We start from the raw sequence: 72,089 nt of genomic DNA, 5'->3' as shown, positions 1-72,089 counted from the left end.
TTTTTTTTTTAATTCTAATTATTTGAACTGTTGAATTAAAAAAAATTCGGTATACCAAAAATTCTAATTATTTGTGGAATTTATAAGGGAGTAAAAATACTAATTTTTTTAACTGTTTATTTGTTTTTTTCAATTCTAATTACTTGAACTGTGAAAATGAATTAAAAAATTCTAATTATTTAAACTGTGTTTTTTTTTTTTCTTCTTCTTAAGTTAACAACTCGGCACTTTATTGAAGGGGTAATTTTTCGCCTCGACACCGCTCACGTCAGACAATTTTTTTTCCCCAAACTCAAAACGAGGTGGGACATCGGGACCCTATCCGTACAGGTTAACCCACTAAAGGAAAGAATTTTGGCATGCGTGGCCTTGTTTTGTTTTTGTTTTTATTTTGGCTTGAACTTTATGCTTTTCGGATTATTTTATTATTGTTTTTGGGAGAGGGGGCGGAGATTATAGTTACAGGAAATTATTAATAGGAAAATTAGTGCAAAACCAGATTAGCAGCAGCACTTGTGGCGATAAACAAATATTCAGATGAAAGCTCCCGCTGCGGCTGCGTACAACATCGGAGCCGATGCGTAATTCGTTGTAGGGGCCTCACTCGTGTACATCTGCCATTTTGGCAATTTCTTGATTTAAAAATTATTAAATATTATTAATATGGGTTTGTTTTAATAACTCCAGACCGGTAACTGCGATATTTTTTGTTTAATTTTATTTGCAATTTGAAAGTTTGTTTTTGTTTATTTCGTTTTAAAACATTTGTTCAAAAAATGTGTCGTTTTTTATTTAATGTTGATTTGAATGCGTTTCCGCCGTTTCACATGTAAATAAATGGCATTGTTTATACTTACCTCCGCCGATTCAATTTGCCCACCAACATTCAACAAGAAAACACTTGCCGACGACGCCATCTTTCCTCCAATCACTAAGGTTACGCAGTACAAAACAGTAAACAAACTTTTTTCGACAAAAAACTCTGGGGTTTTTTTAGTTTTAAACAATTAATAATTATATCAAAACTGATATAAATGACTTTTTGGACATTATTAGTTAAAAATACTTTGTCAATTTCCAAAGGAATTTTTTAAAGGATTTTCGTCAACTCAAAGAAAATGCGCTCTAATTGGTTTTAGTTAAATTCGTATTAAATTGCGCGCCAAAATAGATTTTATAATTCTGTGCTTGTAACGTGATAATTAACTGAAATTGTTAATTATATAATTAAATTTGGTGTACACGTCTATAATTCAACCTTAATAAAAAAAAATAAATAAACACAGACAAAATCTTTACGAGGTTCGTACTCGTCACAGATTCCAAAAGCACTTAAATTAATCATATAGGTTTTTTTTATAAAGAAAATCATCTTTTAAACGATTTTAAGCAATTAATGTGAAATCGTTAGCAAGTTGATCTCGCGGGTTTGAATTATTGTGCATCTATCTGCCCTTGTTTTTTTTTTTTTGTGTTTTTTCAAAATGTCAACCGAGACAGTCCCTTTTAGCTTACTCATCAAATTTGATTTTCTTAGTTAAAAATAAAACTGCTTGATCAATTGTTGTTTTTTGTTAAATTTTTAATGAGATTGAAACTGGACAAGAACCAAATTTGATATAATAGGATGCAAATTGGGAGGTCACCAATCTATAGGATGTGGCTTTGAATTCACGGCAAATTCACTAATTTATAGGATCGATTTTCCGAATGGCATTTTAGCTGGGCCATCAATGGTAAATTTAACAAGGTCGTCAATTCCTAGAATTATCAACTTACATCCCATAATAAAAACATAAAAATAAATTCAAGAAAAGATGGCACTCGACAAAGAACACGAAATCGTTGCATTAACACGAAATAAACAACATTTATTTACGTGTTAAGAATATTAGTTTAAATTGTTCCAACATAAGTGTTTTCCTGTGTGGAAGGAATGTTCATGATGAAGGATTACTGAAGTGAGGATTTTGTGAGTATGGCACGAGGCTTGAAATTACTGATTTTTTATAAGAGTGTTGTACGAGGGCTGAAAGTCCATGTGGCTATATTTTAAAAAAAAACAGTCCATAAATCATATAAGCGAATATGTGTGTGTGTGTGAGAGAGAGTGTGTGTGTGTGTGTGTGTGTGTGTGTGTGTGTGTGTGTGTGTGAGTTTGTATCATAAGAACAGTAGTTTGAAATAAGAATATTCAAAAAGAGGTTTGGGTCCCTGCTACATGTGATAAATTTCCACGCTGGGCATTTAAGTTCATTTGCATCATGCGTAAAATCATGACGGGGGTTTTTACATCTCCCACGTGTTGAACTTGAGAAATCGAAAAGAAAACTGATTTGATTTGGGCAGTTAAATCTTTGTATACAGGCTTTTTCAAATGTTTCAGCCTGTTTATTGTATTCATACACGAGGGAGCGTAACATAGCTGCTTTTCATTTATGTGTGCAGTGATCGCATCACATCGTCATGTTCCTACGCATTTTTCATATGCGTGGGAGTTTCAAAGCAGTGATTACTGTGAAATGTTCCTGACGGGCATTTATTCCAACTGGGAATAGCGGTTGCAACAGTACTTTGACTGCCGACATTGGTTGACTAAAATTCGGAAACAAATGTTGTAGAGAAAGGATGGGGCATATCAGTTGGGTGTCGATCAACAATGTCTGCAGTTTTATAGAGTTATGTTGCGGGCCAGGATATAACTATCCTAACTCGCTACAAAAGAAAATAATGAAACGGATGGAAAGAAGGAAACAAAACTCAATTGCTGAATAAAATAAACATGTCGTTTATTTTCTGTTGAAAAATGAATGTTTTAGATGTAACTCGTGTTCAAGTCCGTGTGTGGAAAGAGGAGTGAGTAATGTAGTGGAACGGGAAATGGCAGTCCAGCGTGTAGACAAAGAAAAAGATAGAGGGTTGACATCAGTAAAGCTGTGCGCTCGATGGCGGTACTTGTCCACGTGGAAATGTCTTCAGGCCACTAGCTGTGGACGCAAACTTGTCTGGTTGATGGGCCAAAGCAAAGGGGAAAAAAGAGTGAGAATGTCAATCCAGTTCATGGAGAGAGAAAGCATATAAAGTATACGTACTGTTTGTTAGCTCTTGCCCCACATGCAGTAGGAGGGAATGTGACGTGCGCGGGCGCGCGCACCCTTTCGGGCCGGGCGGTTGGTCCGTCGACCGTTTAGGTCGGAAGCTGGTTCGAAAAGAAGAAAGCAGCTTATTGCTTTTGCTTTTATAGTTGTTTCCGGTGGTCTTTTGTGCATGTGTGGATTTCCTTTAAAGGGGAAGTGACATTGTCCATGTGTGTGTATATGTGTGTGTACGTTAGCGTGTGTGTGTATGCATATGAATGTGAGGGTATGTATGCGAACGTGAATATATGTACGTGTGTGTACGTGTGCGCGTATGTATATGACAAGAAATATGGCTTGAGATGTGAACGTGTGTTTTTGTGTGAGACTAGAAAGGGCTCACATGGTTACAACATGCCATATTAGTTGACTCCATATAAAACAAAACAAAGAAGATGTAAAGTTTGAAATAACTTTTACACACAAAATATTAACTTGAATCTGAGCGTTTAACTTGAATGGCTTAAGTTTTAGTTTTTATGCATAAGAAGTAATATGTCTTAACGTGATTCAAAGTGTTGAAAAGTGAAAAAATCCGATTAAAGAAAGAACAGTCTGATTTTGACCAAAGTTAACACCCTTACACAGACTAACAGCAGAAGTGTATTTGAGAAGTTTTACTACTGCACAAGCAGAAGCTCCTGATGTATAAAATCAACAGTTAGTTCTTTGATAAAACAGGGGCACATTCAAAATAAATATTTTTGTTTAGAGCACAACTAAACCATGATACTTGACTTTTGCATTTTAAATTTTAATTAAAGCCATTATATATAAAAATAATTTTATAAAATTAACAGTAGGTTCTCTACAGTGCAATGTAGATTACAACGTATTGTGGACTAAGTGACTGTAGAGAGGCATGTGAAATTTACTCCAAATGCAATCAATCGATTGAAAAATTGGTGATTTCACCGATTTTGATGACAATAAAACCATTGGAAATGCAGAACATTGGTTGATCTTCATTCAATCCCGAGCAATGTCAGATACACACAAAGAAATGCTAATTATTTTGATAATAATCTGTTGTGCTTTGATAACATTTTCTAAACAATGGTGGATGTCATAAAATGCTTTTTCTATTAGATCTATTATATTATTTTTTTTTTTATGATTAAGTAAAAATGAAATTAATATTCTTGCAATAATTTTGCATTTTGAAATGATGGCACACTCCAATGATTTCTTTAAGACTTGTTCAAAAAATCTACAAATCTAGGGGTACATGACTGAGCATATTGATTAGTTTGATGTTGAGAACGAGGTGATTAAATCCTATGCAGACTTTATTCATGGAAATTCACATTGGGGAATAATCTAAGTTATCTCCCTTGGACCGTTTAATATTACATGCATATGTTCAGTTTGTGGCACTGCTAACATAGTAGCGGTGGGAGGCATCATGAATAGTAAGTCTTGAGAGCAGTCAGTACTGGTCATTGAGGATGTAAGCCAAAATACGATCAGCATATACAATACACATGAATAAAAATGAAATTGCTTAAAATATTAAAATGACATACTTAATGACAAACAGCTTAATGATGTAATTTTTTAACAAAAATAAGGATGCTATGATGATATTTATGCCTCACCCGGTTTGATATTTTCCCTCTTTTTACAACCATATGTGTTTTGTTACAATTTTTTATTCTCGGACCGCAAGACTTTTGAATTCTCACCCTGCTTCCTGTTTTCCTGACTGTGCAGAAATTTAAAAGTAATGTGAACAGACAGCTTGCTCCTCATCTCCCCACATAATCCAATTTAGTGTAAAAAATGTTTTATTAGGTTGACAAGAAAGTTCTTGCAATATTTTTAATTTTGATTTCTAATGATATATTTTCAAATAAGTTTTCGTTATAATCTCTTTACTTTAGATATCATTTTAAAGGGCGTTTTTATCTCTAATCATTTAAATTACAATTGTTTTATAACAACTATGACTTCTATTCAGAATGTTGAATACAAGATGGAAAAAAGGTGGGAGTTTACCATTCAGATATAGAGTTAGTAGTAGGGTTAAGGAAATTTTTAGGGCAAGCGCTTGTCACTCAGATCTGAGATTAGTGGTATGACACTAACAAGGGAAAACAGTTTTAGGAGAAAGGCTTGTCACTCAAATGTTGAATTAATGGTTGGGTAATTATTTTTTATTCTAGCTTTCAGCCTGGAAAGCTATCAAAACACTTTGGGGGACTAACTGCTCTAAAATGGCAAGAATGGATGAAAACGGGATTATTTTATGTTACGTTGATATGTGTGTCATGTGACCTCATCCACACCCAATATATAAACTCTCCTAGTGCTATAAATATAGCGAGAGATATCATTCTAAAGTGTTATTCATAGGATACCATTTTTTTTTTCATTAATTACTGCAACTCTGGTTCTCTATATATTCTGTCTTGTTGTAAATATATCTCTTTCTAAACTATATCCATGTCTAAATCTTTACAACACTGCGAAACTGATCACTACTCTCTCAATTCTAAATTATGTTTTTTTGTAATTTTTCTTTTGTCAGCAAAAACTATTCTGGTGTTCTTCTATAACTGGCTAAAAAAATAGAATCTTATTTATTTATTAAAAATTTGTGTCTAGAAAATTATACCTGACTAGAATTAAAGTCTAAAAGTTAATTATATTTATAAACCATTATTTCTCGAAGATTTCACTATTTTATAAAAGAAATACAAGCTATGTTAATTTAAATTTTAAATTTGAATATTATTTTAAGCCTGTAAATAAAGTGTTTATGGGTAGTTTTGTAAACAGCTGCTGTTGGTTGAGAACATTATCAACAAAACAGTGAAATTGTTGAGTTTTGCTGAAATAAAGACAATATTTTTTCAGATATATTAAATAAAAATTTTTACTATGAAAAGAGAAAACAACATAAAATTATAATTTTAATGCATACAAAAAGTACAAAGATTGATTTACTTACTAGTTGTGGTATGAAAAGTTTTTGAAATGAGGATTCATTATATTATTCGAACTACTCTTTTCGTCTTGAATGTCACTTTCACAATGTTTTGGCCAACCTTCTTCAGGTGTATCTTGTCAAACTTGGGAATATTTCTGTCAAACTCTGGAATCTGCATGGAATTTCGAACGGAACCCTTTATTTACTTCATGGAATTTCGAACAGAACCCTTTATTTACTTCATGGAAGTAGCATGCTCTCATTGTGTCAGCTATGACTGGATAGAGGTCTGAAGTAATTCACAATTTTTTTCGGTCATGCACACTGGGGATTGAACTCTCAAACTTCAGGAGAATATCACTTTTTACAATTGATTTTTTCCAAATACTCTGACCATTGTAACACGGGTTCTTGCAAACAATTCCAGCACAAATTTTAGGAGCCTTAAACCTAATTTATTTGTAGATATAAATATCACTATTTATTACTACATATTATTACTCCTCTTATGTTCTCTTTTTTTTCTTTTCAAACACATTAATTGTTTATTTTACTTCCGATTCCAGAGGCTATTGTAATTGCTTCCTTTCACAATAAAGTAAGCTTTATATCTTGGTTTGCTTCCTGGTGCTTATCTACCAACCTCCATAGCTTTAATAGCATACTAACCCTAACCATGACGTGTTGGGTCAGTATTTGTTATAATAATAATTATTATTATTATCTTGTCATTTCGTTCATAAAGGATGTTTCTGACAAAGAGGAAAGAATTGCTGTTTTCTGGTTGGAATCTATCCATGCAACACTCATCACATGTTTTGACTATGAAGTCGGATTTTCATAATATCATTAAGAAAGCAGTAAACATTTACTTGAAGATATAATCATAAAGAATGAATAGTAGTTGCCAAAAGTAGTGCCATGTCATAAAGGATAAATCGTTGTTACCGAAAGCTGTATTTGTTTGAAAGAAGCAGCCATAACAACTATATCAACCATAGTGTTAACATTAAAAGATAATGTGAATACTTAATATATATATATATATATATATATATATATATATATATATATATATATTATCCACATACAGTACTGTTTTGCTGTTTCACAGCTATTCAGAGCTGCTAGGAAGGCAACTATCTCAAGCCAGGATTGAAACCCGACCGCCTGTATGACAGTCAAGACTCCTAACCATTACACTAATCAGGGGCTGCTGTGTGAGTTGTGAATTAACGATGTTTTGACATCATCCGAACTACCTAAGCTCGATTTGTTTACACAAAGAGCATCGCTTTATATGCTAATGGTAATTCGTGTATCACTTCTCAATATGCTCAACTCAAGATGAGGAGCGTTATAGTCATCCACATACAGTACTGTTTCACTGTTTCACAGCTCATCAGTGCGGCTAGACAGGCAACTACCTCAACCCAGGATTGAAACTGTACGACAGTCAAGGCTCCTAAACATAACGGTAATCGGTGGCTGCTACACACACACACACACACACACACACACAAGCCAACGTTTGAGATTTATATAATAGACTAGCAGAGTTACCTGGCGTTGCTCAGGTGTAGAGATATGGTATCGTAAGGCTATTTAGCAATCCAGCCCTAAACCATTGTTTCAATCAAAATATCTGTGCGAGCGCAAAAAAACAAAAAAACTAACCCCCTAAAAAAATGAAAATAGTTGAGTACCCGTGTGAGCGCAAAAAAAAAAAATAGCCCAATAGCCAAGCTCGAACCTGTAACGCTAAGAGAAAAAGAAGGTGAAAAAAAAGCCAACAGTTTAGCCATCTATATAGTTTCAGTGTTGTTTTGGGAACAAATACAAGTAAAAAATGAAAGAAAGTTTTTTTTGCCTACTTTACTCTCCCAGCATGTATCGATTTGACCATAAGGTGTAAAGTATGGAAGACATAGTTCTGCAGTTCATTGTCAAATTCCATTGAAAAGGCAAATGGCTGCCTTTATTTTCTTTTTCTTTTTTTACGTGGAAGTCACCACTTATCAAGGCCCGAGGCCACTTGGGGATAAGGGTTATTGCATGTACAGTAATCAATGGGACAATATCGTAGTAATCGTTAGTAATGGAGATCTGATAAAGTGTCTTACTTAAGGGGGCGGTTTATCAGGAGCTTGTTTATGTTGGACTTGAAGACATCCAAGTTATAGTCAGGTGGGAAACAGGCAAACGGAACAGAGTTCCACAGGCATGCACTTCTAAGAAAGAAGCTTTGTTCATGGAATCTACGTTTTGATTTAGGCACAGATATTGAGTGGGGAAAATTATTAACAGTGGTTTCAGCTAGACGGGTGTTTTTCGTGAAAGATTGGCGAGGGGAGACCAGAGATTGGAGTGGAGCTTCTGTGGGAGAGAGGTTGCAAGGAAGAGAAAAGAGCATCTCCCACTAGGCTACAAAGTCTATTTTGTACTCTGTCAAGGCAGGATAGGCTGTTTTTAGCAGCTTTTGCCCAGATATGGCAGCAGTACTCCATCCTTGGACGTACTTGGCTTTTATACAGATAGAGAATTGCATCAGCAGTGAGATATCTACTGGAGTAGTAGAAGGATCCCACCATTTTTCCAGTGACCTTAGCAACAGATTTGATGTATGTGTTCCATTTCAGATCAGGAGTAAAGGTCAATCCCAGAAGCTTGCCAAAACATGGGGCCTTCTCAAGACGAGAGCCATCCATTTCAATTGATGCCAGATGGGGATCAGAGCGTTGATGATGTAAAGATAGAAGCTTGGTTTTGCTCTACGTATAGTCCTAAGGGGCAGAAAACTCACTGATATTTCCTGTGTTGTGGTGCGATATTTTGCCATGCTAGCCATTTTTTTTTCATTGGTGAACAATCTCATATACACCACCGGCAAATAACCGTCTTATCAGGTCAAACTGAGGTGAAGTAAACAACTTCAACTTTCCTCCATGAAAATAGCAGAGACTTTGATTCCGAGCTGAATCGAACATAAACATAATCAATTTACACATGGAATTCTTTTGGTTGTGTTCGATTCGGCGGAGAATTAATTCTGTTCATTTGTTTTCTCTCTCTGAGACTGGCACGTGTTGTAACAACACCTTCTCATAAGTACAGCACGTTGACGGCCAACCGGCAACTTCGGCCGGACACTAGCCCTGGCCGGCCAGGGGGGTAGGAGGAGGCTCCCGAACGACGACTGATGCTACCAGTCACATTGACCAAATCCACCAGCAGCAGCAGACACTCCAGTTTCAGCCCAACAGCCGCAACAGCAGTAATTCAAAGAGTCCTTTTCAGGGCTAGGTTCCTACGAAAGACCTTCCCCTTTGTTTTACTGGCTGTCGCCTCCTGCAACTTCCAGCGATCCTGCAGCCTTCAGCTTCCTGCATCTCCTGCCTGCAGCCTCAGCTTCCTGAATCTCCTGCCTACAGCCTTCAGCTTCCTGCACCTCCTGCCTGCAGCTTCAGCTTCCTGCATCTCCTGCCTGCAGCACTCAGCCTTCCTCTGGTGTAGCTCGCTTCTGCCTTGCAGTCTGCTGCCTCCCTGTTCCAGTCCCGGATGCCATTCCTAGACCGCTCCAGTGTCTAGGCCCCCGGTTCCTGACCGATCCAGACCAGGTCAAGACGCTAGACCATCCTAACATCTAGCCTCCAGTTCCTGACGTCCAGCCGATCAGTTCCTACCATATTTATTTCTGACAAATAAAAAGGCGATCTTTCGTCCTTTAAACTAACATCCTGTGTCTGTCATTTTTCTTTGCCTATTTCACCGTTATTCTGCCCGTGTCTACCTTGTTAGTTGTTGGGTTGATTGTCTCTGGACAAACGGTCCCGCAGCACCTGTATCAAGAGCAGATAACTCTTGGGTGTCATTTGAACACAGGAGTAGATAAATCTTTTACCTACAGACAAGGAAATAAATATTACAGTATTGTTTCTCCAATAACAAACTTAAGATCACACAGAATCTGATGATGTCAAGTTTATAAGTGTATCTTTAGTAGTTTCTGAGTTTTACAACTGAATTTTACCAAGTACTATATCCACTATGCCACAGGTTTTTCTGTGGTGTAGTGGGTGAAGTAATTGGCAAAAATTCAGTTTTAAAAGTTACATTCTTCTGGAGGTTGAAGGTGCAATCCTCAGTGCATGCGACATTAAAAAATTGTGAAGAACTTAGAACTTTTACTTACTATATGGCTGACAAAATGAGAGCATGTTACCTCTGTGGATTTAATAAAAAGTTCCGTTTGAAATTCTGTGCAGATTCTTGAGTTTGATGGAAAGATTCTTGCATTTGACGAGATACACCTGAAGAAGGTCGGAGGTTACATTGACTAAAACGTTTGAAAATAACACTCAAATCTTATCAAAGAACCTACTGTTGATTTTATTAAATTATTTTTACATAATCATTTGAATTAAAGTTAAATGTATAAAAGTCAAGTATCATGGTTCAATTATGCTCTAAAAAGAAACATTCATTTCAAACATGCCCCTGTCATATATAAGAATCTATAGTTGATTTTATAGGCTTGTACAGTGATAAAAGTTCGCAAATACACTAGTGAAGTTAGGTTGTATAAAAGTGTTAACTTTGATCAAAATTGGACTTTCTTTTTTAATCGGATGTTTTCAATTTTTGGTTTTTGATATTTATCAGATGCATTCCAATACAAAACCTATGTAAGAACACTTCCAGACACATAAATTACTTTTGTATGAAATTTAAAAAAATCAACCCCACTGTTTTGAGTCCATAGAAACGCACACACACACACACACACACACACACACACACACACACACACACACACACACACACAAATATGGGATAAGATCAGTCTTTGTACCGTGTGGGTGTTCTTATAGTTCTGCTCAATTTAGTTTGAAGTAGGCCATGTTAGTTTTTATTTAATGCAGTTCTATGGGGAGGAGGTTAACAGTTACAGGATTTCATTCACCTGTTTTAGGGAAGTGGTCATTAGTTTTTAGGGATGTGTTCACAACAGTTTTTGGGTTTTACCTTAGGGTGTTTTGTAAGGAGGGAGATATTTTTGAGATGAGCTGGATTCAGAGAAATATTTTCAGTGAAAAAGATTTTCAGGTTTTAATGTTAAATGTGAGAAAAACGAGAGATATTGTCATATGGTGATCAAAACAAAATAATGAGTTAAGAAGGCATATATTCACTGTAATGATAGCGCTGCTCTTTCGTTTCAGTAACTTTTATATAGACTCTTTCGTTCTGATTTTGTGATCTAACTTTTGTATGCACTCACGCATGCGCATAGCAATTAATCAATAAAGCGGGGCACCATTATTCAGTTCCCTCCTTACCAACCAAACACACGTGTTCCAGTTTTATTCTTACACATCCATGCACAACACATCATGACATGGTGGCAAGCGGTATTATCATACAACACACAATCTTATAACGTCACAGACAATTAAAAAAAAAAAAGTAAAACAGCGAGTAAAAAGAAAAACGATTTTTTTAATCTCTCGCACGCTGAACGAATTTTTCTAACCTCCCACGCCACACAAATTGTCTGTACTTATTTTCTTCACACTTTCTTATCGTAATGGCCACAATTTCATTATAAGTCCTTTACTTCACCGTCAAAACGACGAAACATGAGGATAAAGTCCCTCTAATACTTCTTGCGACTGGTGAAGAAGGTTTACGCCAGTATAATAGTTGGTTGATGTCGGATGATGATCGCAAGGATCCACAAATAATATTTGCTGCATTTTTGGAGCAGCTAGAACTGGCAACAAACCTACGCGTTTGTAGACTGGAACTCAGAAAATACCAGCAGAGACCAAATGAAACAACAGAAATCTTCATCAACAGATGTCAACTGCTGGCAAAGAAATGTGATTTCAGTACCGACAAATTAAACGAACGCCTCGTCGAGTTACTAATTGCCAGCACACCAATACCAGAACTGCAAAAGGAACTGTTAAACAAGCCAAAGGGTTACAGAATCAAGGAAGCTGTTAGATTAACCCGTTCACACGAGGCTTCAGCAGTTTATGTCAACCAGGTCCACCAGTTACAGGAATCACCACTGATAGCCGCAATAAGGCGTGGTACACACCAGTGGCAAGGGATTGACCGAAAACGCGGACAAATCTGGAAAAATTGTGGACGCAGTCACCGTTTTGGCAAAAAACACTGCCCTGCCAAAAATGATATATGCCACACATGTGGCAAAACAGGTCACTAGGCTACAGTTTGCATCTCAGGGAAGCACAAAACCAAGAGACAACAAGGAAGGCTCTGACATAACAGTCATAACCAACAACGGGAGTTTGGCAAGAAAATAAACAGCATCGCCAAACGCGATGATAAAGCCATGACTGGCATAGGCACAGCAATGGAGAACCTCACCTTTAGCGTCATCACAACTAACAGCGTAAAGCCAGCAAACATGAAAGATCCTCGAAATGAGGCATTTGTTGATCTAAGCATCAAGATAAAGGACCACCCAGGCACTCATACCTTCAACCTGAAAGTAGATACAGAGGCACAAGCAAATACATTGCCTATCTGCATATTCCGCAACATGTACCCTAGCAGTATAGACGAAGCTGGAAATCCAATGCCCGGATCACTCACCTCAACACAATGTCTGTTAACAGCCTACAACAATACCAGGATAAACTGTTATGGCACCACAACTTTTAGGTGCAAGTATAAAACTCCCCATGGCTGGATACCCAATTCTATGTGGTTGATGTACCAGGAGCAGCCATATTGGGCATGCCAACATCAGTGGCTCTTAGGGTAGTGACAATGAACTGTGCCATCTCAGCCCAGCACCAACCCATCAATAGTGTAATTGACCTAATTCATCTATACCCTGAGAGATTTAACTGTATTGGTGAATTTCGGAACACTCACAAGCTTGTTGTCAACCCCAATGTACCATGCCACATAAACCCAACGAGAAGGTCACCTATAGCCATGCACGGAAAAATCAAATTGGAACTTGACAAGATGGAATCGCAAGGAGTCATTCGTCACATCAACGAACTGGGTAAGCTCTCTCACTTATGTCACCAAACATGACAACACAATTAGGGCTTGCATAGACCTACGAGCGCTAAACAAAGGTCTCATACGGCCATACCACCAAATTCCAACTGTCGAGGAGTTCAAGCACCGATTTGCAGGAGCAAAATTCTTCTCAAAGTTGGACGCTAAGTCTGGGTACTGGTCTATAAAGCTCGACCCTGAAAGTCAGCCACTAACAACTTTCCAAACACCATTTGGAAGGTATTGTTTTGAACAACTGCCTTTTGGTTTGTGTGTCAGTCAGGACATCTACCAACTCGAGATGGACAGAATACTCGAAAAATGCACTGGTGTTTGTGGTATAGCTGATGATATCACCATATACAGGTCGACAGAGCAGGAACATGACGAAAACCAAAGACGTTTCATGGAGGTCGCTACCGAAGAAGACCTTACCTTGAACTCGGAGAAGTGCAAGATCAAATGCTGTGAAATATCCTTTTTTGGAAACCTGTACACACACACCGGACTAAAACCAGACCTGGTGAAGGTACGTGACCTACAGAAAATGCCTGAACCACATAACAAGACGGAACTACAACAATTCTTGGGTATGATGACATACCTGTCTCGTTTTGTCAAGGACTTCAGTTCCAAGACGGCAGTGTTGTGAAATGATAAAAGAAGAATGAATAAGAATGCCTTTCGTAAAGGTTTTATCAGCTTAAAATATATACACGTGTTTGGCAAAATCAATATGGCGGAATCCTTAGTTCCGGCCAAGGGGAATAACTATTATTCATTTCCTGAAGAGTTACAGTAATTTATTATAACATTTTCCCCTTCAACAATAATTAAGTATGGAATTACAGAAGTTAAATTTAGTCTGTTCAGTACTAGGTTAAAAAGTCCTTATATTTACTTGGAAATCGCCGCATTCTGGACGATCTCCGCACTGACTCACAGGGATTTTTGTTCTCAGCATCCACATCATGGCTAGTATGGATATGTTTAGGATCAGGTAAGAGATTCTTCTCCTCCACGTCGATATTGTTTTCGTCAGGTGGTGGTTCTTTATGGGCTTCAGGGCTTGCAGTATTGTTTTCATCGTGTTCGTCTTCTTGGTTTGAGGAGTTAGGGGCCAGGTCTCGCACATTGACAGTAGTTTCCGCACCAGAGGGTAGTCGTACATGAGCATAGTAGGGGTTGATGTCTAATAGGGTAGCAGGGGTCACTGGAGGGTCGAGCTTACTAGACTTAGTATGGTTTCTGACATATACTGGGCCTGGTTTTGCCCAAGTGGGAACAGAAGTTCTGGAGGAAGATTTACGACTATATTTGAACATTCTCTCATGAGGAGTCGTATTGGTGGCAGTGCATAGTAATGACCTGATTGAATGGAGAGCGTTTGGTAGTATATCTTCCCAATGAGGCAGTTTCATGTTGCTAGAGTGTAAGGTCGTTTGGATGGCCTTCCATAAAGTTCCATTGAGCTTCTCAACTTGCCCGTTACCCTCAGGGTGATACCTACTTGTTTTAGAGGTGGCGATACCTTTGCCACGTAAGTAATCTTTGATTTCTCCTGCAAGGAAGTCGGCAGCCCGGTTAGTGTGTATCATATCGGGCATGCCAAAAATAGCAAATAGTTGGTTTAGACAATGGATCACGGTTTTACTAGTGATATCCTTACAGGGGAAGGCAAAGGGAAAGCGAGTATATTCATCAATTATGGTGAGTAAGTATTTGTTACCACATACAGAAGTAGGTAAAGGGCCTTTAAAGTCGATGTTTAGTCGCTGGAAAGGTAGTATAGCCTGTATGAGTGTTCCTTTGTTACAACTGGCAAATTTAGGTTTCAAATACTGACAGGAGGGGCACGAGTCTGTTATGTTTTTAATTTGTTCTAAAGAGAAAGGAAGGTTTCTTGTCCGGATGAAGTGGCTGAGTCGCGTGACTCCAGGATGGCATAGTGTAGTATGCAAGTCACGGAGGTCTTGCAAAGTGTGGGTTAATGCAGAGATGCGAGAAAACGTATCAGCAGCTGTATTTTCCGTTCCTGGGCGGTAAGTAATGCTGAATTTGAATTGTGATAGTTCGATCCGCCAACGACATATCTTATCATTTTTAATTTTTGATTTTCTCTTATTATCGAACATAAAACTGACGCTCTTTTGATCTGTAATAACTTTGAAATGTCTCTCGAGTAAGAAGTGTCGCCACTTTCGAAGAGCTTCGACGATCGCAGCAGCTTCCTTTTCGACCACATGATGTCTAATCTCGTTCGGGCTTAGTGTCCGAGAAAAGAATGCAACGGGTCTACCCTGTTGGTTCAGCATAGCAGCAATGCAGTATTTACTGGCATCAGTTTCCACTACAAATTCTTTGTCCGGGTCAACAGTTATAAGGGTGGCATTACTTAAGTCAGTCTTCAGCGTCTGAAAAGAATTTAGAATAGACGGGGGTAGTGGAAACTCCCTGTTATGGTTCAGCGGCAGTATCTTATCCGAAAAATTTCGAATGAATTTACTATAGTAAGAGAACATACCAATTATTCGTTTTTGCGACTGTAAATTTAGAGGCGGTGGCATTTCAAGGAGTGGTTTTAGCCTCAGGTAATCAGGAGTAATTTGGTTGTTCTGGATTGTGTACCCAAGAAGTGTGATAGAAGTAGTAGAAATGATGCTCTTACTTTGGTTGAGTGTGATGTTGCATTTTTTTGCTACATTATAAAACCTTTGAAGGTTGTAATCATGTTCTTGTTAATCTTTTCCACATATCATGACATTGTCTACATACACAAAAGTATCTGTTAATTTTTCTCTTTCTACAATGCCATCGATGCATCTTTGAAAGGCACTCACTCCGTTAGTGACTCCAAAAGGGATACGAGTAAATTGGTAAAGTTTTCCATTTACTTCGAATGCTGTGTATTTCCGATCGGCGTGACTAATTGGGATTTGATGGTAAGCAGACTTCAGGTCAAGTGTTGTAAAAACGTTGTATCGAGCTATGTCATCAATCATTTTAGTAATGTTAGGCATGGGATAGGCATCTAGTTCTGTAAATCTATTTATGGTGTCGCTGTAGTCGACCACCATTCTTTTTTTTGATTCTCGTTAGAGGTCACTAAAACTTGGGCTCGCTAAGGAGATATAGAGGGCTCTATTATGCCTTCCCTCAGCATTCTGGCAGTTTCCTTCTTTAATAAAAATGTTGTCAGTGAATGAGTGACGACGAGATTTGGTGGCAATAGGGGTCGTCCTGAGAGAAGAGGGGAGGAGGAGAAATTTTGATACATGGAAAACTGTTACTCTTACCCATCGCTCCAATAACAAGTTCTTCCCTGGGACCGTCGAATTTCAACGTCACAGTTTTATATTGTTTTAGAAGGTCTTTTCCGACAATCATATCCGTGAACAGGTCCTTAATTACTTCCACCGTCATGACGTGGTGGTTTTTACCATTTAGAGAGATGTCAACAACAGTTTCGGCGATGATTTCAGCATGATGATTCGGGTCCGCCAATGCTACGGTTTTCAGTTTGGGGATAACAAAAAGTTTCAGCTTTCTTGCTGTATTTTTGCTAATGAACGTCCCCACGCTGCCGGAGTCTACCATAGCATTCACTATCTGTCCATTTATTTCGCATTTGGTGTAGGTGATGTCTTTGGCACCCGTTCCTAGTCAGGAGATATTGGGTGGGGGGGAGTCCGGGTTGTACAACACAGCAGCAGGAGAGGAGGATGATCTACATACCTTAGCCCAATGGCCATTTTTTTTACATTTTCTACACTCGGCATTATGCGCAGGACACATCGCCCGTGCATGCCGTGTGTTCCCACAGAAGAAACAAATTCCTTTTTGTAATGTATTTCCTTTTACAGCGGCTAAGGGAGTTTCTTCTGGTTGAACTACGGTAGCTGTTACACTCGGGTGGTAATCGAAGCTGGCCGTATGCTCCTCCGCTTGTTCTAGGGACCTAGCCACTGTAAATGTCTCTTGTAGCGTCGAGAAAGGTTTTTCAAGTAGGTGCTGACGGATAGACGAAGACGAGATGCCGCTAATGAATGCGTCCCGTATATATTGTTTTTTGTTTTCTTCGGCACTTACCGCTTGAAATTCGCAAGATTTAGCGAATACTTCCAATTGTTGCATGAACTCGTCGATGGTTTGTGTCGGTTTCTGTTTACTTGTCAGGAGTTGATGTCTGTTAAATACAATGTTTGTTGGTTTCATATAAATAGCGTCTAGCGTTTCTATGGCGCCGTTGTAATCCATGGCGTCGCTTATAATTTCGAAAATTGTCGCCGAGACAGAATTGATCAAAGCGAAAAGATTTTGCGCATTGTTTTCGATTTGGCCATTATTTAACGTGCGTAGATAGTATTCAAATGTTAACTTCCAATGTTTGTATATTTTTTCCGAATTCGGAGCAGTTGGTTCTGTGTTAAATCTGTCTGGCCGCAGTAATTTGTCCATTTTTTTTTTTTTATTTTAAGCTGATAAAATTGAAATGATAAAAGAAGAATGAATAAGAATGCCTTTCGTAAAGGTTTTATCAGCTAAAAATATACACGTGTTTGGCAAAATCAATATGGCGGAATCCTTAGTTCCGGCCAAGGGGAATAACTATGATTCATTTCCTGAAGAGTTACAGTAATTTATTATAACATGTTGCATGACCTATTACGCAAGGACTCTGCTTTCCAGTGGGAAACACACCATCAGGAAGCTTTCAAAAAAATAAAAAGTGAAGTGTCTGAAACGTCTGTGCTCTACTATTTTGACCCTAAAAAAACGGTATACATGTACTGTGATGCGAGTTTACATGGAATCGGTGCAGCTCTGTTACAACCAGATGAGGAAGGCAATCTATCGCCTTTCACATATGCTAGCAAGAGCCTCACACAGACAGAACAGAGATACGCATGTATCGAACGTGAGCTACTGGCCATCGTATTTGGCAGACAGAGGTTCCACACATACCTCTATGGCCACCATTTCCAAGTTGTCATTGACCACAAACCCCTCACTATGATCTCACCTTAGCCCCGGCATGTCTGCAAAGAATGCTAATAAAACTCCAAGGATACAACTTCAGGCTCACATATAACAAGGGATCTGACAACATCTTGGCTGATGGATTATCGCGCCTACCACCACCTTGTAATGCGGACCCTATCGAACTTGATGTCTGGGTTGATACAGTTCGTTTTTCCACTAATTACATCGAACAGCTAAGACAGTGTATGACAGCGGATCCTCTGCTTAACCAGCTTAGAGAGACCATCATCACAGGATGGCCGGAGACAATAAAGCAGCTGCCCACTGACATTAGAGTGTTCTAAGAGATCAGCTCTCAATTGATGATGGTCTTATCCTCAAAGGACAACAAATCGTCATCCCCAGACACTTCAAAAAGACATATTAGAACAACTACATGCTGCTCATTTAGGACAAGAGAAAACAAAACTGCTTGCCAAGGACACTGTTCATTGGGTAAACATAAACAAAGACATTGAACAGTTCACAAAGTCATGCAGTATCTGTCAACAGCATCAGCCCTCCCAAATGCAAGAGCCGCTAATGCAATATGACATCCCAACAAAGCCATGGGATGTAGTTGGCACAGACCTGTTTGATCTCCACGGAAGTCAATGGTTGATCATAGCTGACTATTACTCAAAGTATCCTATAGTCAGACGCCTACCTGATCATTCACCAAGCAGTGCCATAGTGAACATCACACGCCAAATCTTCTCAGAGTTTGGCATACTATCCAAGATAGTCAGCGATAATGGACCACACTTTTCAAGTCATCTCTACCGCAAATTTGCCAAAGAATGGGGCTTCCATCATAAGACCACGTCACCTCGGAGACCACAAGGAAATGGCTTTATAGAACGTCAAATAAGGACTATGAAGAATATTCTCAAGAAAGCCAAACAGTCGGGAACAACTCCTGAGATCGTACTGCTGCACTGGTGCTGCACCCCAATTTCAAGTGTCATACCAAGCTCTGCACAACAACTCATGGGGAGATGAATCCAATCACCAAAATCAGAAATGACAACCATGATCAGGATCAGATATACAGCGCATTCCAACAACGCCAGCAGACCGAAACAAGACATTTTGACCTACATGCACTTAAGGAAGATCTACCACCCCTATACCATGGTCAACAGGTAAGGGTACAGAATTCTGTGTCTGGAAGCTCGGACCCAGCGACTGTAGTATCCCAGATAGATGGTCACCGCTCCTATCTTTTTAAAAAAATTTTTTTTAATTACATTTTCACCCCAAACAAGGCAAATTGCCACTTTGGTGTAGGGGGCTACTATCAGGGGCAACAACTACTGGTGTACTATGTAGGGATTTGGGCAGCAAGATGTCGGTTCACGTTACACTTGAACTTCTGCACGTCAGTACTGTTGGGGAAGCAGGGACCTGGAATGGAATTCCAGAGTCTAGCGGTTCTGAGGAAGAAACTATTGGAGTAAAAAGATCTTTTACATCTAGGGATCTCTACAGTGTGGGGGTGGGACTTAGCAGCCTGTCGGGTTTATCGAGGGTGCTCACGTTGTGGGGGCACAAGTGATTGCAGTTCGTCAGAGCATTCACCACTAAAATACTTGTAGAACAGGCAGAGGGATGCAACATTTCGTCGATGGGACAGAGGCTGAAGCTTAGATGCCAGTTCAGGGCCTATCAGGTTTGCGACTCTCTTTTGGAGCTTGTCAAGGAGCGAGAGAATAGTAGCAGATGCACCAGCTCAGATGTGACAGCAATACTCAATACATGGGCAAATGGTGGCCTTATAGAGGTACAGGATACTTTCGGGTGTTAGTAGTTGTCTAGCACGGTAGAGAGAGCCCACCTTTCTTGCAGCGGTCCTGGCAATGCCTTCAATGTAATTGTTCCAACTCATGTTTCCTGTGAACGTTAGGCCAAGGAGTTTGAAAGATGTACTCTCAGATAAAGAGTCATTGGCCATTGCTATAGGTGGTAGAGAGGGTTTTTTGTAATTATTGAATGAAACTAGTTTAGTCTTGGCAGCATTGAACGCGACCAACCACTTTTGTCCCCATTCCACAACAGATTGGAGGTCTTCCTCTAGTGTTTCTGCCATTTCTTTAGAAATGTGCTCATTCGTCTTCCTGTCGTGCCTGCCATAGAGTGTGGTGTCATCAGCATATATACCCATCTCAGAGGCAATTTTATCAGGGAGGTCATTTATGAATATCAGGAACAATAGAGGTCCAAAGATAGAACCCTGGGGCACCCCCGCATTTATATCATATTGTTTAGATGTACGACCGTCGAGGACAACCTGGATTTTTCTCTTATCTAAGAAGGATTTAATTATGTTAAGTATTCTACCCGTGTATGATCTAATTTTCCTGAGGAGACCCTCATGCCATACCCTGTCAAAAGCCTTAGATATATCTAGAGCTACTGCTCTGCCCTCCCCCGCTTTGTCCAGTGAATGGTATATACGTTCATAGATTACAGTTAGGATGTCTGCTGTGGAACGGTCTTGTCTAAATCCATCCTGGAGAATATCAATGGGCATATAAGTGTTGCGAAGAAACCGGCAACACATAAGTATTCCAGTGACACCTACCCCACAAATGTTGCAAGACCTCCCCAACACAGCTCCACAAAAATGTGCAACGTCTGTGGATCCACTTGTGTGTGCATCCCCAAACATACCAAATGACACTCAAAAACATACTCGTAGTGGTAGGGTGGTATGACCACCATCAAAAATGAATTTACGATGAGCAAACACTCATAACCTCCCAGCAAGCATCTCATGGGGCAGAATAATCCCCTGCTTCACTGTAGCTGTTCAGGCAGTCTACCCTGAACCAGCTTTTCCATTTTCTTTGTTTTGGTTTACATACCTAAGTCATCTTTGTTTTCAGAGAAAGGGAGATGTAATAATAGCGCTGCTCTTTCATTTCAGTAACTTTTATATAGATTCTTCCATTCCGGTTTCGTCATCTAACATTTGTATGCACTCATGCATGCGCATGGCAATTAATTAATAAAGCGGGGCGCCATTATTCAGTTCCCTTCTTACCAACCAAACACACGTGTTCCAGTTTATTCTTACACATCCATGCACAACCCAGCATAACATTCACAAAAGAAATAATTTATATATGCTTAAAATGGAAGGTTTACAGCAATAGGAAAATATAGAATGTTCGTGAGTATCTTTAGAGTTCTTGTAAAAACAAGGAGATTCTTTAGCTAATACAATAGTAGAAATTTGGATCGATTAATTAACAGCTGTAAGTTTCAGGAGTCAGGAAAATCTGTTGCGGTTTCAAAATCAATGTCTCCATTTTTCTTTATTTTTCTCCCGCTGTTTCTCTTTGCCTTCTTTCCCCTTAAACAAAGGATGCAATAGGCTAACGCAAGCTAAACAGACGAACAATATCCGGTTTCAGCGAACACATTCACCTTCCCTTTCTTTCCGTCTTCGACTCCTCTACACACGTCAGAATCGAAATATATCAAGCAAAATGCCAATAATTAAAACAATTGACTTTTTACTTTTAGACAAAATTAATTTATTGTGTTTTGTATGATGTCAGCTCTAGGGATATCAAAGTGAACCTTTTTTATCACTGGAATTGTTATGGCACGCAATGGGTGCAATTATGATGGAGTCTAGTTCCATCAATTTTAATCAATTAGACACAAGGTTATATCATCAAGAGTGAAAGCAGAAGGGTCCATGTTCTTGCTGATCTGTTTTTACTTTTCACGCATTAACATCGCTATAATATCATATTTAATATACAGAGGCTAACCTACTTAAAATATGCCAAGTATTTTAATTTTTTATTAAAAAAAAATGTATTTATAATTTGATGGAAACTGAGGGGAAGTAGAGTAACTCCCCACCTCCTCAAAAAGAAAAATAAAAAAATAAAAAAATCGAATAAAATGTTTAAATGAGTTGATTCGTATTTTTTTCTAAGAATAGGCTTCCATTGATTTCCGGTTTGCATACGACCGAAAACAAGCAGGTCGATCTCGAAGTGGAAGAACACACGCAAAAATTGCCTTATAAACTTTTGTAAAATAGTGATTTACTTAGATCTGAAGTCTTAAACTACTACTACTACTACTACTACTACAATAATAATAATAATAATAATAATAATAATAATAATAATAATAATAACAATAACAAGAACAACAACAACAACTACTGCTTTTCTTTGGATTCTTCTAATATTATTAAGTGTAATAAAGAATATAAATTTATTAGCAAATGTATTTATTTTATGCAAAAAAAAGAGTAAGAAAAATTTAATTAATATTTTTGAAAATCTTTTTATAAAAATGAATTTTAATAACAAGTAAATATTTTGTCAATTTAAAAAATTCATTTTAGTAAAAAAAAATGTTCAAATTTCGCAAATTAAATGATTTATTTATTATTATTATTTTTTTTATTATTTCGTTTTCATTTGTTTGGAAGAATATTGTTATTTCTGTTACCGAGGAAACTGTATTACTACGCCGCTGTGTTATTCGGTGCACAAAAAGCAATATGATAAAATTATTCGAATTGGTATGAGTAAAAACAATATTAATTTGTATTTCGTATTTTTCATTGTGTTTTTAAAATGCCAGTGTTCATAATAATTAGTGAAAATGTTTAAATTACTAACATAATATTGGTACTATTTACTGTCACGGAAACTAAGTTAAAAAAAGTCCCCCGAAAAAGAAACTGATGCTTGTGTTTCATAGCAACGCGTCAATGCCAAACTTAAATGACAGCAACCATCTTCTCATGTCGAAATAAGAGAGGATTTAATCAAAATGTTTAAAAATACTTTTCAAAGTGGTTTTCTGTCCATTTTGTATAGCGTTGGAAGCAAGCCTCTTCAAATATGGGACAAAAAAGTAAGTAAAAGTATTTGTTTTTTTAATTCATAAATTCGTACTTAACTTGATTTCAGTAGTTGAGTACGAGAAGTTATATTATTGGATGATTATACTCAACTACAGAAACCCATTTAAAAAAAAAATAAAAATAAAATTTCCGTTTCAAATAAAAAAATATCTTTTTAAATATATAGAAGATCTATAATGTTATTATTATTAATTTTTTATCTTTAAAAAAACATTTGAATATGATTGTTTATTTTTAATATTTCATTTTAATCTCTTCGCAATATTGTTTCGATTCTAAAGGAACGCCATTCGTTTGTTATTTAAAAAAAATAAATAAAATCTTCTTTAATTGCTGACTTTCTATATATATATATTTTTTCTAGGTTCGAAATGGTCACATCAAACGAATAACAGACAATGATATCCAGTCACTTGTGCTGGAAATTGTTGGTACAAATGTCAGGTGAAAATGGACTTTTTTTTTTTTTTTTTTTGGTGTTTATTTCCTTTGTTTCGTCATTTTAAAGCTTGAATTGCAGTATTGCAATTACACATGTCTACAAACACGTGTATACTTTTTCTGTTTATTATTATTGTTGACCGAGTAAAAAAGGCGGAAAAATCGTTTATGCAACTAAAGGAATTAGCATTGTACAGTTTAATCAAGACCTTAAAAAAATGAAAATATCGAGAAAAAAAAAAAAAAAAACGTTATATTGTACGTCTTCGTTTTGAAATGAAGATCTCCGAAAAATTTTTTTTAACTTAATTGATCGAGTAGTTAATTTTTTTTTTTTTTTTTTTTTTTTTTACAGCGGAAAAACACGTTTTTATGACAGCACGTTGAAGTTTTAAAATTTTTGTTTGGATTTATAGAACAAGCCACGGGGAGATAACTCAATTTACTCCCTCCCCATCTTTAATTCTAGCTTTTCTTCATAAAAATCGAACCTTTTGCTCGGTATCATAAAAAAATTTGGTAATCGTGAAGAAAGAGAGAGCCTGTTTCCTCCGTTTGACTATAGGTGGCGTTACTGTCTGTCCACCCAGTTACGGAAGCACAAAATGTATATAATGCCACCCTTGAAATAAAAATAAATGTTTTTGTTATATTTTAATTTTAAACATGGTTTTTTTTGGGGGGGGGGTGCAAACATATTTAAGTTTTGTTTTTTGTTTTTTCAAACATATTTACGTTTTTTTTGTTTGTTTTTGCAAGCATATTTAAGTTTTATTTTTCCAAACATTTACGTGTTGTTGCTTGTTTATTGTAAAACATTTACGGTTTTTTGGGGTTTTTTTTTTTGCAAGCATAAACTAAATATTTTTGAAATATTTTTCTTTTTGAAAAGTTTGCTTATGCACTTATTGGTACCGCGCTATTTTTTAATAGTAGTTTCAAGTAAGATTCAAGTTTTACAATATCCTTTTTCAAATATATATATATATATATATATATATATATATATATATATACTTGCAGAAAAGGTAAAATAAGTGCAGAAAAATTAAGAAAAAAGGGGGGGGTCCATAAAAAAGATAAAAGAAAAAACGTTGATTTTTTTTATTATCATAAGAGCGTAAAAAATACTCGCGGAAAAACGGTTGTACCCATAAATATGTTTAAAAGAAAAATATAGCAAAAACATTTAGTTTATGCTTGCAAAAAAAAAAAAAATGTAAATGTTTAAAAATAAACAAGCATCAAAACGTAAATGGTTGGAAAAATAAAACTTAAATATGTTTGCAAAAAAATAAAACTTAAATTTGTTTGCACAAAAAAAAAAAAAAGAAACATGTTTAAAATTAAAATATAACAAAAACATTTATTTTTATTTCAAGGGTGGCATTATATACATTTTGTGCTTCCGTAACTGGGTGGACAGACAGTAACGCCACCTATAGTCGAACGGAGGAAACAGGCTCTCTCTTTCTTCACGATTACCAAAAATTTTTTTTTTTTTTTTGTTTTTTCGCTGACAAAAAAAAAAAAACTCAAAAAACTACTGATGAAATTAAGGGTATTTTTTGTTTTCAGAGAACTTCATACCATAACGAATACGTACAATTTAAACTTATTTTCATTTTTTTTTTTTAATGCCTTGATTAAACTGTACAAGTACCAAGAATTTTATTTTATTTTTTTTTCGGATTTGTTTTTCTGAGTGAAGATTTATAATTTGGATTATTTGAACTATTATTCTCGAATTGGGTATTATATTCAAATCATGTCGGCTAATCTCGATTTTCTTCAAGTAAATAACAAACGAACTGAATCTATATAGACCCATGGCTAATAATTATGTAAAATATGCAGGTAAAATCACTAAATCACGTCGTGAGTTTATTGCGAGAGCACAAGAATTCTGTGAAGGCATAATTTTATTTTATTTTTAAGTATAATTGTATAAGGAATATTTTCGACTTAAAATATATTGAGAAATACACATTTTGTAGTGAGAAATACATACTTTGAATATGTAAACAATAACAAGTTATCCAAAATGGATGTCTCATTTGGGTCATATCGGATAACTTTATTTAATATTTATATATTTAAAGTGTGCATTTCTCAAGATAAAATGCGCTATAGGACTGTGAGGTAATTACTAATTTGTAAAGGTGTGAGTCGACTGAGTCGATATCAGAATTTTGGAGGGAATTTTTGACACTCCTAACAGAAAACTGCGAATAAAATATAAAAAAAAACTCGTAATTTCTCTTTTTAAAGTGGGTTGTTTATTTTCTGCATGGAATATACTTCCCAAATAAACTATTAAACTTGTTTAAAAAATAATAGAAATATTATTTTTTATTTTTTAAAAAAGTGTTTACGAAGTGCCGGTGCGCGTTCAACCAGCCATTTTTTTTACGTATGAAATCAATTGAATTTTACGAGTGAAATTTTTTTTCAATTTTTAAACTTTAAAAATCTATCAAGTTTTCTATTGATTCAATTTTTACAATATTTGCAGGGTCAATGTGAACTTTTATGCTCTTTCCAATAAACCGAATATAATATTTTAAACAAACGTTATTTTTTTAAAATTCACCCTCCCCATTTTGAAATGTCTATTAAAATTAAATAATTAATTTATGTACCAAAGTTTTATACATCACAAATTGAAGATAAAAGATCAATAAATAAAATATTGTAATTTAAAACAAAAAGAGTTCTTTTTTGGAAATTTACCTGTAAAGTCCAAAGTGTAAGGTAAAAGCCGTAACAATTACCCACTTGTATGGCATCGAGAAGCCCTACCAGAAACTACTTCATGGTCCAGAATCCATTCACCAAATAACAATACAGCAGTCCCAGTACTTTGCACCTGCTGATAGGATAGCCTCCTTAGTGGTTATTCCAAGGTTCGGGTCCCTGACTATCAGGCAGATAACGTCAACCCAGAAAAACGCTTACCTCTAGCACCCTTATTAGTGACATGATTACAAAGATACAAGTAGAAACAGAAAATTTCCTACATCTCAGGTGACTGCTCACACAAAAATATTGCTGACCTTGAATAAGATCATTCATAGACATTTATGCTGACAACACTACCATCTATGATAACACTTCAAAGGCTGTAAATGATCCAAGTTCTCTCTGATTCTCTCTCCTCTGATCCTGATCATATAGTACAATGGAGAAAGCGGTGGCTGGTTAATTTTAATGCATCTAAAACCAAACTTCTACCTTTACATTATCAACTCTCTGATCCCTGTCTGGCATCAATTGAAATGAATGGCTTTCATCTTGGGGAGGCTCCATATTTTGACAAGCTTCTGAATCTGACCTTTACTCCTGATCTGAGATGGAATATGTACATCAAATCTGTTGCCAACGCTGCTGGAAAATAGTGGAATCGATCTACCGCTCCAGTAGATATCTCACTGCTGATTCAATTCTCTCCCTGTATAGGAACCAAGTATGTCCAAAGATGAAGGACTGTTGCCAGATCTGGGCAGGAGCTGCTAGAAGCACCTTATCCTTCCTTGACAGAGTTCAAAATACACTTCGTAGCTTAGTGAGGGATGCCCTTTTCTCTTCCCTGCAACCTCTTTTCCACAGAAGAGACGTTGCAAGCCTATCTCTGCTTTATTGTTATTTTCATGGCAAGTGCTTGTCTGAGCTCCAATCTATGATCTACCCTGGCCTGACTTTAACGAAAAACACTCGTCTAGCTTAAAACACTATCAATAATTTCTCCCATTCTTTACCTGTGCCTAAACCTAAACGTAGATTCTTTCTGAGAACTGTATGCCTGTGGAACTCTGTTCCATTTTCCTGCTTTCCAACTAAATACAATATAGTTGTCTTCAAGTCCAACGTAAGCAAATTCATGATGAGTCATCCTCTTAAGTAATTCAATTTACCAAATTTCCACTACTAACGATTACTACGATATTGCCTCATTGGCTACTATACGCTTGTTAACCTTTATCCTCGAGTGGTCTCTGAGTCTTGATAAATGGTGACTTTGTAAAAAAAAAATGTTTTAATTTTTTTACCATAATATTAATTTATGACCATTATTTTCTTTTTTTTTTTTCTTTTTTTTTTTTTCAACTTTAAGGTAAGTGAAATAAATAATGTGTTTATATATATATATATATATATTTTAATTATTTAAACTCTTCAGCTTTAAAAATATGTTGCAATTTTTATGAGCATAAATTTATTTTGTTTAGTTTCCCCAACATGAAATATAAGGGGGTATTTAACAAAACCTACTTTTAATATGTAAGTTAATTTAAAAATGAAGAAGTATGGACAATTTCACGAAAATGTGACCATTAGTTGATTTTTGCTAGATTTTTTAAACAGGTATGTTTACGACTTTACTATGATCACTACAAATGAACGTTGTTTTAAAGTGTTGATAATGTAAACACGATTCTAGTCTCATATTTTCATTATTTTTGTATACTATAAAACATTTTTAAATATTATCAATTTATTCGAGCTTGTTCTTTTAAATGGTACAAAAGTTAGGATGATATTAAAGTTAATTACAGTTGCATCATATTACATATAGAGGGGATAAACCTGGAGCACACATTAGAGGTACCTAATGTATTATAATATATAAGTAGTATTATTTTCTATTTATTAATATTTTATATGAAACTAAGTGGAACGATGTGAACAATTCTTACTTTTATTTAATAAATGTGTAATATTTATTTTTTGTAACTATTAACTTTTTCTTGTGAAACATTCTTAAACATTTTTTTACAGAAAAGTATCATTCTTACACTAAATTAAATACTACTACTACTAATAATAATAATTATTATTCTTCGTCTAAGAATGTGATAAATTTCTTCAGTTAAAATATCTGTTGGAAGATCTTTCGTCAGATGCCAAATTATATATCACTGTCTAGTAAATGGGAAATAATGCAACAATGAAATGTCTCAAGAAATATGTCGGAATGCTTTTGTTTTTTCTTGCAATAAACTCATGCTGCGATCTAGTTACTTTGCTGAATATGGAACATGCTAAATAATGTTAGACACTTGTGTAGAATAGTGATATTTTAAACCACGCATTTTAGGTGCAAACATTATTATGCACTTATGTGTTATGGTGAAATTAGGGCAAATTCCAAAAATTACACAAAATGATCCAGTAGATGTGTTAAATTGTATCTTTAATAAAAAAAAAAAAAAAATGTTGCGCATGCAACTGTGTTGGCCAACATGATGTTCACCTCGTCATATATTGTGTACTCTCCTCTCAACCACAGCACCTGCAAGGTCATGCTGGTAATCATCAATGTATGCTTTACTGCACAGATTGTTCTGAAGTTTCTCCATTGCGTCTCCTCTGTTGGCCAGGCGGTGTGATAAATCCAATGTCATCTAAAGTTTCATCATCTGCTCCATCAGACAGGATGGCATTAGTCCGGGGTCTCTCACATTGTATGGGATGCTGTTGACAATAACAGCTTGTGACTGATCACCTCTGTTATCATTCCTTCTTGGAACTTTGACATGTATTGATAACGAGGCAACTTGACCCATACTGGATCACCCAGATGGTACTGTTTTGTGTGGAGGTTAGTATATGGGCACTGGGCCAATATCGACCACATCCATACGAAAAGCATGCTCAACTGAGCAAGGTTCGTTGTGAGCAGTGAAAGGGTTGCTGCCACCGTCAACTGATCTGTCACAAAATTGATAGTAAACTATCAATAGAGCGGAAAAGAAATATTTACCCGATATAATCAGGGGTAAACTTCAATTTAATATAAATATTAATATATTAATGTTTTCGGAGTATTCTATCGAATAATAAATTTAATTGTGAATTTTAATTTAGTTTTAAATTCTTATATATAATCAAGTTTGATCGTAATGAATAACAGTTCTTTGAAAATATAAATAATCAAAATTCTGAAACAGTACTTTTTGGTCTTTCTACATACACAGGTGTTTGATTTATAAATACTATTCAGATTATTGGGTTTCTTATAATATTACTAGCATGGGTACCCAGCGTTGCCTGGGTCGACATGATGTTCCATTTTGAACACACCTACTATACTAAGGAATAAGGATATTAATTATTTTCATTGTGGGCAACATCGATACCCCCACAACAATTTCAAAAATGAACGTATAAAAACATGTAAATGTAATTGCTCAAAAAAAGAAAAAAAAAGTAGTACGTGATACATTCTCCACAAGATATTTTGGCAAAAGGGATACAAAGAGAAGCTATTCTCCAGATATTGTGCACTTTTTGTTGCCCATGCGTTGGACCCCTCCCCCCCCCCAAAAAAAAAAAATAAATAAATAATTTGTGTCTTTTTATAATTTTTTTATTTTTTTTTTTATTGAATATTTAAAAGAAAAAAAAAGCAAAACATTTTTCTTTCTACATGGAATTATTCTTTTCATGCTAGAAACTTAGTAAATTATTCGGTGAAGAGTTTTTTTTTGTGTGTAAAAGTTTACAGGAGAAATAACTTTGTTTCTAAAAAAAATCGATGTGGGAAATAATAATTCCAAATAAATTAAATATATTATCAATATAATTGTTATTTAAAGCTGATTACATAACAATCTTAAATAGAACACTTAAAACAATTCTCTTGCTAGAAACATTAATTAACATACAGCTATTTAGTAAAATCGATTTTCCTTACTGTTATATGCAAATGAGGTGATCTTTTAATTTTATATTTTGCAAGAATCATACTATATATAGAAATAAATGAAATAATAAAGTAAGGGATCTTTTGTATATATTAATCAAATTGTAAACAAACAAACTAACAGACAGGAATACGAATTTATATGCATAGATGCTTCATTTATTAGAGAAAATATAGATTACAAACTACTTTGAAGTTAATCATATTTAGATGGATCCCATCCTGAAATGTGATTTTCACTTAATATTTTCTGAAACATTGTTTACTGTTGATTTTTGAAACTTGATTACAAATAAATGAAAAATGTCATAAATTTTGTTTTTTATTGAATTAAAATATATAAATTCTGTTTGACAATGTGTTAACTGCTTGGATTAATCTTATCTGCAGCTGCAGTTTTTAATATATCTTTGGAATTCATATTTTTCAGAGATTGGTGATTGTCTTATGTAATCTCAAAATATAACAAATATAGTTCTTTAGCTTTAATCTTTCCTCATACACACACACACACACACATATATAATATATATGGCGATTAAGCTACACTGAATATTCCGCGTTTCATCCACTCTAGGACTCTTCAGGCTTATGCACAAATTCTGTGGTTGTTTATCGTTTACTAACTAGCTCTAACTACGTATTGAGCACTTTTGAAGTAAATACTTAAAGTTTACGCATAAATCTATACTTTCGTATATTAATTTTATGTGAGTAAATTAATTAGTTATATATATATATATATATATATATATATATATGATTTAGATTTTATGAGGAAAGGGACATCAATTTTTTATTTTATTATGGAAACTACTCCAGACAAAACGTAAATCCACTTGATGTGAGGAGCTAACAAGAACATGATTATTGAAACTTAGTTGTGAAAAGACCAAAGTTGAAGGTAGGAAGAAAAGAGTGAATAGGAAGAGAGTTCCACAAGTTTTCAGTTCTTGCTTAGAATCTACTGGAATAGGAAACTGTATTACAATTGGGTATCAAAACAACAAATCGATGGAGACCACTAGACCAATGAGTCAAATGAGCTAGAACAAAGGAAGCAGGAAATATATCAGACAATTCCGAAGAACACGTTATATTAGTATTTATAGATAAGACTAGCAATATCACGTCTGTGAGAGAGGGGTTGAAGGCCAATTAAATGATACGTTTTTGCACCTTATTAAGAACCCTTAAATGGGACAAAGATACTCCATACATGGTCTTAGCCAAGAAATCTTAAGAAATGAAATCAATTTCTTTTTAGAGTGACATGTTTACTAAAGATTTTTTTCCTTTTCTTCCAGGTTTAAAACTAAACAAATTTAGGATCCTACTAAAACTCTAGATTGTGTTTGTCACCGTGCTCACTGGATGACAAATAAATGGCAAATGATAGGATAAGTAATGAGAAGGGGTGAATGAATATTTAAGAGATTGTGAATAAAAAATAAAGGAAATGAATGTTTATTATGGAGAAAGTAAATTATATATTTACTTGAATTGGATGACGTCATAAGACTACCATTCATATTTTATGACATCAACAGATTTTATGTTGTAATATTTCAGGAAAAATTCCCTCTTTCAAGAGTTTATATTTTGTTTAACTGTTTTGCAACAATGATGGCTTTGAGGCTATTTTTGTTTTCTGTTTAGAAATACGATTTTCATTTTGTGGGGTCAGCTTTTGGCTAGTGTTGTAACTCACTAACAGATTTTACTGAGTTAATACGGGCATTCAAACACTAAAAAATAAAATACTAACTATTGTTGTATTTATGCTGCATTTAAAAGATCAATGCTAACATGCTGATTTTATGAAAATATAACATTTTTATTGTTGGTGGCAGTTGTAGATGGTTGGTGTTAGGAAGGAAATGCATACACAGGAATTCGATCAGTTGATTCTTCTCTGGCCTAAATCATCAACCAACATTGATATCCTTTTCAATTGTTATATAACCATTTGTGACACCTGAAATGTTCCCTTGGGATGGAATTAGCCACACCCCAAGGTCGTTAAATTCGGCCACTCCTATTTCATTGAACTGATCTGACTTTGATTACACCTATGTAACTTTTTGCCAAAAATGATCTTTCAAAAGTACTTATCTTTTTGGCAATTGATCAAGTTTGTTGTTTCTTTACAGCAGGTGCCTATGTTAGGTTCATAATTTTTATTTAAATGACCTTTTGGTACATTTTATAATTATTCTGCTGTTTCTTGTATTTGACCAGATGTATGCATTTGTCAAAATGATTTCTCGATGCACATATTTAACAATATGTTTTAGGTAAACTTGTTTGGAAGCTGCCATTTTGTTTTAAAATTCAAGGGCTACAATTCAATTTGACTACCAAGATTTTGTTAGTCTCCTGATAAAGAAAGGATTGGACCTAGTAATTTACTCTGGTGCATACTTTTCTTAATAACTATGCCTTGGATTTTTTTTTTTTTTTAAATTTTGCAGAAACATTAGTCATGGTGAAAGTAAATTTTTGCTAGAACGGATTTTCCGGGATAACTCTGGTTGCCACCCTAGGGGCATTATAGGGATAAAATTACCCCCGAATCGTTCATTTGTTTGTACTTTTCTAAATGACTATGCCTTGAATTTTTTCTTGAAATTTTGTACAAACATTCGTCATGGTGAAAGTAAATTTTTCACTTGTGGAAGGTGACCCTGCATGCTCGGTTTGTTTTTATACAAAATAAAAAATTTTAGTTGCTAAAAATCGCAAATTTTTATTTTCTTAGTTAAAAACAAAACTGCTTGATCAATTTATATGATTTATGGAATATGACATCCTCATTTTGTACAGCATACAAATTTTTCTGTTTTTTTTTTGTTTTTTTTTAAAGTCTGATTTCTTCTTTTGCTTTGTTGGATGAGAGGAAGGTTTTGTTCAGACAAGTCTGTATTCAACGTCCATGTTAAGTAGGCTTCAAGTACCTTATTTGGCAAGTCATTAATATGCTGTAAGTCAGTCTATAACAGGAATCTGTGTGGAGTGCTATAGTCAAAAGTGTTGTCTTAAACAATGTGGTGACTTTCAGTTCCAAGCCTCTCTCAGAAAGCTGTCTCGGTTCAATGACCTTTCACAACCGAAAAAGGTACTATATAGGAATTTTAGTGAAGGGATCCACTTTGGATTTCCTTTGAAAGTTGCTGGGATAGTCAATGGAAAGAATTTGCTCTAAATAGAGTTGGCCACCAAGCTTGAGAGATGTCAACAACACGCCGTACTTTGACCTTGTGATTGGTCTGGAATATGGCACCCTTCAATACCATGTATTTCAGTTCAAACATAACGGAAATACCTGATTGTCTGCATTGTGATAGTGCTATGAAAGAAACAGCTGAGCATGTCTTCTTTCTACAGCAAAGTTTGGCTATTATGGAGGTATATTAATGTGATGATGGTGTGATCGAGCAATTGGTACTTCTTGTTGCATACGTCAACCTTAACTAGGGAGAAATGAATAGTGTTTCTCACAATTTTGACTGTAGCTAGAATAGTGGTATCAACAAAATGTCTGAAATGATTGCATCAGGTTAAATTTTTTTCTCCTCAAGATCTGATTTTATTCTTGAAGCATCAGTTTAAGGTTAAAATTAGATGTAATAGAAAAAAAATTTAACAAAATGAGGATACAAGTTGCTAACTTGTGTGTACAAAAGTGTATTAGGTGTGACTTTAGGTTCCTTGAGCATGGCGTATGTGAGTCGGTATCTTGAGTGAGTGTAACGTGCATCCAGGAGATAAGCGCCCGCGTGTTTGCGTGTTGTGTGGGTACGTGGGAGAGACGGATGAGGGGGAAAAAGACTTACCTCGAGACCAGCTCAGCGTTACCGACCAAAAATAGAAAAGAGGACCAAGATGGCGACCGCCGTCTTTTGTAAAGTATGATGTCTCGCAAAGTCACACGAATTCTCGGAATATGCAAATTTAGCCGGCCTAGAACGACGATAAAAGCGGGTGAGGGGAAAGACGTGGGGGAGTGACGATTGAGTTGGCTGGGGAATCGTGTGGCTGTTGCTTCTTGTGCCGTGTTGAGGATATCTTACCGTGTTAAAGAGAGAGTCGGGCGCCATCTTGAATTTTTCCTTACATTTTTTTCTTACAAGCTATTTTGGCCATTTGGCCTCTAGGACTATGACCGAGTCGAAATTTGACTTAAAGCTCATACCCGAGTTTGACGGGTCCACGTCCATCGTCGACTGGGTTGAAAGGGTCGAGCTGACGTGCGACCTTTGTGAGGTGAAAAGGGTACACACTGTAATTCCCCTAAGATTGGCTGGGGGTGCCTTGAGTGTATATCAGCAACTCAGTGCTGCCGAAAAGGGAGATGTCACCGCAATTAAAGCTGCGCTGTACAAGGCATTTGCCATGGATCCTTGTACGGCCTATGAAAAATTTGCTTCCCGAAAACTTCTACCGGAGGAAAGCGTGGACGTTTTCTTCGCTGAGTTAAAGAAACTCGCAGTTCTGTTCGGTGGAGGGGTGTCGGAGCGGACGCTCGCGTACGCGTTTGTGGCGGGCCTTCCCACTCGGGTGAAGCAGCTACTGAGAGCCTCAACCAGCGTTTCAACAACGACCATGGAACACTTGATGGAACGTGCTCGAGCCATCATCAAAGATGAAGAGGACCTGGGGGAACCAGTTGTGATGGCGACACAGACAGGCCAGATTGGCGCTCGGGAGATTCCGAATCAGAACCCTGCAAGCAATGGGAAATGTTTTCGCTGCGGCCGACGCGGACATTTTGCAAGGAATTGCACCAACAGGGGGCGTGTGCGCTGTTTTAAGTGTGGCGGTTTGGGGCATCTAGCCCAAAACTGTGCGGGAAACGTATCAGGGGAGAGAACGTCAGCGCCGCCCTGCTCCCCGAGCAAAATTTGAACAAGGCGCAACCAGTAATAACCGTCTACGTAAACAGGATACCCTGCTCAGCACTTCTCGACTCAGGCTGTTCGCATACTATAGTGAGCACCAGGCTGTGTCCAAGTTGGACTAAGAGGAAGATCAAAGTCACCACGATAGGAGGCGAGACCCAGACATGCTGTGGAGCTGGAACTGTCAAGATCTACACGGACACCGGTGCAGCCACTAAGATCAATGTGCTCGTGACCCAAGGAAATCTCCTGGGGTTTGACCTGTTGCTCGGATACGATGCCATCAAGGCGCTGGGGGGAGTCGCAATTCATCGGGATGGAAAGGTGTGATTCTTAGAGGCCCCAGTGTGTGCAGCGCTCCATATCGATCGGCCGGATTTTACAGTGGACTACGACTCGTGCAAGAGGGCCTGGATTGCATCTTGGAAGTGGACCGAGGGAATGGCACCGACTAAACTCAAGAATGGGGTTGCAGAGTACCCTATACCCAGTGAGGCCCGAGCAGAATACGAAAAGGAACTAAAGGCGTGGATCCAAGATGGCTGGTTAATCCCCTACCCTGAGGACAAGCTTGGGCCTCCGAAGGGTCTAATACCCTTGATGGCAGTAGTCCAGCATAACAAGTCGAAAGTACGGCCCGTGCTGGACTATAGGGAGCTTAACAAGCATATTGAAGCCTACACTGCCGATGCTGACGTATGCGCCAGTAAGTTGAGGGAATGGCGTCAGAAAGGCACTAATGTCTCAATATTGGATTTACGAAAAGCCTATTTACAGGTGCGAGTTGATGAGACGTTGTGGCCGTTCCAGACAGTTTGGTTCCAGGGGCAGAGGTACTGCTTTACACGCCTTGGCTTCGGCCTAAATGTGGCACCACAGATCATGAAGACTATTGTCAACACAGTATTGTCCCAAGAAAGCCCATGAGGGACTCAACGTCAGCTTACATTGATGACGTATACGTCAATGAAGATGTACAGTCTGCGTCGTGTGTCAAAGAAAAGTTGGCTCAGTTTGGTCTGGAATGCAAGAATCCCGAACGTTTAAGGGAAGGAGCACGTGTATTGGGATTGGATGTTTATGAAGAGGATGGCACCCTACAATGGAGGCGTGGCAGTGAAATTCCAAGCATCCCCAACCTCGTTACAAGGCGGACCGTTTTTTCTTGGTGTGGAAAACTTGTTGGTCACTTACCGGTCTGTGGCTGGCTCCGCGCAGCTGTTGGTGTGATTAAACGCAGAGCAAATTTAACAACCACGGGTTGGGATGACATATCCGATGATGTCCTACTAACTCTGATGATTAAAGAGACACTGGAGAGAGTGAACAAGAAGGACCCTGCCTGTGGGCGGTGGTGTGTTAACGGAGACAACGTAGGTGTGTGGGTTGATGCCAGTTCTTTGGCGTTGGGAGTATCGTTGGAGCAAGGAGGAAACGTGTTCGAGGATGCGTGTTGGCTGCGGCCCGTAACAGATTCTCAGCATATCAACCTGGCAGAGCTGGACGCTGTTGTAAAGGGGGTAAATCTGGCCCTGCAGTGGCAGTCTAAGAAGTTGACCTTGTACACAGATTCTCTCTGTGTCTACCACTGGGTGTCTGACACACTTTCAGGACGGACACGAATCCGTACCAAGGCAGCAAGCGAAATGTTAATACGGAGAAGGCTAGACACGCTAAAAAACCTGGTATCTGAGTATGGGCTATCACTGAGCGTCACTCTGGTGCCATCACATTGTAATCGTGCTGACCAACTGACCCGTGTACCTCACAAATGGTATGAAGCCGCGAAGATGGGAATGGAGATTGCTGCTCGATCTTGTGCAGTTGCAATCGACCCATGTCAAATACAAAAAATTCATGCACAGAGCGGACATCCGGGTATCAAGAGGACCCTTTATTTTGTGAGGCGTGCATACCCAGCAGTGACCAAGATGGATGTCAGACAGATCGTCAGAAATTGTGAGGCTTGCCAGTCTATTGATCCTGCACCAGAGCGATGGCAGAAGGGTCGCTTGGAAGTTGAGAGTGTGTGGCAGCGGCTGACCATGGATATTACCCATTACAGTGGCAAGCCCTTTCTAACTCTCATTGATTGCGGGCCTACGAGATTTGCGGTGTGGCGGCAGATGACCAGACAGGATTCAGCAAATGTTGTTCGCCACCTATCATCCATTTTTTTTGAGCGAGGTGCGCCGGAAGAGCTCCTGACTGACAATGATGCAGCGTTTTGTAGCCAGCAAGTCCGGCAGTTGTTAGATGAGTGGGGCGTCCGTCTACGGTTGCGATGTGCGCATGTGCCATCAGGAAATGGCATTGCTGAAAGAAGCCATCGCAGCATCAAGAGAATTGCTGCCAGGAAGCGATGTACTATTGCGGAAGCAACATATTGGTACAACATTACGCCAAAGGACGGGACGCCCCCTTCAACCGCACCTGCGAATGCTATTTACACGTACCGAGTCGGAGTGAAGGGAATCAACACTACGCAGCCAACCGACAAGGGAACATATAACAGATATGAAGTGGGAGATCCAGTGTGGGTGCGGCCTCCAGGAAATCGGTGCACCGACAAGTTTAAGCGAGGACACATATCTGGAGTGATTAGCCAGCAGTCTGTTTTGGTCGATGGAACCCCACGACATGTGCGAGATCTTCGCCCAGCTACCGAGGTGCGTCATACAACTACAGAAGAAAGCAGTGAAGCGTCTAGCGATGAGCTGCCGATGCACGGATTCAGTGAGCCCCTTCCAGAGACTGATAGCGATACTTCATCTGATGAGGCGGAACCAGATCCAGAGCCCGAATCTGAAACAGTGAATGTACCTCTTCGCAGAAGCACACGCACTAAAAGGCCACCCCCCCAGTGCTCTCTATGTGATCATCAGATCAGGGGGGAGTGTAACGTGCATCCAGGAGATAAGCGCCCGCGTGTTTGCGTGTTGTGTGGGTACGTGGGAGAGACGGATGAGGGGGAAAAAGACTTACCTCGAGACCAGCTCAGCGTTACCGACCAAAAATAGAAAAGAGGACCAAGATGGCGACCGCCGTCTTTTGTAAAGTATGATGTCTCGCAAAGTCACACGAATTCTCGGAATATGCAAATTTAGCCGGCCTAGAACGACGATAAAAGCGGGTGAGGGGAAAGACGTGGGGGAGTGACGATTGAGTTGGCTGGGGAATCGTGTGGCTGTTGCTTCTTGTGCCGTGTTGGGGATATCTTACCGTGTTAAAGAGAGAGTCGGGCGCCATCTTGAATTTTTCCTTACATTTTTTTCTTACAGTGAGTGAATCATGTCTTATTTTATTTTATTTATTTATTTTTTTAATAGAGCTCTTCCCCTCCCCCAGGATGCTGCCAACTCCCAATTTTTCTTTTTCTTTAGTTTAAAAAAAAAAGGCGTAGACGTTAAAGTTCAAAATATGTGCTCTGTAAATGAAATGGAACAAATGTTTTATTTCATTTTTTTTTTTTTTTTTTTTTTTTTTTTTTTTTTTTGTGTCAAATTTTTAAAAAATAATAAAAATGTAATATTTTAGAGTAAGAGATCACTTTCCTATATAAACCTAATGTAAAATGAGCACCCACTTATTGACTATGTAGCAGCCAGCGAGACATGTAATCGTAAGCATTTTTTTCAAGTTTGGTGGCAGCGGTGGGGAGAAAGATGAAATGGGGGGGGGGTCATAAGTTTCAAACATTTTAAAAACACGCAGAAATACTTCAAACATGGGAAGGTAAAATTTATTAGTCCACAATTTCCATTTTTTTTTTTTTTAAGATTTTACTTGTAAATGCTTCACCATTTAAATATCACTTAATTATTTCCTAATATTTTTAAGGCTGTTAACACACACTAGGGTAGACCTGTACAATGCACACCCTTGTATTTTTTTTTCTTTTAGTCTTTTTTCAATTTTTTTTAACGGATTATTATTGCTTGGATACTAATTTACCATATTAAAAAAAACAAATGTCAATATTTGTAAATTCCTCAGATTCTAATCGAACATTCTAATAAATTGATCCTCTACACAGGACACACTCAACAAGAACATGCACACCCATCATAAAGGATTTTTCATTTATTCATCTAAAGGTAATGATATTCGTTGTACAGGTTGGCTGATAACGAAATAATGATTTCGGCTACGTTTGTTTTGTCACAGGACATTTGACGTAACCACAAAGGAAATAGCTAAAATTTCTAAAAAAGGAAACCTGAAAATATTGTGTATCCACAAATATTGAGGACATAAACATAAGAAAAATACATTTTGTCTTTTTTTTTTTTTTGTGTTCCATTTAAACAGTCACAGCAACAGGTGGCCGGATACAGCTAGTCATATATATATATATGTGTGTGTGTGTGTGTGTGTGATCCACAGACTGTTTCACTGTATCACAGATTTTTAGTGCGACTAGATTAGCAACTACCTCAAACCAATATTGAAACTTGACTGCCTAGGTGACAGCGCCTCTGTTACACTATTTGGCTGCTGCCGAGATGGGTATGCGAAATTACAATGATTAAACATTGTCCAAATGCTTAAGCTCAATTTGTTTACACAAAGAGCCTTACTTTATACGGTAGAGGCAGTTTATTTTGCTCCTCACTCTGCTCAATCCAAGATGGGGAACATTTATAAGCAAGCATTATCAAAAATAACAATTCTATTGCTTGGCTACACCTTTTAAAATCTTTATTTTCCACAAATATAACACAAACTTTTAATTCTCTCTCAAATCCTCCTAGGGTAATAAACAAACAAAAAAAAATTATTAAGATCTTCTGTTTTAACCGTATCATTTTCACTTTCTTTTGTCTTGATTGCAGCACAACTTACATTACGTGTCCAGCTGATCCCAAAAAAACTCTGGGAATCAAATTGCCATTTTTGGTGATGATCATAAAGAATTTGAAAAAATACTTTACGTTTGAAGTTCAGGTAAGTTTTTACTTAAACAAAACTTGATTGTTGTTTTAAATTTTTGTCCGTCAAATTTTGGGCAGAAAAAGATGCAGAATCTATTTTTAATGTGGGGCAAATCCAGTTCCCCAAAAAGATCCGCCTGGATTGGGACAAAAACAAAAATTGCCCTAGTCTAAAAAGATTTCTCTTTCACTGATCAAGCACAGAAAAGATGAAGTGTTGAAAAGATACTAAATATTTTTATTGATAGTTATTTAAAAAAAAAACACTGTAAATAGGTTATGAAGCAGTTAGCTTTCTTTTTCTTTTATATTGAATCAGTTGCAAAAGAGAAAGAGGCAGAGAGAAGTTTATCATAAAAATCCTAGAGACCTCAAAAACTTGTGGACCCGATCTCATCTCAGCTGTGCTATTAAAAAATGCTCCACTTAGGTTACTCCAGTCTATACAACAAATGCCTTAACGAATCTTGCTTTCCTGACTGCTGGAAAACTACTTTTGTGGTACCAGTTTACAAGAATTCTGGTGGAAGAACTGACTTATTAAATTAGCCTTCTCTAACTTTTCGCCCAAATATTTGAGTCCATAATTAACCAAGCTCTAGCCCATCACCTTACAGCTACTAAACTTCTGACTGACCAACAATATGGACTTAGACAAGCCCGTTCTATAGCAGATATCCTAACTGTAATCTCTGAACATATATACCACACACTGAACAAAGCAGGTGAGAGTAGAGCGGTAGCCCTAGATATATCTAAGGTTTTTGACAGAGTATATAGCATGATGGTCTTCTCAGGACAATCAGATCATATGGTATCACTGGAAGAATACTTAACATAATTAAATCCTTCTTAAATAAGAGAAGAATCCAGGTTGTCCTCGATGGTTGTACATCTAAACAATATATAAATGTGGGTGTACTTCAGAGGTCTATCCTTGGACCTTTATTATTCCTAATATTCATAAATGATCTCCTGGATAAAATTGTTTCTGAGATGGGTATATTTGCTGATAACATAAAACTCTATAACAGTCATGAGGGGAAAACAAATGAACACATATCTAAGGAAATGGCAGAAACAATAGAGGATGACCTCCAATCTGTAATGGAATGGGAACAAAAATGGATGGTCACATTCAATGCTGCCAAGACTAAACGTATTTTCTTCAATAATTACAAGAAACATTCTCAACCACCAATAGCCATGACTAAAGATGTATTACCCGAAAGTACTTCTTTCAAACTCCTCGGCTTAACATTCAATACTGCTAAGACTATTACGTTCAAACTCTTTGGCTTTACGTTCACAAGGAACATGAGCTGGAACTGATATATTGAGAGTATTGCCAAGACCGCTGCGAAAAAGGTGGGCTCTTTCTACCATGCTAGAAAGCTATTTACGCCTGAAAATATCCTGCGTCTCTACAATGCCACCATTTGTCCATGAATGAAGTACTGTTGTCACATTTGGGCTGGTGCATCTACTGCTTGTCTCTCACTCATGGACAGGGTTCAAAAGAGAGTCGCCAACCTGATAGGTCCTGAACTGTCATCTAAGCTTCAACTTCTGTCCATTCGATGAAATGTTGCATTTCTCTACCTGTTCTACAAATATTTTAATGGTGAATGCTCCGACGAACTACAAGCCTTTGTACTCCTTTGATGTAAATACCCTCGACAAACCCGATAAGCAGCAAAATCCCACCCCCACACAGTGGAGATCCCTAGATGTAAGAAAGCCTTCTACTCTAATAGTTTCTTCCTCGGAATTACTAGACTTTGGAACTCCCTTCCGGGTTCCTGCTCTCCTAACTGTACTGACATGCAGAAGTTCAAGTGTAATGTAAATAGACATCTTGCTACTCAATTCCCTACATAGTATCCCTGCAACTTATATCCCCGATAGTAGTCCCCTACATTAAAGTGGCACTGTGCCTTGTTTGGGGTGAAACTAGGTGAAAAATATATATATTTCATGCATATTTTTTTAACTCTTTGCTTTTGTTATAACTTCCCATGTGGGGTAATGCTAGGTAAAATTCTTGTGGTTAAAACCTACCTTGCTCTTTTGTAAAACTTAAATATGTTCTGCAAAAACAAAAACAACAGCCCCTTCCCTCCCCACTTCCTTACTGGCTTCCTAAATTAAAACAGTCCAGCCAATAATACTACAACCTTTTTCCTTTGCAAAACTTATTTTCTGCAAGGCCGAGAATGAAAACAACAATCCATCCAAGCCTTACGATTAAGAAAGGAAATAATAAAAACAACCAAACTAAAATCCAAGAATATTTATTTGAAGAAATAAACCAGATTTCACTAGACCCCGTCGGTGGGGCATCAGAATATGCCGACTGCCTTAATGGGGCTACCTGTTGGCCGTTAGTAGCAACCCGTAATGTCTTGGGATGGGATCCTGGTGGTTGAGCAGTCCATGACTAAGGAAAAACAAGTTGTGGCCCTGCAACACACCACTTCGGCCTTTACCTCGACTAGACGGGAGGTCGGAGAGGCCCAACCCTAACACTTACACTGGCAAATGTTAATCACAACATAAAAAAAATAAAAAATGAAGTTTAAAGATAATACAACATCTTACTCTTACTACAAACACAGGCAGACTAAATAAGTGTTAGAAGGCGGTGGCAAGGGTCAATCAATTACTGAGATAAAACCACACAACTGTTCCCTACCCGGTGTTTCTCTTAAACTAGGAAAATGAAACTAAAGGAGGAATCAGGAAGTGATGGCACAAACTCAACCAATTGAGTATATCTTTTTTGTATCCTTGAGACGAAAGGGCAAATGGGTTTCCCCCCTAGCATCTCCCATATTTGGTCTCCAAGGAGAGTGGGGAGTAAGAAAGATGAAAAACTAATCAACTATACATGGATCTAATAATTAAAAAACCCAGAAAAACCAAAAGAACTCACTCTGACGTTTCAGATGTCACCAGCTCAGACAGTGAGTAAGAATGCAATCTTGAACATATTGATAAAGAAAACTTCCCAAGATTCATAGTTATTGAAACCTTGGAAGAGAAAAAGGCCAGCGATCTGTCTCCATTTCTAATTGAAAAAGTATTCACTCAAAATCTAAAACAGTTAAAAAAAAAAATGAAAAATGGCAACCTATTTGTTACAGTAGACAACTACAAAAATGCAAAGAACCTCCTAGGAATGGAAAAATGCTATATTTATAAATGCAAGACTTTTGCTCATGAAAGGTTAAACACCTCAAAAGGCGTCATAAGAAGCCATGAACTAACCTTAGCTACAACAGAAGAAATCAAAAATGCTCTAAGAAAACAGGGAGTGATTGATCATGTCCGAATCAATATAAAAAGGAACAGTTAATCCATACCTACAACGATGTATAGTACTCCTAAAATTCCAAAGAGGTTGAAATTGGATATACAATTGAAAAAGTGAAACTATATATACTAGCCCCTCTGAGATGTTTTAAGTGCCAAAAATATAGGTACCATAGAGAAGTTTGCAGAGGGCACAAAACATGTGGAAAATGTGATCGAAAAGAACCTAATCACATGGAAAATGAATGCCCCAATGAAACTAAATGCCCAAATTGCCTGGAAAACCATCCAGCATACTCCAAAACATGTAAAACCTTCAAAAAGATAAAAGAAATTGTGGAAGTAAAATACAGAGAAAATATATCCTTCCCTGAAGCAAGGAAAATAGTGGACTTCTACCAAAAAGTAAACACCTATGCAAACATCACAAAAAATTTAAGCCAAACTAACCAAATAAACTACCAAGAGTTACTCAATAAACTAGTTTCTGAACTCCAAAATCTAATTGAAACTCTAAAAACAAAACAAAATGAAACTAACAAGAAACAAATACTAGTATCATTGAAAACTCAATTAAGTGACCAAAGCCAAAAATAAGCCCCAAAGATCAAAATAGAATCCAATCAACAAAAACTACAAATAAACAAACGTGAAAGATCCAAGTCACGAACAAGGACAAAAGCAGACATTAAACACAACACACAATATCAAGAAAGATGGAAGCAGAATAAGGAAACGCAAAACATCCTTCCAAAAACCAAAATAAACAGAAACATTATTAATTGAAAACGAAAATAAATTTGAATTGATTGAGAGCCGGGAAGGACACATAAGACAGAGCAAATCAAAAAGCCCCAAATCAAATCAAAACAAAAAAAAACAACCTCAGCAAGATTTCTCAGCTGAGACACAGATACTAACAAGAGACACACCCCCTACATCCAAAGAGATGGAGATGGACGAGAAATAAAAAAAGTTAACTAAATCCAAAACACCCAAATAACAAACTAAAATACAAAACATGGCACGCAGAATCATACCGGATAGAAATAAGACAAATAATATAATCCAGTGGAATTGTCATGGTCTAAAGGCAAACCTAAATGAGCTCGCTATTCTACTCAATAAATTACTCCCAGTAGTAGTTTGTCTCCAAGAAACCTTTATGAAATCGGATGACAATATAAAAATTAAAAACTACAATCAGTATAACTATATACACAATACTGAACTCAGAGCCTCTGGAGGTACATTAATTCTTATTAGAAATGACATACCCCAAAGTCAAATACAACTTAATACTAAACTGCAGGCTACTGCAATAAAAGTAACACTCCACAAAACCATCAACATTTGCTCACTATACATACCCCCCAATGAAAGCATCTCAGAAACAGATCTGAGCAAACTAATACAGCAACTTCCAAAGCCATAATCCTTATAGGAGATTTAAACAGCCATAATGAGATATGGGAAAGTGAAAAAAACAAGCAAATCGGGAAAAACTATAGAAAATATAATAAATAACGAAAACCTATATCTCTTTAATGATAAAACGCACACTTATTTACACCCAGGAACTGATACATTCACATCAATTGATTTAACATTATGTGATCCAACACTTGGATTACAAATGGAATGTACTAGAAGATTAATATGGCAGTGACCACTTTCCCATTACACTTGAAAACAATGATTTAATGCCAAAAAACAAAATACCCCAATGGAACTTACAGAAGGCAGATTGGGAAAAATTCCAAAATTTATGCCGGACTAAACTAACATCAGATAATAACCCAAACCAAAATATCACATATTTTACGAATACACTGTAAAAGACTGCTGAGGAATGCATTCCAAAAAGCTCTACCTCCCCAAAACATAATAAACCTTGGTTTGACAAAAAATGCAAAGTAGCCATCAGAACTCGTCAAGTTATACTAAGGAAATTCAAAAAAGAACCAACTAAAGAAAATCTCGATAAATATAAAAACAGTAGTAAATATAAAAACCATTAAAGAATCGAAGCGAACATCATGGAAAAACTATGTATCAAAAATAAATACAAATACAAAAAATAAAAAGGTCTGGGACATGATCCGAAAAATCTCAGGGAAAAGTAACAGCAACCCTACTAAACACCTACGACCTATGATAACCAAAAAATGACGAGCAAGAAAGAAATGGTAGATTGTCTTGCTGAAACTTTTGCAAAAAACTCCTCCTCCAAAAACTCTAATAAAAAATTATTAAAGAAAAAGCAGAAAAGGAAAAACTCCAGTTTCAGACAAATAATACAGAAAAATACAACCAGCCATTCTCTAAAAATGAATTGAAAATATCCCTAAGCAAAGCTCATGACTCAGCTGTTAGCCCTGATCAAATCCACTATCAATTTATAAAACAACTTCCTTATACATCTACAGATTACCTACTACAACTATTCAATGATATTTGGGAAAGTGGCAACATCCCTGAAATATGGAGGCAGGCCATAGTAATCCCTATACCTAAATCATCAAAGGACTCTACAAATCCCATGAATTACCGACCTATGGCACTCGCTAGCTGTATTTCCAAAATAACGGAAAGAATGATTAACAGCAGATTAATATGGTACCTTGAGACAAATAATCTGATTACAGATTATCAGTCAGGATTTAGGAATGAAAGAAGCCCCATGGACCACTGATTCAGCTAGAAACCTTTATCAGAGAAGCCTTTATCAAGAAAGAACATCTTACAGTAGTCTTTTTCGATATTGAAAAAGCATACGACTCAGCATGGAGGCATGGCATTATAAAAAATCTACAAGAACTAGGATTAAAAGGCAGACTGCCCATTTTTATCACAAATTTTATAATTGATAAACAATTTAATGTACGATTAGGTGATACCTTATCCATCAGTAAAAAACAAGAAACGGGGGTACCACAAGGAAGCATCTTATCTGTCACATTTTTTAGCATTAAAATAAATAACATCGTCAAAAATATAAATGTAGGAACAGAATGTGCCCTCTATGTGGATGACTTCCTGATCTGTTATAGATCAAAATATATTCCAAGAATAGAACGCCATTTACAACTGTGTCTAAACAAAATAAATGAATGGACAACAAAAAATGGTTTTAAATTTTCAAAAGAAAAAACAAAAGCCATTCATTTCTGCCTAACCCGGAAAATGCACCATGACCCAATACTGAAACTGGACAATAAAATTATACCTATAGTTGATCAGTATAAATATTTGGGCATCATCTTTGATAAAAAGCTCACATTCATTCCCCATATTAAATATCTCAAACAAAAATGCAACAAAGCCATCCAACTCTTAAAAGTAGTAGCTCACACAGACTGGGATGCAGACAAAGACTCAATAATTAAATTATAAAGATCCCTTGTCAGATCCAAGTTGGATTATGGATGCTATATCTATGGATCCGCAAGAAAGTCCTACATAAAGGAATTAGACACAATACATCTCTAAGGGCTAAGATTGGCTCTAGGAGCCTTCCCCACCTCCCCAGTGGAAAGCTTATATGTAGAAACAAATGAATCCTCGTTGTCACTTAGAAGAGAAAAACTAAGACTACAATATTATACAAAATTGGTTTCATGTCCAACTAATCCTGCTTATAAATGTGTCTTCCACCCACAATACAAAAACCTCTTTGATAGAAAAGAAAATGCTATAAAACCATTTAGACTACGTATGGAAGAATCCATAAATAAAGCCCAATACACGAATCTGTAAAACCAAAATATCCCCCCTGGCTGAAAAAACAACCAAAAATAATATCAGACCTAATTAAGTATCCTAAAACAAAAACCAATCCAATCATGTATCAAGAAAAATTCCAAATAATTAAAGATAAGTATTCCAAATATTCAATAATTTATACAGACGGTTCTAAAGATGGAGACAACGTTGGATGTGCAGCCATACACAATAAAACAACCCTAATCAAAAGATTACCAGACAAAGCATCCATCTACAGTACTGAAGTATCGGCCATTGGTATGGCACTTGATCTTATAGAATCCTTTAAAGATAAACAATTCATTATCTGTTCAGATGCGAAATCAGTACTTGAAACACTGGAAAACAGGAAACCAACGAACCCAATAATCACCAAAACCCTAAATAGATTTGATGATATTCCTAATGATAAAAGCATCCTTTTTTGTTGGATACCCAGTCATATCAACATAAAGGGTAATGATAGAACTGACAAAGCAGCAAAAGCAGCACTAAATTTGACCATAACCAAAGATAAGATCCTTCATACCGATCTAAAACAAACCATTAACAAATATATTAGAAACACATGGCAAGAGTCGTGGAACTCCTGTAGTAAAAACAAGCTATACCAAATCCAGGAAACCATAGGAAAACAGAAACCAAACAAAAAAATGACTAGAAAGGAGGAAGTTATAATAACAAGACTCTGAGTAGGTCATACCTCTATAACAAACTCCTACCTACTCAAAAAAGAAGAAGCCCCACTCTGCATACCCTGCCAGGAACCATACACAGTCAATCACATATTAACAAGATGCGAAGACTTGAAAACAAACCGACTGAATCTATATAATGAAAAAACTGTAAAGGACATATTCACTCATGTAGACCCAACTACCATTCTCAAATATTTGAAGATAACAGGGTTACTCAACAAAATTAAAAAAAAAAAAACAATACCTTATCTAACAATATAAACATAGACACTGAACACCAGATACAAACATAAAACTTATAACTATTAATGTATATAAAAAAAAGACTGGCATTAAATGACCACATAGGTTGATATGCCGTAAAACAAATCAATCAATCAAAAAAATCTACCTTGAATCTGTCAGATCTTTTGTAACATCTTTTAATTGTTCATGTAATATTTTTTTCATGTTTCTGTACCATTAAAACTTTTCTTTTTCTTTCTTACCAGGTTCTGGATGACAAGGGTGCAAGACGACGTTTCCGTGCAAGTAATTATCAAAGTACGACACGAGTGAAACCTTACATTTGTACGATGCCGATGCGTCTTGATGATGGATGGAATCAAATCCAGTTTAATTTATCGGATTTTACACGCAGAGCTTATGGCAGCAATTATATAGAAACCATCAGAGTTCAGGTAGATACACTTTCAGTCGTTTTGTTATTCGTTATATGGTTCAGTCATTTTGTTTTACGGCATATCAACCCTTTTCGGGTTATTTAATGCTAAATCCAATCATTTTGGTAAAAGTTTTTATGCATTGAATTCTTTATTTCTTCATATATTCATTCATATTGTTTGGTTTGGTTGTTTTGTGGGGAAAAAATTAGTTCTTGTACAGATCTCCCCCTGTATTAAAAATAAAGAATAATCAATATGATGTACATATCTGTGACAAAACAAAAATATCATATTCCAAAAATCACATTTTAAATTGATCAACTAGTTTTATTTTTAAATAAGAAAATCAAATTTCATGAATATCTGTGGAAGGAAAATCTCAAAAACAAGAAATAACACAACAATAATCCATCCTTATTAGGTTTATGTTGTAATGCTTATAGATTCATATTAACTGCTTAGCAATGGTTTTCTTTATAAAAATAAAACTACTTGATAAATTTATATGATTTTTGGAATATATTTTTGTTTGAGAATTGTAAACAAGAACTAAAATTTTTTTGTTTTTAACTTTGGAAAGGGGAAAAAAAAACAATAACATGAATGTTTGGTTCATTTTAGGTCAGGAAACCTGTATCTTCAGACGTTCTGATCTGGTAGCACTAGTCGAATGAAAAAAAGGATTTGCTTGTATATAAACATTGAAAGAAATGCATATTTCATAATTGTTGCAATTTTTTCATTAAACTTTCCATGGATCTAACAATAATTTAATAATAATGTCAAACCTCAAATAAATGGTGTATCTACCACTAATCTTTTACTCTTAAATCTAATAGGTTCTACACTGTTGGCTAAGCTCTAACCTCTGTCCCATCATCGCAATGTCACACCTCTGTACCTGTTTTGCAAGTACTTTAATGAAATGTGCTTTGATGAACTCGGCAATTGTTCCCCCTTGATGTACATATCCCCCGACCAACCATGACGAGCAGAAAAATCTCACTCTTTCACTGTTAAGGTCCCTAGATAGCAGAAAGCTTTCTACTCTAATAATTTTTTCCCTCAGATTGTTAGACTTTGAAATTCCCTTCCTCTTTCCTACTTTCCTAACCCTACCGACATGCAGAAGTTTAAATGTAATCTGAACAGACATCTTGCTACTCAACTCCCCACAATCCTGTGTTAGACTAGCAATACACATGGCTGTTAAAACGCTTTGGATAATCACAGATTTCAAGGGGTTTCTGCTAAAATAGTCATATTTTAAAAACCAAAGCACTTTAAGTCTTCAAAATACCACCGTTTTGTTCAGAAATGAATATACTTTCAAATGAATTAGTAAATAATAACATACATTATATATTTTTAGAGTTTTAAGCAAATAAAGTGATAAAAATGTGAACATCATAAAACGGCATTTTCGGTAAGATTTTGTAACCCCCCCCCCCCCGATTTCTAAACATTCGTACAGTGTTTCTGTGAAGAATTTCTTGATGAAATTTGGAAATTAGCCAAAAGAGATGTCATTTTTAATAATTTCGAGTGTCTGAAATTCATTTGACAACTCGTTTTTTTTTTTTTTTGTGGTGTTCAAAAACATTTTTCAAAATGATGAGTATTGAAAATTTTGAAAAAACTTTCTTCAGACACTCACTATTAAATAAAAAATCTTTTTACTATTTTTATTCGTTAAAAAGATGATTGAACAGTGTTTTCTCTAGTGGTACGTAGCAATTTAAAAACATAATACCCGAAAAAATCGTTATGAATTTGAATCAAGACTTCTGTAGTATTAGTGATAGCAGGAGCGATAACATGGCGTAAACAGACGTTTTGTTTTTGTTGTTTATTTTTATTTCAAATCGATTTTGTTTTTTTTTTATTGAAAATCTGGTTATAAATAAAAATTCTTACATGTTTAGTTAGAGCTATTTTGTTATCAATCGTACAAATATTTTTAAAAATTATGTAGTAGTAAATTTTAAAATATTTTAAAAGTGAAAATGTGAACTATCGATATTTTGATTCACGTGTACGAATGGTACACACGCTTATAATTTTCGTCCCTTAAAAAATGTTTTCAGTGAATTATTATCGAATGGAAACTAATCTACCCGATTATTAAAAATAAAATAAAAAAAATAATCAATATTTAAATATTTGTAGGAGGTGCTCAGTTAAAAAATAAAAATGGTAGGAAAAGACATGAAATGTAATTAAAAATCAAAATAACATTTAATTCAAAATTTGTAACAATTTGTCAGCTTTAGCAAAAACTTCTTTCTTTTTTTATATTTAAATAGAATTTAAATACTTGATATTTTTCCAAGCATCATGTTTTCTGTTAGAGGGACGTCACTTTTTTAAATAACATTTATTTTTGTCTGTCATAATTCTTGTAAAGTTTCACAATGGATATCAAACACCCTCTTAAAAAAAAAACAAAAAAAACTCACTTAATTCTATGTCTAATCCTAAGTATGAGTGGCAAGCCTACTCCTAAAACCTTTAGCCTTAACAATAATGCTAAGTATAAATGGCAGAGCTCCCCACTAAACAAACTTCCTCTGTGAGCTCATATAAGCGTAAAAAAAACCCCATAAAAAACGTTTAAAGAAAGTGCACATGATTAATCTCCCATAAAAAATTAAATTGGTCAACTGTCCTAAAATGCTAGGATCATCTTGAAATGGTGAATTATCTTACATTTATGTGAAACCAATCTCCACTCTAAATTCTAAAATTGTTTTTGTTTTGTTTCTATCAAGTCTTCAGGATGTTCAAACATAATTTTCCTTAGCCCTATCATTAACCCAAAGTCAGAGTGGCAACCTCCCCACCTTCTCATAATTGCACAAAGACCCTCTTAAAACCACGCATAATCGCCTTTTAGAAAAAAAAAAAAACACCCAGGATTTATCTATCATAGGAAAAAGGGGGGGGGGTAACTGCCCTAGAATGCTCGAATGATTCAAAATGGGAAATCATTTTACATTAAATTCTAAAATAATTTTTGTTTATCTTTTAAAGTTTTTCACATGAAATTGTCTATAAAGATAGAATCACATATTTTGGAGAGGTGGTCACATGGGGGAGGGGTAGCAGAAGGTATTAATCTACAATAATACCAAAGAAATATTGCAATATATTCATTTTTAACCAATCCTAGATTTTGATTTCAGTTTTTGGCACATAAAATGCATTACAACTAAACTTTGAGTTCTCTAACTTCTTTTCTTTTAATGAATACATGGCATTTTTAAGCAATCGCAGCATATTTATGTGCATTTACTGCAGATTATTTGGAAACCATTCATTTCTGGAGATTTTCAATAGCATATTCAGATTCCTTACACAAAAATACACTTATATGGCAAATTTCATTGCTTAGTCTTGTGTTTTAACAAAGATATAGCATTTTTACTGAAAAAGTAGTGCAAAAAATGTGACAAAACGCATATGGTCTTAAAGAGGGGAAAATATCCAAACATGCAGGGCATAAAAATAGTCATAACTTTCTTGATTTTAATTGGATTAAAAAAAATTTAAAAAGATTCTTTCTTAGCTTATCAAGCTCTTTCTATATATATACCAATATTGAAATATTTTAAGCCATTTAAATTTTTTCATGTGTATTGCTAGTTAGACAAGATCCCAAATACTATCCCTTAAATGAGTTTGGGATGTTTCCTTTATTCTTTATGTCAAGAATTGAAAATAAATTGTTGGATGAGAATTGATAATTTGGATTATTTGGACTAATGTTCTCATCCTGAGGTTTATACTTATGAAGACCTGTGATACAATCAATGTAATGGATGCACATAATAATCAGTGCAAGATGACAGTATTCTGAAGGTTGAAGGTTCAATCTCAGTGTGAACGGTGCTAAGAATACAATTGAGACTTCTACTTAGTCATTGCTGACAGAACAAGTGCAAACTACTTCTGGGATTAAAGAAGGAGTTCTATTCCAAATTCTGTACAAATTCTTAAGTTTGGCAAGTCACATCTGTTAAAGGTGATAACGGCCAAAATATGAGAGTAACATCCAAGATGAAAGCAGTAGGCCAAATAATGCAAATTATTGTTGTTCCTTGAAAAAATTGATGAAATGACAATTTCTTTCATTTTTCTATGCATATTTCTCATATATATATATATATATATATATATATGTATGTCAATCTAATTAAGTTTTCTTCTTAATATGTAAAAATTCATATTTGTTTTTAATTTATTACTTTCTTCTGCTGATCGTTGTAGCATGTTAAGAACATAAAATTATCATTCGATTACTTCCTTTCAGAAGTGAAAGTTAACTCTAAATTTGTTTAGACATAGTTGTTTCCCTTTGTTTTTATTAAAAATCTGATTTTTTAAAAGCGGTTTCAATAACTTTAACATGTTTATTTTTGGGGTACTTGAAAACCTAATTCATCCAAAATTTCTTTTGAAAGTAGATTAACATAACATCAGTTCATAGTCTATTCATCATCATCATCTTCAATTCAACATCCCTTTGCATACTTGCATGTATTGAAATATTCATATTTATAATTTTATTTCTTAAAAGAAGTACTTATAAGTATTTATTTCGGGTCATATTAAATTTAATAACAGGAATTTTCTTTTGCATTAGAATTAATGTTGTCATGTGACTTGAACACGTGACTACAGTTCACATATATTTAAGGAAAGCAAAACTGGTTGGAATCAGTTGAAGCTGCAAGTTTGAATGTAAACATTTAGTGGTTATTTGTCAACTCACCTGTTGTTGCTACTCGACATGGACTTTTATTATTGTACCTAACAGAATAAATCTATTCTAGATTTTATATTTGTGTATTGTTTTGCACTTGATGATATAACAAAAATTGGCATAAAAAAGGTTTAAGAATATTGATCCAGACAAGGTATTAAGCCACTTGATGTAAAGAACTAAAATAAATGAAAGAGTATTATTGCGAAGACAAGAGATGCCTATTTAACTTAGTCTTGAAAAAACCAAGTCTATACGTAGGAGGAAAACAGTCAGCAGGAAGAGAGTTCCACAGCTTGCAATTCTTGGAGAGAAGTTATTGAAATAAGAAGTTGTATTAGAATGGGGAGACACGATTAGCATGTGCCTGCTATAATAAAACAATGGCACCCAAACCTCAGTATATTTTTCATATAGTGATGCTAATTCAAATGTTGTGGCATTGTCTCTCATTTCCAAATACTTTTCTCATTGGATTAGCAACAACATTTCTAATATTGTTAAAATGAAACCAAAAATGGTATGATAGCATTGATTTGTGATGCGATTGTTGTATTGCGATACAATATTTAAAGAGAGCAAATCTTGTTGGAATTAATTGAAACTGTGAGTTAGAATGCAAATTTTTAGTAGCTTATTTGTAAACTTATTTTCCAGTTACTACCTGATGTGGAATTCAATTATTGTACCTAACAGAAAAATCTATTCTATATTTTATAACTGTTTTCCACTCAACACTATAATTAACATACCAGTTTCTAATCTTTCATTATTTATAAAATTATTATTTACACACAAAAAAAAATTCTACAGTAATTATGCGATTTAAGTTTATACTTTTCATAATATGTCTGATCGGGTTACAGATGATGATGGTGGTGGTGGTGGTGGTGGTTGTTGGGTAAGGACAGCTAGTATTATATATAAGGAAGTACAGTTGAAGTGTCGTTGTTAAAATAAGAATTATATTAGATAAGTTATAATACTGCTGCATTTTTATTTGTGTGGTTCAATACCTTTAAATAAACTGTTTAGTCTACACGATTAGGAAAACACAAACAAAGAAACTGAGACTAACTTTGATACAGTAAAATGTGTAACAGAAAGAGAGGCCTCCTGTTGTCGTGGATGTCACACTAACCACTTGGCTAATTGATCTGATTGTTATTGTTAAACTATCATTTTGAATGAATCTGATGATTTTTTTTTTTTTTGTTGGCATTCATTTCCCTAATATCTTTCTAGTTAGAATTCTTTCTAGAAAGACAGCAAGTACTTACATGTGGGCCGAAGTAAAGGGTATAAACATCCCTAAGTTAAAGTATTTCTGTTGAATGAACTGGATTTGAACTTGGCAAACTCAAGTTGTAAGTCCACGTCGTTAACCTCTGAATCACCGTCATTTCCCAAATGAATCTGACGCTCAGTGAAAGCAGGTTTATACAAATGTTTCGTAAGCTTTGTAAGGTCTACTATATAACAGATAAGTAAATGCAATTGATTAGTTTATACAGATTTGATATTTAATAAAGAAAATTTAGTGCTTGTTTAGAATTCATTGAAAAAAAAAAGAAGAAAAATCTGTATGATGTACATACCTGTGATGGAAAGAAAATATTGTAGACCAAATTGATCAGGTAGTTTTATTTTTCAATAATAAAAATCAAATTTTAATAGCTAAACTAGGAGCAACAATCTCACAACTTTATCTTGAAAACAGTCTGAAGGAACAAGGGGGATAACTCCAAATCAAGATTTTAGAAAGCTATTCTTAACATAGGAAGGGGGGTTATGAGAAAACTCAAATTTGCTTAAAAATGATTTTCTTTATAAAAATAAAACTACTTTATCTAGTTATGATTTTTTTTTGTGTGTGTACAATATTTTTGTTTCTGTCACAGAAACATCCAAATTTTTCTTCGTTTTTGTCTTAACATGGAGCAGGGGTTTGGACAATTTCTATTCGTAATTAAGTTATTTAACTGCGATATATTAATTTTTCTTGAAAATGAAATAACTCGTCTTAAAATTGAATAAAAATGAGGAATTTTCAGTTTTCTTTATTGACTATGTGATCTTTCTACTCCTGGTTATTTCAAAAGTCTTTTAACATGATAATGAAAGAGTTTGGTTATATGAATGGATGTACAGCGTCGCCATCATCTTAGGAAGAGGATAATGAGAATGCCATTTGAGCCAAAAAGACAGCAGGCAATTAAGATGATGAACAGATTTTTAGTGTTTGGCTGTCATTGTCAGCTATTCTTTTTTGAACAATAAATGAGCAAAGAATCTGGTCATTATCTTTGTCTCATCATCAGTGTTATTTTTTTTTTACCTTTCTTCAGATCAAACCTCTGCCCTCCTTTAAGTGTATTACATTCGATTGGGATTGCTTTATGGCACATCAACCATTTTGTGGATTATTTTGTGCAATCCAATGTATTTATAAAATTGTCATTTGATAAGTTCTGGAAAATTATTTAATTGTACCTTTTTGGTTTCTCCTATAGTAGCTGAAAGTGATTTTTTTTTTAGTTTCAAATTAGTGAGGTTGACACATTTTGAACAACATGCTGAGATGTGAGGCAATATTTCTAATATCTATATATAGTGTCTAAGCATGTCTTTTTTTTTTTTTTTTTTTTTTTACTCGCATTCACCCCTAACAAAGCATGTCGCCACTTGGGCATAAGGGGCTACCATACCGAGGAAAGATTAACAAAATGTTGGTTTATGTTACATTTGAACTTCTGCATATCAGTACAGTCAAGGAAGCAGGTAGAAAGAAGGGAATTCAAAAGTTTAGCTGTTTGAGGGAAGAAACTGTTAGAGTAGAAAGTTTTTTGCCATTTAGGGACCTCAACAATGAAGGAGTGAGATTTTATTGCTAAGCACGTTTCTCAGGGATATGTACGTCAAGGGGGCACAAGTGCAACAAGTTCATCAGAGCACATTCCATTAAAATATTTGTAAAACAGGCACAGAGATTTAACATTGCAGTGATAGGGCAGGAGTTGGCGTTTAGTTGACAAAGTGAGACCTGTTAGATTGAAGAATCTTTTTTGGACCCTATCTAAGAGGGAGAGGCTAGTGGTAGATGCACCAGCCCAAATGTGGCAACAATACTCCATGCCTGGGTTAATGGTGACCTTTTAGAGGTACAGAATACTCTCATGTATAAGTAATTGTCTAGCTTGATAGAGGGAACCCACCCTCTTTTCAGCAGCTTTTGTAATATCCTCAATGTATTTGTTCCAGTTCATATTGCCCGTGAATGTTAGGTTGAGGAGTTTGAAGAGAGAATTCTCAGATAGTGTTATTTGTCATGGATATCAGTAGTTGTAGAGGTAACTTGTAATTGTTAAAGGAGAGCAACATAGTCTTACTAGCATTAAATGTTACGATCCATTTGCAACCCCATTCTACTACTGTCTGAAGGTTATTTTTTGAATTTTGGTTTCCTATCTCAATCGCTGTCAGGCTAGATGACTAGCTTGAGAAAATGTTTTTCATTTTTCTCAATTCATTGGTCATTTCTTGTACCATTTTTATTGCTTGTAATTCAACTGTGTAGATGAAAGAATTATTTGACCATCTACTTCGTTTACAGGTATTAGATATATTAGAAATTTCTGTGAAAATAAGTTGCAGAAGCAGAATTTTATGAAATTCTGTATTAATTCCTGGGTTTGACATAAAGATTCCCCGAATTTGAAAAGATGCGCTTGAAAGAAGTCGTGTGTTATATCAGCCAGAACTTTGTGAAGATAATAACAAAGCTGAGAATAATGGTCCAAATAATACACATAATGTGAATTCTAAAACTTCATCTTGAAAGTCTTGCAACATAAATTGTTTTGAGTATTGTTAAAATTGAAACAAATCATCTAAAACAAAACTGGACTCTGAGTAGGTGACCGTAACTTACGGTTTTGTCATTGTTAAAACTAATCAAATCGATTGTAATCATTTATCTATTGATACAGTTAAGAAAGGCATGAATTCGTAATTTCCAATAAATTAAGCATAAATAAAAATTTTGTTTGATTAATTGTAAGCACTAAATAGCCACAAATATATATGAAAAGTATGCCTCAATAATTTGTTCTCTTTGCCATGCCGTCTTTACCATTGGCTGTTGGTAACCATGCGCTTCCAAACAATATTTAGTCAAGTTTTCCTTGAAGATTGTTCTCCAGGTCCTCAACTGTCCACCAACTTGCTTGCATCACCCAAACACAATGTTATTCAAAACAAATACACTTTTTACCATCAATCATTCACAATGAAACCTATTTCAATCAATTCTAATAAATATTGGAATAACAGCAAGAAATACAATCATATATCAAATCTCAGTATGTTGTTAAAAAATTTGTTGACTTCACAAATTTGAAACTAAACAAAATATCTGATACTATTAACAAAGCACAAAACTAAAATTACTTCCATCTACAAAAGGTACAATTAAATAACTTTCCAGAACTTATCAAATGACAGTTTTATAAATACATTGGATTGTCCAAAATAGCCCACAAAATGGTTGATGTGCCATAAAACAATCCCAATCTGATGTAATAAACGTTAAGAAGGCCTGAGGTTTGATCTGTAGAAAGATAAAAATATAAGTTAGTAACCATGTGTCTCTAAACAAAATTATTGCTGACAATTTTTCAAGGCAGTTGAACTGGTATTTTTTTCTTCTTGAAAAAGAGTTACCTTAGCAAAGTTTTAGAATCTACCTGTTGCTACTATGTTACCTGTAACTGAAAAAGAGATGGATGTCTCTTTTTCGCAAGGGGTGTTAGTGAAAGTGATGCAACTGAAAGAAAGTGATTTGCACTCTACAGTTCTCACTTGTAACCATAACAACACTGCATCTTCCAAGATAAGAAAGACGCATGATGAATAAGCATGTCAACTAATTTGCATCTAATATTTATCTTCCTTCCCTGGGTCGGAAAATTGGATTGAAGAGCCAGTGCCCTAGAAGTACAGTTTGGCCTACAAAAAAATGCCTGGGCATCTCTGTTGGCATTGTCCAGTAGGGGTGCTTCAGGTGATTAGCAATAAAATAACCATTTCTTAAAGGGAGAAGGCAAAGCTTGAGAGGGTGGACTTTCTAGAATTATACAGGGCCAAAGCCATACCTCGGTCAACAGGGAAAAAGCCATTTCAACAATGGCCTAGATACTCTGGTGACTTTGGTATTGAGGGCAAATTCACACTTGATCAACTTTTCATCATTTGTCCATCATTTACTAACTGCGTCATCTTTTATAACTTCATCATTTTTGACTTGATTCTTTCTTTCTCTTTTTCACAGATTCATGCCAATTGCCGTATCCGGCGTGTCTATTTCTCTGACCGATTATATTCTGAAGATGAACTGCCTGGAGAGTTTAAATTGTATATTCCACAGAGTAATATAAAGGCTTGAAAACGGTTCAGAAACAATGAAAATGAAACTTCAATCTGACATTTGAAAGATCAAGTTATCTTTACATTTTTATGTTAGTCGTCGTATATTGCAACAATGTTTTAGTCCTAAAATTTGACTAAAGATGCCTTAAAATAACGGAGAGAGAGCAAGAAATAAAAACAAGTAAATCACGTTCAAGCATTTAGTATTTTTTTTTTAACATTTCTCCATCTTTTTTATTATTCACAGTAAATAACCATTTTTGTTAATATTTCATCCTTTATTTTATATTTTAATCTCTATAAAAAAATAAAATTGTTACCACTTCACATCTGTGTGTTTCGCCTGTGCTGACAGCCATTTTTTTTTTATTTATTATTGAAAAATTATGTAAAACATTAAAATAAATATTCTATTTAAAACAATCATTTAATTATTAAATAAGATGTGTATTTCCAATTCTTCATATGTCCCCCATTTTAATGTTTTGTTTTATTATATTTCCAGTTGAACAAAAATAAAATCAAATTTGACACCTTGTTTAAGCACTTGAACTGTTGAACAATAATTTCTTACTTAAAAATTCATAGCACATTCTTATATATGGAAAGATTGAAATTTTTGGAAGCTATTTACATTGAATAATTTTATAAATAGATTAAAATATTACCATAAAAATTTTTACAATTTGGTTCAATTAATAATTTAGTAAACAAATATTATAATAATTAAGTTTAACTTTCAAAATCCTATTTAAAAAAAATGGTGAAAAAAAGTGAAAGCAAAAATGACATCATTTAAATAAAATTCTGGAAACTTCTTTAAATGTTTCTTTTGAAATGTTTTCAATTTTATTCATTTTGTAAAATCATCAAAATGTCTTTTACTTTTATTATTTTGAAATGTGATTATAAGTGTCGACCGTTATTCACAACAAAAGAACAAAAAAACTTCATTAAAATTTAATTTCATTAAATGTATTTTGAAGACAATATTTGATTTAATATTTCAGTATAGGAAATTTGTCTTAGGTTTTACACATAGAGGTAATAATTTGACAAATGTTGGTTTTAAACTTTATCATATTTTCCATTAGAATTTGGTTCATGGTTGTATTAATTTGTATAAATAGACAAAAAAAGAAAAAATTATTTCAGTATATCAGATGAAATTTAACTTTGCAAAATTTGAACTGCATCAATATAAGACACCAAATCTGTTTAATTGGTCCGAAATAGTAACCCCTTACATCCAAATGGCACTGTTTGGAGTGAGATATTTTAATACGTTTGTTGAAAAAACAATGCAGGTAACTTGATTATGTAGTAGAGCTGACATCTATTCAATGTAGCTGCCTTTAGCCTCAATCACCGCCTCAATATGGGTCCAGAACTGGGAGCATGCCTTTTCTACAAGCGCTGGCAGGAGCTCAGCAAATATTGGGTCGAAGGCAGTAATCAGGATGGCTTTGGTGTTGTGGAAGGTCGTGTTGGTGATGTTCTTGACGTATGACCAAATGAAGTAGTCCAGCGGGTACAGGTTGGGGAAGGGGGGGGGGGCAGTGAGAGAAGAGTATAAAGTTGTAGCACACCTGAAACCAATCCTGGTTCTCTTGTAAGTTGATGCCACACTCAGTGGTCTGCCAGCGATCACCTGATTGCACCAGTGAATCATCAAACCCTTCAGCACATCCAGATCCACTTTGGTGTCGGCTTTTAAGCTGACTTTGAAGATATGATGTGGCCCTTACTTGAAACCATACCAAAGACCATAACTGTGGCCGGAAACTTTGTTGAGCTGTCTACTCAAGTGTTGAACTGTCAGTGCCAATACCAAGCAAAAAAAAAAAAATGGAAATTGCTCCAGGAAAGAGCATTTCAACAAGGCCTGCAGCAACACCAGGGAATAGCAGAGATGCTGCTGAACATGTCCCCCATCACAGCAAGTCTCCATCCCTAGGTCATTCAGGGGTCCAAATAATGCCAACCTCTAGTCTTCCAGTAGCTGATTCAATTTCTGAAATGGTTGCTTCCTCTTCAGCTTCTTATACAGATACTGCTACCAGTCATAGAGAGCAAAGCAAAGACGAATTGATACTTTCTAAGCATGCTAAACCAAAAGACAACATTTTTGACATTTTTGAGTGAAAAATGGCTGGTACTGCATTAGTTTGCTTCCAAGAATTTATGTTAATCTTAATATTATTGTATGGATCATTAGTTGTTTCTGATGAAAAATTGCTTCTGGGATTTAAAAACAAACATACACACACACATACACATATATATAGAATAAGTTAAGGAAGAGAAGATGTGTCCCTTAATCGGGGGTCATGGGGGTACTGCATTATTTCATGCAACATGTCTTGGACAAGAATAGCCTGGTGGCACCATCCCTCTTCAGGTAAAAACATTGTTTGTGAAAAAAGATTGTTGCAAATTATCATTATCATCATCATATGAATCCAAAGATTCTATTGATATTGGTTTCCTCAATATTTTTCTAGTCAGAATTCTTTCTAGAAACATGTTGGGGATTATGAGAGGGACCAAGTGAAGGTTGCCAACATCCTAAATGAAAGTACTTTTTGTGAAACAAACTAGATTTGGAATACCCAGGTCATTAGTCAGTGTCATTAATCACAAGACTACCATTACTTGAAAATAAATAGGGGATGCCCATGCATTAGCTAGACAGTTTTACAGTTCGAGTCTCCAGTTTGACAATCTAATGTGAGAATCTTGATTCAAGATGAGAAAACAAAAAAAGAAAAAGATCTGAATCGATTCAGCGATGTGAGGCTGCCCTGTCAATGATGCAATCCAAATAAAGACTTTTTCAAACAATAAAAAAGTTATATCTTAAGATCTTATATGTGACACGCACACACGCACACACACACACACACACACATATGTAAGTACCGCCACTGGACGATCTGTAAAAAATGAAACATCCAGTGCAGTAGCAAATCCTGGGAACATCAACCTGAAAGAAGAGTTGGAAATGACTTATACACTATACATTATGACCACATAATCCCTACAGCCACCTACCTTGAAAATGCTGGTGTGAATCCTGACATAATTATATGGAATAAGTCAGAGAGAGAGTGGCAACCTTGGTTGAAGTGAGTGTCCCTAATGATGAAGGTCTGAACAGAGGTGAAAGGGAGAAACAGACCAAATATCAAGGTCTCATGTATGATATGAAAAGAAACTGGAATCTTAGGAAGATATCCATCATACCAGTTATTATAGGTGCTATGGGGCTTATGAAGAAGAACCTGGTCCTATCTGATTAATATTCCTGGTGAACCAAGTCTCTTGGTCTTACTGGATTCCAGGACAAGAATTTATCTAGTCTGGTGGAATATCCAGCTTTGTGCTATTACGTGAGGTAATATCATTTGGAGAAGGTGCACTATTCCTCGTAAAAGCTAATGTGGGTTAGCCATAGTGAGGAGATCTTATTTGGGCAGCGAATACTATGTGATTTTGAATATTTGGTTAGGGTTTACTTCTATGGAAGAAGTATCCTCATGCCAGGTTGTTCTTACAAACCCGTGTACAGAGAGACCTTAGACACTCGAGGATAGTGTCTAGTAGGCATTCAAGTTCTCTCAATTTTTTTTTTTTACTAACTCAGTGTTTGAGAGATAAAGAAGTTTAATGGAACATTTGAATATTTATGTATCTCATATAGACTTCAAGTGTTTGCCCCAGGTTGTGGGATCCTTGATTTCTGAGAACTTCGACTGAAGTAAAATAAACAGAGAATAGATAGGGTTAGGAGAGAACTTAATTGATTTTCTAGCCCTTTTGTTTCTCTCATTCTTGCATCCAACATGACCCAACATTCTTTCTTCGGTGTTTGATAAATCTGATTTTGGGGGGTGAAAGGTTCTCCCCTTTTTACTCTCACTTGTTCTAGCCTCAACTTTTCATCATCTGCTGCCACTATCATGTTTCTTCTCCTTTTATCCTTTTTCTATTTCTTTATCTTTTATCTTTCCTGCCTTTATTTTTCCTTTCAATCTTTTTCATGCTTGCTTACTTAATGTCTCCTCTCGACTATCAGTTTGCCCATCAAGATCCTTCAACATTAAGTTTTTATGTTGTCCAGTTCAATAAATATTTACCTTGGTCAACAAAATATAGATCACCTGACATTGTTGTTTTCAAACATGTCTGTTGATTTTTGGCTCCATGTTATTCTTATCTCCCCTCTTCTTCATGGTCAGTGACTTTATCTTCATCACAATACCAGAATCATGCCATGAATAATCTACTTAAAACCGCAATTGACAATATATACATAATGTGGGGAGTTGAGGAATAAAACTTTTATATACAATAAACAAGTGAAATACAGGGTGGAATGATGAAATTCTCACACTAAAGAAAACAACACAACAGCTTCATTTTAAAACCTTTATTGAAAAAGTTAATTCCGGTAACTTGATTATGTAGTAGAGCTGACATCTATTCAATGTAGCCACCTTCAGCTTCAATCACTACCTCGATATGAGTCCAAAACTGAGAACATTCCTTTTCCACAAGTGCCAGTGATAGCTTGCTGAATACTTGGCAGATGATGGTGATCCAGCTGGCTTTGATGTTGTGGGAGGTCATGTTGGTGATGCTCTCGACATGATCAAACGAAGTAGTCCAGTGAGTTCAGGTCGATGGAGGAGGGCGGCAGTGAGAGAAGGGTACTAAGTCATAACGCTCCTTTTGAAGCCAAGCTTGGGTCTCTTTGGACTTGTGGGTCGGTGCAGAGCCCTGCGGCCACACACGGGATCTATCATCGATCACTTGATTGCACCAGGAGGTCACCAGACTCTTCAGCACATCCAGGTACACTTAGGTGTTGACTTTCAAACCGATTTTGAAAATGTGAGGTGACATGATGTGGCCCTCACTTGAAACCTCACCAAAGATCATGACCATGGTCAGAAAGGGTCGTCCAATGCGTTGACCTGTGCCTCAAGTGTTGAACCGTCCAGATTTGCATTTTGAGAGTGCTGGCCATGGTCGTGTTGCTATAACTTGACACTTAAAGTCCATGAGCCCAAATGCCTGAAGGAGTATCTATACAAAGATGATGTTACAAAGTTTTAGCTTTGTACGACAGCTAAGTCTCTCTCTCAGTTCAAAATGTTGAGATCCAACAACAAGCAAGAGCAAGATAGCCAGCAACAAATTAAACTAAAGACCAGCTTAATGCAGGTACTGGTCCTCCGCTTTATGGTTTTTTAAATCAGAGATTTGCTTCTCCTAAAAAGGTCGCCTTCACTACGGCTTACGGGAGCCCTCTCCATCCCAACACATATATACATACACACAAATATACATGGTGCTAGTTGGCCGTTGACCCCGAAAAAGGGTTCATTCGCCCTTTGAAAGGTCTTGTTTTTAATCCTTCAGGGAGACTAGCCGCCCTCCTCACCAAACAAGTCTGGTGGGGGAACCAGTTTATTCGCCGGTGACTCGACCATGAGGCAGGTAGTACTGGGTTACATGGTACCAGTAGCATATGACATGACCTGACCACAATACATACATACATAAATGCATGCATACATAAAATGACAGATATAAGGGAAAAGCATTGTTTTTAAATTGGAAGTTCAATATGCCGGTTAGAGAAATCATAGGTTAATAACAATTAATGTTGAAAATAAAACTCAAAGTTAGATGTATTGCAATGCTTAAACAAGGAGTTAAATAATAGTAATAACAACAATAACAATAATAATAATAATAAACTTAATCCATATGTCTTCAAATGTTATAGAGAGGTGTCCGGGCTATCAAAGAACACAATAAGTCAATCCCAGGAATAAGGTGATCTATAATAGAGTTATGGAGAGGTGTCCAGGCAATCCCAGGAATAAAATGACCTGTAATAGTGTTACGGAGGTGTGTCCGGGCAATCAAAAGAACACAATGAGAAATCCCGGGATTTAAAGCGACCTATATCCATGGTGCCTGGGAATCCATCAATATTACGTCAATCAGCCAGGAAAGCTAACTGATATTAAAATGGGTTAGACAAAAACCAGCAAAAAGTAAAATAAACAAAAGTTGGCGAAAATGAGGTAAACAGGTCAATCAACAGGAACTCTGACCCAGAGAGTTGCAAAACAATAAACAAGTTGGCGAGGAAAAGGTCAACAGGTCAAAGTGATATAAATAAAAAGAGCAGAGAGAAAAGAGAGGGAGGAAGACACACAGTGGGCCCAGATCACAAAACTTTGGAAATAGGATTGTGACACAGATTTTACTGACTTATGCGACCTAAAAAAGCTTATTACGTCAGAATAATCATTTACAACACTGTGAGTACTATCGGAGCATAAATAAAATGGTTTCCAGGCTATTTTTCCCATTTTGGGGTCCAAGAATATCCCCGACTTTAGTCGGATTTGGACCTTATAATTCACCCTCGTGCGTGCATTCCAAAATTCTCAATGACTATCCATTGTATTTTTCTGAAATTTTGCATGGAGTTACACTTTTATAAGGGGAAATGTAACATTCTCAGATTTTTGAAAATTATTGATATGTATGTTTATTTAGTGGTTTTCCATGGTGCTGAACTCAAAAATGGATGTTTTACACCCGAAACTGCACTGTTTGCCAATTTTCAGTAAGTTCTGGGGTCCCTGAGAGGGCCACAGTAGGTCAAAATGCCCTAAATTGGTCGAACATGACACATTTGGGCCTGTAACTTTCGCTCCATTCATTTTATTTTTCTGAAACTAATGGCTAAGATCAAAGAGAAAAAAGATCAAGAAAAGAGACAAAGCATTTCAACAAGATGAACAAGGCATTGCAAATATGATTTACAATATAATAGGGAAACAATGAATAAAACGACTCTTACCAATACATGGGTCAGTGAAATCTATGCAGAACAATACCCATTTCATGGTAGACAATAGCATTGCATTAATTCAAAAGAATATCCTCTACAAGAGAATAATACCATCTTTTTGGGAGGTTGAACAGTCTAGCATGTGAACGAATAGTGTGATCAGTGGCACCACACTCTGTGCAATATTTCGGATGCTGGATTCGTGCACTCAACTGACATGACAGGATCAGATCATTCTAATAACCTGCTCATCACATCTGTCAGCTGTGCAATAGGTGAGATTTTCCGAGACAAAAACTGGATAGTTCCGAATATCTTTGTTGTTGGCTTCTAAGCATTCCTCAGACATACCTCCAAGACCGTGACCGTCATTCAAACCAATCAACTCGACTGAGTGATAGTGTTCCGTGCAAAGTTTGGTTGATCCTGATCCAAGGAAAATTGTCGATTATGTTGTATGTAGCTGTGTCACATAAGTCCTTGAGCTTGGTCAAGTCAACTTTCTGTGTAGACGACACAACAGACAGAATGGTGGAAAGTTGGCGATGCAGAAGGAGATGTTTTCTTGATTAATGGAGGAACGACCCGAGAGCAACTTTGTGATGGCACCGAGTACCTCCTCAGAGAAAAATCGTCTCCCCTGGTTACCATCTGTTGATGTCCCACCTTTTCCATTTGCTTTGTTGCATCGATCGAGGTAAAGTCCTGTGGCATGAAGAATCGCATCAAGTACTCTTTCTCTGGATTGCCGAATTGGTTCACCAAGTGGTCCAGATTTCTGGACCCAATTCTTGTAATCTATATGACATCGATACAGACAGAACTTTCAAAAACCATGTGGTGACATTAATGTATGAATGGGTGACGCAGATGTTTGATTGGTCCGATGTGGTAAGTGGATTTTAGTAAGCCCTTGACGAACTTCAAAGTCTCCTGCTTCAGTAGGCACATCGCCCTCTTCATTAATCAACTGTTCACATTACCTCTGCAGACCTTTCAATTGGAAATCCTGCAAAAACTTTTTCGCGATCTGTCCAATCTTTCGTTTGACTGATACAAAGGATGCAATCAGCTCCACCTAAACCAGATATATGTCTCTTGAATTTGAGATCTTTCATTGAGTCATGAATGGTTACCTTCACATTAACAGCATTGTCCTCCTGATATTTCACATACACACCTTCTTCTTTCAGCTCAGAGCATGCCTTCTCTGTTGTGGGTATTACGAGATTCAGGAGATCTTCATCAGTTTCAGACTCCCTGATTAGAAACAATGGTCGAAGTGTGCGGCATGAATTTGGTGTATGGTGGATCCATCAATTTCAAGTCAAGAACTGGAGGGTCTTGGCTCAATTATTCATTGCATTAAGAGTTTCAATCCACAAATATACTGCTTTTTAGAGAATTGAAAAAGATTGTACGGATGTCGAGATATGTGAATTAAAAGTTTGCAATAATGCCCTTTATTCTACACCTTCGAATTTTCAAATATGATTTCCTGAAAATGGCTACAAATTGAAATAAATCAACTTAAAAGCATGTTTTAATGGTAGAAATTGGCTAGGATGTAGCTAACAATATTGTTTAGAGGTTATATTGATTATTCTTTGAGTTTTCCTTTTTTGTGTGGAAAATTTTTGTCTTTTAGGGGAAAATAGGGAGGAAATAATGCTATTTTTGTCAGATTTTAGAGAAAAATTCCCCAATTTCTCCTTTTTTACATTATCCTCTTTATATGCTCCTCCCACTCTCCTAAAACAATCAGGAAAAAAAGTTAAATCTTTTTTTTTGTCCCTTAGTGTAATTTTTGGGGATTTTTGCTGCGTTGAGTTATTGGAGCTCTGATTTTTTCATCCGAAACCTGTGACATTGGCTCTGAAATTGATCAGCAATAAACTAAAAAACGGTTAAGAGTCACATCATAAAACTGCCAGATTCTGAAAGTGTAAAGATTGTACTTTCAGAAAATACTATACTTTGATATGTGAGGAATAGCCGTTTTTGACTTATTTTGGATTGAAGGTCCCAGTTTAGTCAATTTCACCCCCCGAAAAACAGCAATTTATATGCAAATTTTTCTCAAATTTCTCCATGAAATGCTGAATTTTTCATATACTCTAATCTTTTGACAGCAATTATTCTTCTGGTATGATCCCTTCACAACCACAAACCCATAGAAAAAGAATAAACTGTCTTTTATAGCACTTTTTGGCCATTTTAGGGTATTTTTTTGCAAACGTTTGGATTTAGAGCAGCAATCTCTTGGTTACAGTGCGCGCGTAAAAGTTTTCACGATCTGGGCAACTTCAAAATATCATAAAACAACTTCTAGTTGAGCTCTGGACTTAATTTTTTTTTTGTTTTTTAGGAAATTTAATGCAGATTTGGAATATGCTAATTGTGAACAAAAATGAGAGAATATTTTTTTGGCCTATTTCCACCTCTGGGCCCACTGTGAGACACAAAGCGGAAATGATGTACAAAGAACAGCTATAAACGTTTTCCCTTCAGAATTGTCATCACCATCATTAGTCATCTGTTATGAGTCCCCCGTTATGTGCTCCAATATGAACCTCCAAACCCCGCTACACAACACAAACAGGGGTACTATAGTATGTAGGGTGTGTGAAAGCGAAATAACGCACCCACATGTACATCCGTGCATTTGTGTGCACACATATAAGTGCTCGGAAAATGGAATTAAATATATGTTGAAAATTAAAATACGAGTGGCGTGCAATAAGTAATGCTCCTGACCAACTTCCAGTTGTCTGATGTAGCTGAAATTTTGCATGTGCAATGATTTATATCTCTATGGGTTATGTGGCAAATTACAGCTCTGAACTAATTGTGGTTTCTGTTTTATAGGTGTTTGAACTGAGTCAGGTGTGAAATGGAGCCTGTTGAATATCGAGCAATGATCCAGTTTTTGTATTTAAAAGGACGCACACCACAGGAGACTTTTGATGAAATGAAACAAAATTATGATTATAAGACTTATTTGACCTTGTAAAACGCTGGCATCATGAATTCAAACATGGCCGGAAGTCTGTGGAAACAGCTCCAAGACCTGGTTGCTCTCCCCACCCCCCTTCTGCCATTGATGAGGCATCTGTCCGTTAAGTTGAGGTTGCCATTTTGGAAGATCGGTGCATTACTATTCACCAAATAGCCCAAGATGTCAAGATTAGTACAGGGTCTGTGGAAACTATCATTCATGACCATTTGCATATGCATAAGGTGTCTACCAGATGGATTCCCAGGTTGCTCACACCATTCCAGAAGCAAGAACGCATTGAGTGCTCAAGGATGAATTTGGAGATGTGCCAAGATTAGTCAAAGTTTTTCAAAAGACTGATTACACAGGATGAAACCTAGGTCCATCACTATGATCCAGAGACCAAAGCCCAGTCAATGCAGTGGAAGCACTTGAACTCACCACCTCCAAAGAAAGCAAGGGTGCAGCCCTCTGCTGGCAAGGTCATACTCACAGTCTTTTGGGACTAGGACGGAGTAGTGATGACAGATTTCCTGGCAAAGGGTACCACAATTACAGGAGCCTATTATGCTTCACTTTTGAGGAAATTAAGGGAAGCTATCAAAATCAAGAGGCGGGGCAAAATCAGCAAAGGTACCCTCCTCCTGCAGGACAATGCTCTGGTCCACAACTTGCATGTCGCCAGATCAGAAACACGGGCGTGTGGTTATGAAATCCTTCCCCATCCATCCTACTTTCTTGGCCTTGCGCCCTCTGACTTTCACCTTTTCCCAGCCATGAAGTTGTTTTTGAAAGGAAAGCCTTTATCAGGTGATGCAGCCTTGATTTCTGAAGTCATGTCATGGTTGGAGAACCAACCTGGTGTGTTCTACAAAAACAATCTCCAGAGCTGCATCAAACGATGGGAGAAATGCATAACTCTGGGTGGTTCCTATGTAGAGAAAGACTAATAACTGTGCCAAGTTTCGTAGCTCTACTCCTATGGGAAGTGGGTCAGAGGCATTACTTATTGCACGCCCCTCGTATGTGGAAACTAAAAAAAAAAGCATTGCGAAAACAAAGAAAACAGACCCCTAGTGAGGAATGCTGAGCCATTCTTCCACCGTGCATACTCACTCTGCTCTGTGCCCTGTAGGAAAATGTCGTTGGTCGGTTTAGGTTTTATAAAATCTTTATTGAGATGTGGGTGTTAAATTTTTAAATGGGTTTCTTTTCATGTTGTCTTCTTTTTTACTGCGTCCGAAAGTTGGAGGCTGTAAGTATGTATTTCATGTTGTCTATACTGTGGTCTGGCAGCGTGTGGTGCATTGCTATTGTATGCTTTGCGAATTTGTCCCTAATTGTTTGCTTGTGGTTGTTGAGTCTTAGGCAGAAGTCTCGGCCTGTTTTCACCATGTAGTTACCCTTTGTGCATCTGGTGCAAAATATTAGGTAAACTACGTTGGGACTGTCGCAGGTGAGCGAGGGTAATTTAAGTTAAATATTTATGCCTGGAAGTGTGAATGTGTCGTCAGTATCAATGTATTTGCACACTTTGCACCTGGGTTTGTTGCATGTTTTGTTTCGTTGAGGTGCAAAAGTGTTGTGTATTTTTGTGGATGTTAGTAGTGACTGTAGATTCGGGGGCTGTCTTCTTGCACTAAGTGGAAGCATGTATTGTATATTGTGTTGAGGGTGGGGTCATGCTGCAGTTGTTTGAATATCTGTTTAAGAGGTTTGTGAAGTTTGTTGGCGTTGTTGTACCATTGGCATTTTTTAAGATGATTTGTTGCATTTGTATGTAAGTAGATTTAGCCTGCTTATATTTTCTGCTTTCCTAATTGATATTTTTATTATTTTAAGAGGGACATTTCTGTGAAGGAAGTGGTTGGCTAGAATACCTACTTCTTTTTCATACTCGATCGGGTTTGAGCAGATTCATTTGACGCATAGACACTGGTTGTAGATGATAGATTCTTTGGTATTGATAGAGTGACAACTATTAAAATTGAGGTAACCATGGCCATCGGTGGGTTTGGTGTAAAGTAATGTGGTGATATGATTATTTGTGATGTTTACTAAAACGTCTAAAAATGAGATGTGTGTGATGGAGTGATCTGTCTTGAATTTTATGCTGTTGTGACAGTTGTTAATGTGCTGATAGACGTCCATCAATGCCTTTTTGTCGCGTGACCAAATAAGGAAGATGTCATCTATGTACCTATAGTGGTTTTAGGTGGAAAATGTGAATGCATGTCTGTTCAAATATATGTATGCATATGTTGGCATAGCTGGGCGCAATTTTTATTCCCTTGGCTGTGCCTTTTAGTTATAGATAGTGTTGGTTGTTGAATGTGAATTTGTTGTATGTTAAGATAAATTGTATAATGTTGCATATATCATTAATGTTTGTGTCTTGTAGGTTTTGGGTGTGTAAGAAATTCCTGCACACAGATATTCCTTCCTCATGTGGAATGTTGAAATAGAGTGAGGACACACCCATTGTCACAAGAATTGCATTGTTTGGTTTGGTCCCTATCCTATTTAAAATTTGTAGATAGTGTGTGGTGTCCTTAAAATAACTGGAGATGTTTAACAACAGTGGGTTGAGAATGCCGTCTATATACCTCGACATGTTTTCTGTGAGGGTTCCAATGCATAAAACGATGGGTCAGTAAGGTGGTACTTTTTTGATGGCCTTAGTTATGTGGTATGTTTCTGATATTTCGTTAATTGGTGCCTCAGTGTTTACAATGTTTCCACGTGGAAGGTGTATGAGTATGTTGCTAACTATTTTGGAGAGTTTATGGAGTTTGAGAATAGTGTAAAAGACAGCTGGATTTGGACGATCGTGGTTCTAGTGCTGTTGACTAGATTACCAATTAGGTTGCTAAGTTTGGATTTGAATGCGAGAGCTTGGTCAGTGGAAAGTAGTTTGTAGAATTCCTTGTCTGCAAGTTGTGTGTCTATTTCTGTTATGTAATCGTTAGTGTTTATGATGAGGACTGCCTCATCCTTGTCTTCTGGTTTTATGGTTATGAGGTGGTTATTTTGTAATGATTGTATTGCTCGTTGTTCGTCCTTTCGTTCCGTGTTTTTATGAAGTTTGTCTCTGATGAATTTCTCTAAATGTTTTTTACTGCGATATTGTTTGCATTTATGTTTAGGTTGCGTACACTGGCGGAGGTGAGTCCAATGTGTGTTTTTTAAAGTCCTTTCTTGTTTGATTGGGACAGAACTGATGGCTGCAAGATGGCCGTTATTATGGAAGTATCATTTAAGTTTCATTCTTCTAGTGTAGTGTTCTATGTGATAGCATAGATACACTGAATTAAGGCTTTTTGACGAGCAGAATGTAGTGTTGTTTCGTTTTTCGAGAGTTGGTAGTCTGAGAGGTTGCCATTGTTGATGTGCTGTGTTCTTTTAGCGACAAGATGTGAGTTGTTATATTTGAGTAGTCTACAGAAGATGTACGGGTTTTGCTGATTCTAGATTTTTTTCAAAACTTGGTCTTTGCTGATGAATGTGTTTAATTTTCGTTGTTAAAGTTGTAGGCATTAGTAGAGTTGTCTGG

The 72,089-nt window shown here is 36.2% G+C and overlaps 3 protein-coding genes across 3 annotated transcripts in view; 1 reads left to right on the top strand and 2 right to left on the bottom strand.

Annotated features, from left to right (window-relative positions):
* LOC145284940 (B9 domain-containing protein 1-like) overlaps positions 1-1,136 on the bottom strand; it is a 62,149-nt gene extending 61,013 nt beyond the window's left edge. Inside the window, exon 1 of the mRNA XM_080134036.1 lies at positions 858-1,136. Within this exon, the coding sequence (XP_079990162.1) occupies positions 858-917 (60 nt within the window). The 5' untranslated portion in view covers positions 918-1,136. The remainder of the gene's footprint in view (positions 1-857) is intronic.
* A 15,643-nt stretch (positions 1,137-16,779) lies between these two features.
* Positions 16,780-17,373, bottom strand: LOC145284683 (uncharacterized). The gene has a single exon (XM_080133579.1). It carries the CDS (start codon positions 17,371-17,373, stop codon positions 16,780-16,782), a length of 594 nt encoding a protein of 197 aa, XP_079989705.1.
* Positions 17,374-22,830: 5,457 nt separating this feature from the next.
* LOC145284938 (cilia- and flagella-associated protein 20) lies at positions 22,831-58,985 on the top strand. Its single transcript, XM_080134035.1, has 5 exons — positions 22,831-23,031; positions 23,406-23,485; positions 39,925-40,036; positions 48,293-48,481; positions 58,561-58,985. Exons 1-5 carry the CDS (start codon positions 22,948-22,950, stop codon positions 58,672-58,674), a joined length of 579 nt encoding a protein of 192 aa, XP_079990161.1. The 5' UTR covers positions 22,831-22,947; the 3' UTR covers positions 58,675-58,985.
* The last annotated feature ends 13,104 nt before the right edge of the window (positions 58,986-72,089 follow it).

This window comes from Euprymna scolopes, chromosome 9 (genome assembly GCF_053919585.1).
Source record: "Euprymna scolopes isolate OS-2025 chromosome 9, ASM5391958v1, whole genome shotgun sequence".
Lineage (NCBI taxonomy): Eukaryota > Metazoa > Mollusca > Cephalopoda > Sepiida > Sepiolidae > Euprymna > Euprymna scolopes.
The sequence above is the reverse complement of the archived record's forward strand: the minus strand, read 5'-3'. Positions and strand labels throughout refer to the sequence as shown.

Coding starts and splice junctions, on each gene's coding strand:
- LOC145284938 (XM_080134035.1), top strand. CDS start 22,948: ATGTTTAAAAATACTTTTCAAAGTGGTTTTCTGTCCATTTTGTATAGC. Junction 23,486..39,924: donor ATTGTTGGTACAAATGTCAG/GTGAAAATGGAC, acceptor TCTTGATTGCAG/CACAACTTACATTACGTGTC. Junction 48,482..58,560: donor TAGAAACCATCAGAGTTCAG/GTAGATACACTT, acceptor TCTTTTTCACAG/ATTCATGCCAATTGCCGTAT.
- LOC145284683 (XM_080133579.1), bottom strand. CDS start 17,373: ATGGATTACAACGGCGCCATAGAAACGCTAGACGCTATTTATATGAAA.